Genomic DNA, 72,089 nt, shown 5'->3' on the forward strand with positions numbered 1-72,089 from the left:
TATATCCGGTGGGCACGAGATAATATTCAATTATCACTGCATATGATAATATAAATGGCGGTCATATTGAGAGTCTTCATGTTTTGACAAAAAAAAAAAAAGGAGAGATCTTTGAATTTTATTATTCTTCGGAATTAAGCTTTCAATTTTATTATACCTCCTAACTAGACCTTGTATTTGAATTATCATATAAAAAGTCTCCACTCTCATTCAATTCCAGCAGCCAGCGCTAAAACTAAAAAACCTTATCATGTTATACAATATATATTATTTATCCCAGCTATGTATTTCCAGAATATCTTGACTAATTAATAATAGATTATTATGGATTTTTTTTCTTTTAATTAAATTTTCGAGTAGGCCAATTTTTTATTTATTCCAAATTGCCAAGACGCATAAAAGGTACCCAAAATTGAGTCATGCAAAATTGAAATTTCTCCTCTATACTTTCAGATTGTAGATAAGTCATATATGTACAAATGTGTATTTTCATGTAAAATAATTTCTTTCTTGGATAAAAATTATAGGATAGATTGCTCCTATATATCCAATATGAATTAGATATAATTTTTTTTTTCTGCTTCTCTATTCCCCATTTGGAATTTTTTTATTTATTATTTATATTCACTGAAATTAAATTTATATTAAAATATAATATAAAAATAATTATAATATTTTAGTAAAATACAAATGATTTGTATAAACTTTTAATTAGTAATATAATAAAAAAATTTAAATATAAAAATTAATATATATATATATATATATATATATATATATATATAAGGAAAACTTTAGAGGGATTAAGATCAGGATTGCTAGAGAGAAAGTTAGAGGGGGCTTTAACCCTCACTCCGCCAAGGGGCCGCCATGGCTGGAACCCCTGCAGCCATGGCGGCAGAAGTCTTCTTCTTCTTTTCTCCAAAAGTGGTGGAAAGGGTGAAATTGCCCTTTCCACCTCTTTATTTTTTTTAAAACCCTTAATTCCAAAACGATAAGACATAATCTTCTTATTCTTCGTTGCTGTAAAAGTAGTTGAAATGGCAAAATTGCCCTTTCCACCTCTTTATCTTTTTTAAAACCCTTAATTCCAAAACGACATCGTTTTGAAATTAAGGGTTTAAAAATATAAAGAGGTGGAAAGGGCGAAATTGCCCTTCCTTTCCACCTCTTTATTATTTTGGGACCCAACATTACTTTCTTTCTTTTCTCATAAACATTCTTTTCCCATTTTTAGGCACCAAGAAAATGAGTGATTTACGCACAAAGAAAAGGAGTGAAGAGAAATAGGTAAATTACACCCATGACCATTGAACTTTGCCCATTTTCACATTGTGGCAACTGAATTTTAATTTTTAACGATATGACTACTGAACTTTATATTTTTTTTTACTTTGGTGGCCACTCAACTTTAACTAACTCCTCAAAATGACCGTTAATAACCTTAAAATGAAAATTTTCAAGAGTTAAAGTTTCAAATATCATTAACTCTTCGAATTTTTTATTTTGAGCCCATCAAACGGTCGTTTTGAGGCGTTGAGTAGCCACCGGTGTTAAAATGTGTAAAGTTCAATGGTCATACCATTAAGGATTGAAGTTTAATGGCCATAATATTGAAATGGGTAAAGTTCAGTGACCATGAGTGTAATTTACCCGGAGATTATTTGGAGAAAATTTCCTAAATTGCTCCATAATTTGGGAAAAATTTCTTAAATTGCTCCATTGAATTTTTTTTGTCCACGGTCTAACCCCTCCGACATATATGTTCTGGCTCCGCTACTGCTCTCCTCCGATTTCGGAGTAAAAATTTCTCAAACTATGGCGAAGAAATTAGATAAGTGAAAATTATTATTTATTATTTATATTAATTGAAAATTAAATTTATATAGAAGAAAATACAAAGTTATTAAAAATAATTAATATTTTAGTATAATATAGATAATATGTATCAATTATTAATTAATATTATAATAAAAATTATTAATAGAGAAAAATATACAAATAAACTCTGTGTTGATGCCGATTTGCAAGACAGTCCTCGTGGTTTCAAAGTTTGCGAGTTGGAGTTTTGTGCTTTGTGTAGTTTACAAACTCAGTCATTCCGTAAAAAAAATTATCGTAGCAATTTGGAACAATTAAAAAAGCTGATTTTGTAAATTATTCAAAATACAAGGTCTAACTTTACAACTCAATATTAAACTATAATTAAGTATTGTTTAACTGATAATTTGACTCACAATTCTTTTTTTTTTTTAATTAAAAGGGAGGCTAATACAGCCTAAATCACACTACATATGACATATTCTTGGAAAAGAAACTCCAGCCAGATCATCCACAATTATATCTCTAACAGACTGAGGACAAGTAGACATAATCTGACAACAAAAAAAGTTCTGATCAGCTAAGTTTGCTAGACAATCAGCAGCTCTATTGCCTTCCCTGTAGGAATGGCATATTTGCACTACCCACTCCTTTTGAAGCAACGATAATAACGGTCGTGTGAGATGCCAATGTTCATTGATATTCGTCTCTCTGTTGAGGAGGATCCTTACCACATTTGCATTATCCATTTCAAGTATCACCCGTCGGCAGCCTAACTCCCAAGCAAGACAGAGACCGTAAATGCACCCCATAGCTCTGCAGTCATCGAGGAGCAGGATCCCAAAAATATAGTAAAACCACTACACCAGACCCCATTTTCATCTCTGATTAAGCCACCTGCATTTGCCCAGCTTCCATTAGCCTTAGAGGCTCCATCTTTGTTGAGCTTGACCCAATTTTGAGGGGGGCGTTTCCATCCGATAAGCCTTTCATCTTTGTCCAACTTAACAAAATCTTTTCGGAAGTTCTCAATGGCAAATATGATTTCTTTAGCTTTAGCTTTGATTTGAGGGATAATGGAAGAAAATGTGATTGAAGCATTCCCAAAAATGGAACCATTGCGCCATGACCAAATCATCCAACAAAAGACACCGAATATATTCCAAGGAACACCATTCAGTAGGTTGTTATTGGCAAGATTGATATTAAACCAGTCGTCAAACTAACCCTCAAAGAACATGACTTTATCTGGAGTAGGCACAAGCTTGTGCCAAACGAAAGCTGCGTGCAAACAACCTCGAAAAACATGATCAATTGATTCCACCGGCTCATCACAGATCACACAGCTGCTATCACTAGAAATGTGTCGCCTACACCTTTCTTCATTTGTTAAGATAGCCTTATGTAACACAAGCCAAAGAAAGGTTTTTATGCGTTCTGGTCCCTCCCAATCCCAAGCCAGTCTCCATTTACTATCCTTACCATTCCAACGATGCCCAGTTAAAACCTCAAACGCTGATGAAACAGAGAACTTGCCAGATGATGAAAGACCCCAATAAATGCAGTCAGGACCAGCTTTTGTACTAGAGGCCTTGATAGTGGCAATAGAAGCTAATATCGAGTCAGGCAGCCAGTGTCTAAGGAGATCCCAGTCCCATGTGCCATCGGAAGTGACCACATCCCTTACTTTCCAAGATATAAACTCCTATCAGGAATAGTCTACTTAGACCAGTGAGCTAGGGGTGCATTTAGACCAGTCCAGATAACATTCCAGAATGACACGGAGTCACTATCACTTAAGACCCAACGCATACCACGTAGCGTATATTTCCAAACTCTTTTGAACCCACGGTAAAGGCTTGACCCAGGCCTACTCATCAAGTTGACAGGGAGGGTAGATGAATTGAGCTTGTACTTTGCTCGAAGCACATCAGTCGAGAGTGAGTTGGTGCCAGTTAGGAGTCCCCACACCAATTTTATTAGCAACGCATCATTCATATCCCTCATTCTCCTCAACCCCATTCATCCTCTATTCTTAGGCTGACATAAAGAATTCCAACCAATTAAGCTCATCTTGTTTGTAGATCCCGATGTACCCCAAACAAAACACCGGCAAATACCATCAATCTAGTCAATTGTTGCTCTCGGAAAGGTAGCTGACTGCATCGTGTAAAGAGGGAGAGCAGCCAAAATTGATTTACAGATGGTGAACCGACCTGCTAGAGAGAAAAGATGCGGGTTCCAAGCCTTAGTCTTTCCTACAGTTTTCTCCACAATGCTATTGTATGTTGACTTTGAGACCCTGTTATGGATCAAAGGGACGCCAAGATATTTCCCCAAATCATCTGTGTGCTTAAACGCCAAAAACTCATATAAGGCTACCTTAATGTTCGTATGAACATTTGGGGAGCAGTGAAACTAGTTTTCTCATAGCTAATTTTATGCCCCGATCTGTCACAAAAATCTCTCAAGATCTGAGAGATGAACCTAGCTTGATCTAAGTCACCTTCAGCAAACATGACGAGATCATCAGCAAAAAATAGATGTGAGATGCCAACTGATTTCTGACCAAAGTAGATAGGCCTCCATATCTTGTCCCTAACATCCTTCACAATAGCTTGAGAGAGACGTTCCATACAGAGAACAAAAATGTTAGGGGAAACAAGGTCACCTTGACGTACCCCTCTAGTTGGATGAAAAGGCTTCGCCAATGAACGGTTCCACAACACCTGCATAGTACTCATTTGTAGACTGCTCATAATAACTCTAGAGATAAAATTTGGAAACTGTGTCAAAATTAGGGTCTCATGAATGAAGGACCATTTCAAGCGATCATAAGCCTTCTCCAAGTCAATTTTAATTGCCATCCATCCAGTGTTTCCCTTCTTCTGACGCATGGAGTGTAAAATTTCATGGGCAACAATAATGTTGTCATGAATGTTTCTCCCTACCATAAAGCTGGTTTGGGACGGGTGGATCAAAAGCGGCATAATTGGTTTTAACCTGTTGGCAATTACTTTTGTAATAATCTTGTAGCTCACATTACAAAGGCTAATGGGTCTGAGCTGAAAGAAGCGAGACGGTTTTGGAATTTTGGGAATTAGAGAAATAATAGACCTGTTAATCGACGGGTCAACCACGCCATCTCGAAATGTAGACTGGACCAGTTCACATACAGACGGACCAACCACACTCCAGTTATGCTGGTAAAATAAAGCTGTAAACCCATCCAAGCCTGGAGCCTTAGCTGGGGCCATGTCAAAAAGAGCTCTACGGATCTCTTCTGAGGTGACTTCACTTCCCAACTTATCCATAAGCTCCCCTTGAGCACTATTCATAACAAACGAAGTGGGTATTTTTGGGCTGGTTGACGAATCCCCCGTATGAACATTTTGAAAGAAGTTTGAAGCTTCATCCATTAGAATCTTCGTATTAAAGCACAACTGGCCAGAATCTAACTTGATGCAATCAACTGAATTCCTTTTCTTGTTGAATTTAGCTTTCGCATGGAAGAAGGCGATGTTGCGGTCACTGTGAATATTGAAATTAACTAACGCCCATTGTTTCCAGAGTAAATCTTCTTGGGTGAGTATCCGCTCTAATTCTTCTTGTAGTTCAATTTCCAGGTTACGGAGTCGTCTAGTCGAGTTTATCTCCATGGCTTTTTGGACACCATCAATTCGAGCTAAGACCCTTTTCTTCCTCTGAAACACATTCCCAAAGACCTCCATATTCCACACTTTTAGACATGAGGTAAAATTCAGCAGACATTCAGTCCAAGAGCCTTCATAATTCCAGTTGTAGGAGACAAATTCTTTCCATTTCTGGTGCGTAGTCCAGGCATTGATAAATATGAAGCGAGGCTGCTACACGGCCTGCCCCGAATTTATTCGAATATGTACAAGTAGAGGATAGTGATCAGACATTACTCTCGGAAGGTGCATGACCATAGAAGATGAAAATCGTTCAAACGAGTCCCAATTACCCACTACACGATCAATTCTCTCTTGACATAAACCTCTGACCCATGTGAATTTTGAACTTGAGAAACCCAGTTCAATCATGTTGCAATTCGTCATCCATTCTCGAAAAAACTTACACCCCTGATTCTTGTGATTGGTGGTTCCAATCTTTTCATCAGCATGGAGAAAAGAGTTGAAATCACCTACTACCATCCAAGGCCCATTTATAGACAGTGCCAAACTCGAGAGGTTAGACCATAGCTTCCGGTGAATAGATGGATTTGGACTACCATAAATAGCAGTGAAATAGAACCAAACCCCATTATTCATACTAATCTTGGAGTGAATAAATTGATTGTTATTAATAAGAATAGAGATCTCCACTCCTGGAGTCCATAGCAACCAAATGCCCCCAGAAAAACCCACTGCTTCTACTCTATGAGATTTCCAAAAATGAAGTTTCACAATAGTTTTCTCAGCTTTTGTCCCACTGATTCTAGTTTCAACCAATACCAATATCTTAACATGATGAATTTTATTAAGAGTGAGTAATGCCTGAACAAACTTCTTGCTAGTAGCACCTTGATAGTTCCAAATTAACATGGGGAAATTCATAATGAGAGACATGATAGGAAGAAATCAAGACAGTAGCCTAGCAGCCATGTTGCTCTTCAGCCATGAGACTCCCATTCGGTAAATCTTCAATGTGATCGTCAAATTCTATAAAATCTCCCTCTTCTACAAGGCGTCGAATGCCCTTGCCCCTTGTTGAGATTTTTTCCAGTGGTGTTTTAACTTTGAATTTTGCACGCATTTTAACTGCTTTCGTCTGATCTGGAGATTTTCCGCCTCCATTAAAATGTCACCGAGAGGAGGAACTGCTTAAAGGAGCAAGTTGAAGATCCTCCATTATTCCATGAAATTGGTTGTCATATACCACCGCCACCGAATGAAAGGCAGGGTCAAGGAGGGTATTATTTTTAAGTGTGTTGCTGGTCGAATTAATTGGCATAATGGGAGTGATGTGGGACTTAATGGAAGAAGCCTCCATTAAACAATTGGGATTTAAATTCTCAATGGGGTTATCTAGGTGTGAAAGGCTCATTGGGGAAGGAGGTGTGGTAAGGGTTTTGTTTTTAATGGAGTTAATGGTCTCTTTGTCTTTAGTTTGAAGAATAAGTTTCTCCAGGCCCATTTCCTTTGCATGCGCCTTTTTTAAATTTGTCTCACTTGAGCTTGGGTCCACATGCTTATTGGGGTTGGAAATTAAATGATTTCCAGAGTCATCATCTAGACAAGATAAGGCTTGAAATCTTGAAGTCACCCCTTTATTAATACGTTTATCTTCTTTAGCAGTTTTCAACAGGGTGGGTCCTCTTGGTTTGATGTTTCTGCGTTTCTTGGTTGCGTGAATCCAGGGACCTAATTTGAGGTCTGACGATGGTAAGTCTGCTTGCTCGGTGATGTCGCTCGAGTTTGCTGGAGCTCCGTCGTTTGATCTCTATATCACAGGTTGCCCAGGAATATCCATATCTTCACCCTTCGACTCCTTACACGTCTCATTGATATGCCCGTACCGGCCGCACTTATAGCAGATGAACAATAAGTCTTCAAATTCAATCCGCTGAAGTCTTCCATCAATGGAGATTTTGGACACAAGGGGTTTAGTTAGATCCAGCTCTACTGTCATCCTTGCAAATTTTCCACGCTCTGATGAGGTTGTGTTATAGTCCGCCTTGATGAACTTACCGAATGTTTTGGCAATCTTCCGTAACACTCCTTTTTGATAGTATTGAATTGGTAAACCCGGGAACCTCAGCCAGGCAGCTACTGTAGAGATATTTCCATCCTTTGTATTAAATGAGGGACTCCATGGTTGCACAGTCAAGTAATGTTCTATTATTGTCGAAGGTCCTTTCAAAAGTGCCACTGAGTAATCCTCAAAAGATGTAAGCTTTACCATGTAGTATCCATTATCAAGGTCCACCACCTTAATGTCACTAGCTGCTTTCCATAACGACATTAGTCTGTTGTACAACACTTTGTACCCGATCCCTTTGCCCAGGAGCCGGACAACTACACTCAGTTGCATCGCCTTCGCCATCAAAGTGTGTATTCTATCTGAAAAAACAATTGAGGGAAGATCGCTGTTAGTATCAACAGCCACATCCTCTTCATTCACTTCAATGTCCTCTTCTTTAGCACGACTTTCATTCTCCTTGGAGGCAGAATGAGAGAGCAAGATATCCTTGAAGGAAGATGAAGTTTTCTGCTCTCCAACAATATCAACTCTATTTTTAACACGCTTTGTGGATCGTTGTTCCTCATCCGGAATCAATGGTGGGTTGCTTTTCTCTAGAGGGTCAGAGAGAGACATTGTGCTGCTAATTTTATATTTCAACTTGCTTAAAATGACTCACAAATCTTTTGATTGCAAATTTCACAAAAAAACACAATTTCATATTGGGTAAAGCTAAAAAAAAAAACCTCTGTGCTTTCATGTATTGTCAAACTGGTCCTTGAAATCTTTTTGTCAAAAATGTGATCGAGCTTTTTCATTTTGCTAAAACGGTGATATTTTAGTTTGATAATATAAAAATGACAGTTAACGACCACAAAATGGAAAATCTAAAAATTAAAGTGGTTTAGTACCACATTTACTATGGAACCAAATATTTTATGTTTCAAAATCATCATTTTAAATTCTCTCCAAATAATACCTAAATCCTTGATATTGAATGAATAAAATGGAGATTATATCGTATTTAAATTATCATATAAAATTTTCCACACTTGTCCAAATCCTTGATTTATTTACAAGAATAAGAATAAAATTGAAAAATTTACAATTGAGCAATACACTCAATCAATCCTACAAGATACATATTTCTACATGTGAAATATTTGATCTTAAAAAATAAGTATATACAATTGGTTGGTAGGATGTATTATTCTGAAAATATATAGTTTTTTTAAAAAAAAAAAATTACGCACAATGCCCTTACATTAAAGAGAAAAGAAAAATCTCCACCACCTGGATGTGATTTGAACCCATAACTTCCCAAGCATAGATAAGCTCTCAATAAAATTTATAGTTGAATTTCTCAATAAAATTTATTCCTTAAAAGTAAAATCATCCAAGATATATATTATTTTATATATGAAAACAAAATACGTAATTTTGTAAAAGTATGACTTATCTAAAAACAACTTAAAGTGGAGAAAAAATTTCAAAGGCAGATTTAAAATTTTGGAACCTTTTGTCTTGTCTAGGGTGAGACAAAGAAGACCCCTACAATTTTAGTCATGAACCTGTTACCTTTCACTACTAATCCAATGTCCAGCCAGGAAGACTATTCTGGGCATTAAAAAATAGAACACCATTTAATTTCATATAACTGTTACACTATTCAAACGTTGCCTTCTTTGACCCTTATAATTTATTACTATTTGCACATTCATCCTATTCTATAAATACTTGGCTTCCATCTTTGCAATTTCATCATCTACAAAACTTGCATAAATCCCTTTATCAATTCTTTCATCTTAATCAACTTTTTCTTCTTCCTAATATTTATCATCAAGTTCAAAAATGGGTGTCTTGACTATTCAGAGGGAAATTACCACTTCAATCCCACCAACTACTATGTTTAAGATTTTCGTCCTTGAAAACCATATTTATCTTCCAAAGATTGTTCCCCACTTCAGTGTTGAAGTGCTTGAAGGAAATGGAGGTCCTGGCACCATCAAGAAGACTACCTTTGGTGCTGAAGGTAAAATACTTAATTACTACACTATTATTAAATAAATTACATTGAATGGTCATGATTTAATATGGAACATCAAAACTAAGTAATATCATATATATTGCAGGTAGTGAATTCAATTATATTAAGACAAAAATAGAAGCAACAGACAAAGAAAACTTCAGCCACAGCTACAGTGTTATTGAGGCAGATCCAAAGACTGAAAAGCTTGCAAAAATAACAATGGAGATTAAAATGGAAGCTTCTCCTAATGGAGGATCCATTATCAAGACCTGCAGTAAGTACTACCCAAAGGAAAACTGTGAGGTAGATGAAGACATAATAAAGGCTAAAGCAGAGAAGGCAATGGGTTTGTACAAGGTTGTTGAAGCCTACATCTTGGCCAATCCTGATGTTTGCAACTAAATTATTTGGATTCAGAATGTATATGTGTGTTTGATGGGTTTTTGTTTTTTTGTTTTTTTTGGGTGTCAGGCCAATGATTTTTGGCCCTATAGAATAAAAGTTTAATTAATAAAGTTCTGTGCTGAATTAAATTTAATTTGATTCAGGGCTTGTATTTACACTAAGTTTTTTGAGTGAAAGCTGGGAAGAGGGAGAAGGACTGCTTGTATTTATGATCAAATTATAATAAACAGAATTTTGGTTTGAAATTGTGTATGTATTTCTTGATTAGTATTGCATATTCTCCAAAAACAATCCAGTCTCAAATCAATCAATTGGTTCCACTTGAAATAAATAAATAAATAAAGATTAATTAAATATATAAAAAATCTATATGTGCATTTTTTTGGGTTAATTACAAATAACTACCTTGTGGTTTGGCCGTTTTGCGATGTGGTACCTGTGGTATTTTTTTTTGCAAACACAACCTTATGGTTGCAAAATTTCACATGTTTTTTTTACTTTGCCAAATTTGGCCGATAACGACTTCGAAATAAAAAATTTCAAGAGCTAAATGATATTTTAAGCAACTTTAATTCTTCAACTTTTTAGTTTTAAGGTCATTTAGGTGTTGTTTTTTTATGAGAAAGAAAGATCATGTTTAGAGAGAGAAAACTCAAAAAATGATGATTTTGAAAAATTAAGAATATGGTTCCATAGTAAATATGATACCAAACAAGTTTAATTCTTGAAAATTTTCATTTCGAAGTCGTTATCAGCCAAATTTGGCAAAGTAAAAAAAACATGTAAAATTTTGCAACCATAGGGTTGTGTTTGCAAAAAAAGAAGTACCACAGGTACCACATCACAAATCGGCCAAACCACAGGGTAGTTATTTGTAATTAACCTTTTTTTTTAAATAAGAGCAGGGGAGATGCATTTTTTTAAATAAAGCTTGAGTAAAACCCACTGCCTTGATTGTCTGATTTAACTTAAGGTTGGATTGTTGACCAGCCTGTCTTAACACGTGTAATGATCTCCTTAGCGTGCATATTTGATTAAGAAATGAAGATTCGACATTTGAGGTAAGAGTTATGTACATGAAGGTAGGCGTTATTGATGTAAGTGGAGTAGGATTTGGAGGAATGTTGATGCAAGAGAAGAGGCCTATTGCATATTCTAGTGAGAAATTGTGTGAGTCGAGGCAAAAATGGGCCACTTATGATAAGGAGTTCTATGCGGTTGTCCGGACCTTGAAGACGTGGGAGAACTACCTTGTTGGCAAGGAGATCATGTTATAAACCGACCACCAAGCCCTCAAGTATTTAGAGAGTAAAAAACAGCTCTAAAGTTCTATGCATGCTAAATGGTCAGTTTTTTATGGACAAGTTCCCCTATAAGCTTCTCCACATGGCGGGTCAACAAAACAAAGTGGCGGATTCTCTAAGTAGGAGAGTTGCCCTCCTCAAAACAGTACCACTTGAACTAAAAGATTTTGAGCACATCAAAGGGCATTATCGAGAGGATCCAGATTTTTGGAGTATTTGGGAAAAGTGTAGAGATCAAACCGGGAATGGTGAGTATCAATTATTTTATTGTTATCTCATGAGGTGTACTCAATTGTGCTTTCAGGGTACGTCGATCCAAAAAAGAGTGATCTTGATATCTTTATGGAGGAACTTTGGGCGAACTCTTTAGTAGGGACAAGACTTTCGAGGCCATGATCTCCAATTACTATTGGCCAAGATTAAGGAGGGATGTGACTTATATTGTGGAGCTTGCCAAACTTGTAAGGGGGACGATCTATTACTTATGCCTTTGCTAGTGCCGGAATCTATATGCAAGGACCTTCCATGGACTTTGTGTTGGGGCTACCTAGAACTCAACGAGGTATGGATTCTATCATTGTGGTTGCAGACCGGTTTTCGAAAATGGCTCACTTCATCCCATGTCATTAGACAAATGATGCTATGACAATTGCTAAGTTGTTCTTCCGGGAGGTAGTGAGGTTGCATGAAGTTCTAAATGTCATATTGTCAGATAGAGACACTAAGTTTGTTAGCCATTTTTGGCGTACCTATGGGCTATTCTTGCCACGACCTCGAAGTTTAGCACTGCCACTCACCCACAAACGGAGGTGGTCAATCGGACCTTGGACATCCTATTGAGGAGTAAGTGTCAGGACAAGCCTAAGATATGGGATTATATGATTGCACCAAAGTTTGCATACAATTCCATCGTAAGTTCCATTATAGTGAAGACACCTTTTGAGGTTGTGTACACGAAGACTCCCAACCACCCGCTTGATCTAGGAGGCACCCTGAAAGGGGAAAAGAATAGTATAACTGCCCAACACCTAGCCAACGAATACCACCAAATGCATAAAGAGGTGAAGCGGAGCATTGAAGAGAGGAATATCAAAGTAAAAGATAAGGTAGATGAGCACTGAAGGGACATTCAATTTGAAGTAGGGGAAAAGGTAATGGTATATCTAAGTAGATTTAGGATTGCAAGTGCCCCAAGTAGCAAGCTCAAACCGAGGAGCTACGATCCGTACAAGGTTACCAAGAAGATGAGTGCCAACACATATCATATCGCTCTCCCCAATGGCTTTGGATGATGTCAAACACATTCAATGTGGGAGGTAAGCCCATGGAAACCGGATGGACATCTTGAGACTACAATGAATGAGTTGGGGTCCAACTCCTTTGAAGAATGGGTGAATGATGCAGACATCTCCAACACGGACCTAATGGGAGGAGCCGGAGTGATAAAAAAGGCAGACCTGTAGTGACATGTCGTGTCACTTTCCACTCGGCGTGCCACTTCAACTTAGCATGCGGAACTCATGCAATGAGGGGACAAAATGGTCGCAGAGAAGCAAACTGAATCCACATGTCGTGTGGGTATGTGACTCGGTGTGTGGGGTACCTTCTTCACCAAGCTGGATTATAAGGGACAATGGCTGGCATATCCTGAATTACTGTTCTGCCACTACACTATTTACTGTTTTGTCATGAGGCTTATTTTCCTTATTACTGTTTGCATTACTTACCCTATTCTACCCCTATTCTCTTTGATTCGGTTTGTAACCCTAGTGGGGGCAATTTAGTATCTTTATTTAACCTAAGAGGAGGTATATAAGCCTCTTTATTTTTAATAAAATACAACTTTTTATGAATTAATCAAATTTAGCCTCCGTTGTTGAGACTTGTCTTCAAGACTTGAAATTCACTCCTTTAACTTAGGTTTGAAAAGAATCATTATTTGTGTATTTAAGATTAACACTTGACTACCCATCCATATCATGAAATATTTGATCTTAAAAAATAAATGTATATACAATGTTATCAATTGATTGGTAGGATGTATTAATCTAAAACTATAAATTGATTTTTTTATACGAAAACAAAATACATACTTTGTACAAATATCACTTATCAAAAACAACCAGGAGTGGGGAGAAATTTTCAAAGGCAGAATCAAAATTTTGGAACCTTTTGTCTTGTAATTTGGAATAAATAATTTCCGGCTCGAGAAATTATTAGAAACAAAATAGAATTCATAATTTATTACTAATTTGTCAATATAGTCTGCATATTTAGAGTTGCCTTTGTTATATATATATATATATTGTGTACTAATATGATTAGATAAGATTTTTTTTTTTTTTGAAAGGATTGGATTAGATGTTTTAGTTCAATACAAATAATATGAATACATTTTTTAGTTATCGTTATAACTAAATTTGATAAGTGTAAAAATTAATATCAACATTTAAAAAAATATATAATTTAATTAAAAAAATTCATGAGATTTATAGTAAGCCAAATTAACTAGGGTGAGACAAAGAAAGACCCTTACAATTTTAGTGATGAACCTATCACTACTAATCCAATGTCCAGTCATGAAGACTATAATGGTTATTAAAAAATAGAACACCATTTAATTTTAAATAACTATATATATACTATTCAATGTTGCCTTCTTTGACCTTATAAGTTATTACTATCTGCACACAGATCCTATTCTATAAATACTGCCATTCCATCTTTGCAATTTCCTCATCTCCAGAACTTGCTTAAATCCCTTCATCAATTCTTTCATCTTAATCAACTTTTTCTCTTTCCTAATTCCAAAAATGGGTGTCTTGACTATTGAGAGGGAAATTACCACTTCAGTCCCACCAAGTACTATGTTTAAGATTTTCGTCCTTGAAAACCATATTTATCTTCCTAAGATTGTTCCCCATTTCAGTGTTGAGGTCCTTGAAGGAAATGGAGGTCCAGGCACCATCAAGAAGACTACCTTCGGTGCTGAAGGTATATTACTTAATTACTACATTATTATTAAATTAAGGGTAATTAATTTATTAGTCCCTATATTTTGGCAAAACACACTGTATAGTCCTTCTTTTTTAAAAAATACGCGGTAAAGTCCCTAACGTTTTTCTCGGTGAACTATTTAGTCCCTGGGGTTAGACTCTCATGAAGATTCTGTTAGTCAATTTGGATTTGCGTTCTTCTTTTCCTTTATTTTCATTTCCTTTAAACTCTAATGCATCTGAAATCAACTTTGAGTGTTCTTGTTCTTGATTTTCTTCTTAATCGTTTAAATTCGTAAGCATTGGGTCTGTTCTTTTTCTTGTTCTCCATTCAAATAGCTTATTCTTCTAAATTTGAAGGTAAATAGTAAAGGGTAATTTAATCATTTCCGAAGTCTAAACGGTAAAAAATCTAACAAATAGACGGAAGGACTAAACAATTCACTTAGAAAAAGGTTAGGGACCTTACCATGTGTTTTTGAAAATACAGAGACTAAACAGTGTGTTTTGTCAAAATATAGAGACTAATAAATTAATTACCCTTAAATTAATTGCATTGAATGGTCATGATTTAATATGGAACATCAAAACTAAGTGATATATATGATGCAGGTAGTGAATTCAATTATATTAAGACAAAAATAGAAGCAACAGACAAAGAAAACTTCAGCCATAGCTATAGTGTTATTGAAGCAGAGCCAAAGACAGAAAAGCTTGCAAAAATAACAATGGAGATTAAAATGGAAGCTTCTCCTAATAGAGGATCCATTATCAAGACCTGCAGCAAATATTACCCAAAGGAGAACTGTGAGGTAGATGAAGACATAATCAAGGCTAAAGCAGAGAAGGCATTGGGTTTGTACAAGGTTGTTGAAGCCTACATCTTGGCCAATCCTGATGTTTGCAACTAAATTATTTGGATTCAGAAAATATGTGTGTTTGATGGGTTTTTTTTTGGGTGCCAGGCCAATTATTTTTGGCCCTATAGAATAAAAGTTTAATAAAGTTGTGTGCTGAATTAAATTTAATTTGATTCAGGGCTTGTATTTACACTAAGTTTTTTTAGTGAAGGCTGGGAAGAGGGAGAAGGACTGCTTGTATTTATGATCAAATTATAATAAACAGAATTTTGGTTTGAAATTGTGTATATATTTCTTGATTGCATATTCTCCAAAAACAAAAAATTAATAATAAGCTAAATATGTAGAAGAGTCACCTAAAATATGCATAACCAGTCTCAAATCAATCAATTGGATGCGCTTAAAATATATAAACAAAATATTCATTAAGTATATAAAAAATCTATATGTGCATTTGCAAATAGAATAATGCATTATTTTTCATTGCAAAATAAACTATATAAGGGATTTCATCAACATATTGTTTGACATTATTGATTTAACTATTGACATATTATCAATCAAGAAGGTTGATAGCTTTGGTAGATTTAAGCCAATGCACGGAGGATTGATCAACCTAACTCCGATGAGAAAATAACGAAAATTTGTATACCAACAAAAGTCACTAAACATAAATTCCGTAGTAATTATTACAAGAAAAACGCAAGTTAGAGACTAAATTAGAGACAAGTTCGAATTTGGACACTAACTAGCAACCATCTCTAAAGCTCTTTCCCAAGTGGCAAATTGTGAGCTAATTTTTGGCCGGGTAAATTACACCAATAGTACCTGAACTTTATCTATTTTACACTTTGGTACCTAGATTACATTTTATCCCAAAAATATACCTGAATTAACGATGACCGGACAATTTAGAAAATTTTACCGGTAAATGATCGGTCAATGTAAGTTTGTATGAGTAAATTACATCAATAGTACCTGAACTTTTCCTAATTCACACTTTGGTACCTGTATTTTTTTTCCTAAAAATATAATTCAAGTGAAGATGATCGGATAATTTAGTACATCTGATCGATTAGTGACCAATCAACGAGAGTTTGACCATTTTGAATTAAAAATTAGGACCTACAATACACTCAATTAACATAAAATTATAATACTACCCTTTAATATATATGTAGAGTTAAAGGGTAGTATTGTATATGTTAATTGAGTGTATTACGGGTCTAAATTTCTAATTTAAAATGGTTAAACTCACGTTGACTAGTCAAATATACTAAATTATCGATTCATCTTTACTTGAAGTGTATTTTTTGGACAAAATGAAATTTAGGTACCAAAGTGTGAATTAGGATAAAGTTTAGGTACCATTAATGTAATTTACTCATCAAACCCGCATTGACCGGTTATTGACCGGTAAAATGTACTAAATTGTCCGGTCATCGTTAGTTCAGGTATATTTTCGGGACAAAATGTAATCTAGATACCAAAATGTGAATTAGGGTAAAATTCAAGTACTATTAATGTACTTTACTCGCTTTTGGCCATTTAGGTTAGAGACCAAATACAGCTTCAAAATAATTGTCTGGTAGCAAAAGAAATAATAATAAAGAAAAATAGAGCAAACCTAGATGAAATGACTATCTTTCTCTCATATGTTATCTCTCCTTTTTTTTCCACTCCTCTCTTTCCTCTATTCTCGTTTTATTCTTTTCCTATTTTTCTCTCACTTGAGTTGCATAAACTTAAGGTAATTAAATCGACTTATCCTTGTAAGGTTTTTAGTCCGCAATTCCTTTATTACAGGTCGTAACTAGCTCTAGGGTTGAGGAATTTGGATCTGTTTACTGTGATGTTGTCAATATCTACATTCTCCGGTATAGACAACTGAATTTAGACTCGCAATATGAACCAAGTAATTGTTTGGACTTTTGAATGATTTAATACAATTAAACAGAAGGATAAACAGACAGATCAAAAACAAATTTGGAAATCAATATTGCACTTATATTAAAGATGAAAAACAATTGTCACACATACAACCAATTCAGAATTCCTAGAAGAATCTAAAAAGCAAACAAAGATTAAAAGAGTAAAAATCTCTTTTGGAACATATCGACTCAAGCAATCGTCTTAATGAGATTGGAGGAGACTTGAGAATCCTTGAAACGGAAATGGAGGAAGCATTGTGGTGATTTCACTACACCATAGATGGTCTGTTGCAACACCAAGCAAGTGTTGACTAAAGTCGTTATCGTGTTGCTAAAGAAGTTTTGGCAACAGTTTTTGTCAGAAAAGAGAGTTGCTTTTTCGCACGTTGCTAAAGATGTCTTAAGCAACATTTTTTCACATTTTTAGCAACATCGATACAAATGTTGCTACACGTATCTGTGGCAACACTTTCCTATCCTATAGCAACTTAAATGAAAGCGTTGCCTATCATAGAACAGGTAACACTATTATCAAATAAAATTTTAAGGAACACTTTTGAACTTTCTTGCAACAAGTTTTTACGCAACATTGTTTTTTAGTTGCAACTCTTTTTATATAGAATTGCAACACTTTTTGGCATGGTAGTTTTAGTTGTTTTTTCTGTCGATGCAAATTGATTAAGCTTCCATGGAAAGAATGAAAGGTTGGAGCCCTTTACTAATGCAATGGAATGTAATTGCGCACTGCCTGTGAAGGAAGGGCTAAACCTTTCAGCTTACTCTCTTTCTTTACCTATTAGTTACCTAATAACTGGAAGGTTAGAAACTAATTAGGGGATGAAAATTAGCCCTCAGATGATCAAACATGGGTCCAATTAATTGCTACTTAAAAAAACAGAAAGCTAATCAAGAATAATAAAGCACCAGCAAACCCTAATTAAGTATAAATCCCATTATCATTGGGGCTGCAATAAAATTTCAATCTGAAGCATGCAGAACATTGTCTAAAGTTCAATAAGATTAGAGATTTTACCTTTAGGTTATCTAATCAATTTCAATCAGTCCAAGAGCAATGAGAAAGAGAGAACACAAGCATTTGAAACAATGAACATCAGTAAATATAAGAAACAATGAACACCTCCAAAACTGTCATTCCAATACACTTCCAGTATGTGAACAACCAAGATATAAAATCGATGTGAAGGACTGGAGTTATAAAATGGATGTGAAGGACTGGAGTTCAAAAAATTGTTATAGGTCGAAGAGAATATCTTACCGTAAAGATCGCGCAATCACAAAAGAGGAGTAGCTGTAATTAGAGAGGAGTCGAGATCTCAGAGAAGATGGCGGAGACCAGTAGCAATTTAGGTCGATATGAATTTCATCTGAGGTAAGATTTTACCTGAGCTTTTGCCAAAGCCATCGTCTAAGCTTTCAATTTGGGGAAAGTAGGGTTTTGTCTATGCTTTTGATTTTGGGGAAAAAAAATTGGAGGGATTATTTGGAGAGAGATGGCGGTAACTCAATATTTGGGGGGAGGGAAACGTATTTTTTTTGGGTAAATTTTTTTTGGAGGCAATAGTAGAATCAAATGTCTTATTAATACTATCTTTAAATAAAATAATAAGAATAATGAAAAATAAAATATAATAAATTGGTAAAAAATTAATATTAATGAGAATAAAATAAAATAAAATTTCATAAAATATCCGTGACGTTTTGGTTATAAGCAATTTTACTTCTAACGTCTAAAATATGCAATTTTACCCCTAACTTTTGTAGCCAAGAGCAATTTTACCCCTAACGTTGATAATTTCGATCAATTTCAGACACTATTATAAAACACAAGTATTTTTGTAGTGCATGTGTTTTATAATAATATCTAAAATTGACCAAATTTGTGAATGTTAGAGATAAAATTGCTCTTGGCTACCAATGTTATGGGTAAAATTGCACCATTTTAGACGTTAGGGGTAAAATTGCTCTTGGCTACAAAAGTTAGAGATATTTTTGCACCTTATCCCTTTTTTTCCTCATATGTAAAACATACTACATAATAAAGTGTTTCAATTTTTTGTATATCTCTTGCAACACTTCATAAATAGTGTTCGAAAATACCATAGTAAAGTTAGTTTAACATATCATTGGCAACACTTTCTAAATAATGTTGCAATAGATCGAATTTAATCCTATAAATTGCAACACTTTGGGGCAACACATGTGTTTTAGGTTGCAAAAGACCATCTATGGTGTAGTTTTAATGGCAAGATGGTGGTATGAGAAGATGAATTCTCAAGGGTATAGGGTTTACACGTGACTAAGGATGAATTATAAATCAAATTACAAGCCTTTTTATAGGCCAAATAGACCTAAAATGCCTAAGTTAATGTTACAGGAATTCAAAAGAGATACAACTGACTGAATCTAATAAAAAAGCACTTAAATCAGTCAATTATAACTTATTCGCATGTCCAACTCAGCTGGATTTGTGGGGCTCGCGAAAGCCGACCCTGAACTCGGCGAGTTGGATCCCAAGAGGGCTTGGCTAGCCTTTTTGATGGGCCAACTCACCGAGATGGTCAGCATGAGGCCCCAAACGCAAAGATGTCAACTTCTTCCAATATACGAGATTTAAGCCCATGGAAACCGGATGGTCCTCTAGCAACCACCAAGGGCGAGTCGGAGTCCAACTTTTGAAAAAGGGGAGAATGATGCGGACATCTCCAATACAAGAGCCGAAATGGGAGTGGAGAAGAGTAGTGGAGTGAAAAACCTCACTCTACGTGCCCACACTGTGTGAGGTTGGAACTGTAAATGGGAAAGACTGATCTTAATTCCCACACGTCGTGTTAAGGGGCCACACATCGAGTGAGGCTTGAAGGAAATTCAAGACTGGGAGCAGAATGAAGGCCACACGCCATGTGGCACCCCCACACATCGATGTAATTTACAGTTTTACCACTCATATATTTATTGTCTTACTATTTAAGGATAATAACCTAAATTCCATTTCCCTCTTTCCCCCCTCTTTATCCATATCCTTTGTCTATTGAGTTGCAACCCTAGTTGGGGTATTTAGGTCTTTGGTTCTTGAATTAAGAGAGGTATATAGGTCTCCTTATTTGTATTGAAAAACCAACTAGTTCGACACTAATTCATATCAAAAAATTTCTTGGATAATTTTTGTTCGCTTATGGAATGTTTATATTGACAAATTTTAAAATTTCTTTGAAACAATCTATTTTACCAATCAATTAATATGATATGTATATATTTATTTTTTAACGCGAATTTTTTCACATGGAATAATATGTATTTTTTTTCATTGATAGAGTGTATTGCTCAATTGGAATAATATGTATCTCTTTAAAAAAAATCACGAGCTCTATAGTAAACCAAATAAACTAGGGTGAGACAAAAACAGAAAAAAAAAAAAAAAAAAACAAAAACCCTACAATTTTAGTCATGAACCTGGCATTACTCATCCAATGTCGAGTCATGAAGACTATTCTGGTCCTTAATTTAATATAACAATATATATATACTATTCAATGTTGCCTTCTTTGACCCTGATAATTTATTACTATTTGCGCATACATCCTATTCTATAAATACTTCCCTTCCATCTTTGCAATTTCAACATCTACAAAACTTACATCAAATATCATTCATCAATTCTTTCTCTTTACTCAACTTTTTAGTTTGTTCCTAAAAATTTGTCATCAAATATGGGTGTCTTGACTATTGAGAGAGAAATTACCACTTCAGTCCCCCCAAGTACTATGTTTAAGATTTTCGTCCTTGAAAACCATAATTATCTTCCTAAGATTGTTCCCCATTTCAGTGTTGAGGTCCTTGAAGGAAATGGAGGTCCTGGCACCATTAAGAAGACTACCTTCGGTGCTGAAGGTAAATTACTTAATTACTACATTATTATTAAATTAATGGCATTGAAATGTCAGTAATTAATATGGAACAACAAAACTAAGTAATATATATAATATGCAGGTAGTGAATTCAATTATATTAAGACAAAAATAGAAGCAACAGACAAAGAAAGTTTCAGCCACAGCTACAGTGTTATTGAAGCAGAGCCAAAGACAGAAAAGCTTGCAAAAATAACAATGGAGATCAAAATGGAGGCTTCTCCTAACGGAGGATCCATTATCAAAACCTGCAGCAAGTATTACCCAAAGGAGAACTGTGAGGTAGATGAAGACATAATCAAGGCTAAAGCAGAGAAGGCAATGGGCTTATACAAGGTTGTTGAAGCTTACATTTTGGCCAATCCTGATGTCTGCAATTAAATTTGAGATTAAAAATATACGTGTGGATTTCTTTTTTGTTTGTTTTTTTTATTTTCATGTCAGGCCAATGATTTTTGGCTTGAGAATAAAAGTTTTATATTGTTGTGCTGAATTAATCTTAAATTTAATATATGGTTTGTATTTACACTTTCAATGGATGACGGTAATATAATCAGATTGTAATAAATAGAATTTTTGTTTGAAATTGTGTATCTATTTATTCATTATTAATGCATATTTACCAAAATTTCGAGCCGAACCACGTGGACTATTTGTTTTGACGTTCATTGCACATGTTGGCCCAATTATCTGCTTTCGGATACCAGCTCAAAAGTGAGTTTGAGAGCATGTCATATAAGATCTATAATTGTGTTCAAACTATTAGTTTGAACTTTAGTTGAATTGGTTTTATAATATGGTATTTGAGCCTTTTAGACTATAGACTGTAAGTCTAAAGGGCATGTGTTTGTCCGTATTTTATAAGTCAGTCTCTATGATTTAAGACGCACATTATAATTTCTCTCAGTTTTGACAAAACTAACTGATTTGTTCGGTAATCAATAAAATTCTATAGAATTACAAGTTTACCTTTTTATCACTATTTAATTTCATATATGTTTAATTATATTTTATTTAATTTTTTCTTATGTAATTAATAAGCATGAAAAGGTAATATTAGTAATAAAATTATATTATTATTTAATGTATTCTTAATTAAATAGATAGTCAAATATATGACAATAATATTTTAATTTATGGGATTATTGGATTCGAGACTGGTCAAATACGCTTTAGGTGGATTATCTTCTAATTAAAAACTTTTATATACATTAGGACTTGAACTTGAGAACTCTAATTTAAGAGACTTAAAACCTTTCACTATTAAGCCAACTTTAATTGATTAAGTAAAAAATAGTTAAATGTTATGTTATTAGCTTCTCAATATAATATGTAACAATTAGTTTTTTTAATATATTAATTTACCGAACATTATGAAATAGTAAAGTAATTTATAGTAGATATGTAAACTTGTTATTGTGTATAATTATATATTAAGATAATATTTTTTAATATAGTTGATTATTTATTAAATAAACACCATGCCCAGGTCTAATTATAAACACCATATAAAATAGTGTACAAAAGGTATATTCATTATTATTTAAATTAAAATTTTATATTATTATAAATTTGATTGTTTTTTCTACCCTTGGATGAGTTTACTTTGTCAAAGTTCATCGTCATCCAATGGTGGAAAAAACAAAATAAGCATAGCCTAACCCTAAATTTATAATAGAAGGATAAATTTATAATTCATATAAAATTTATAAATGGATGGATTAAGTAGTTAGTTTTTTCAAAAGAAATAGATTATATAATATGTTTTTAAAAACACGAAAATTGATTAATATAATATATTTTTTTATTAAAATAATTTGAAATGTAACCATAAAAAATGTCTAAGGAATATAATTGAAGCTGACAGGGTTTTTCATGAAAAATGGATTTTTTTTTTCAAAGAAAAAATGGATTTGATTTAAAGCAATTAAGTATTTAAAACATCAATAAAAAATATAATTTTTTAATGGAAACACTTAACAAATAAGATTCAACTAAAACGACTACAATAAGCAAAAATAACCATAAAAAATATTAAAAACACAAGAACAAGAAAATATATACTTCTCATAAATCCAAAATCCGAAGAAAAGCATTTGCAATCCAATCATTATCATTTAAGCTCATTTGAACATTCGGATTTGAATCCTTTTTTTTCCAACAACGTAGATCCATTGATTTACGAACAAGATAAACCGTTTCCGTTCATGCTAAATTCGAAAAAGATATAAACGAAATAATAATAGAGAACATATACAATTCAGACGAATAAAAGAGATCAAATATATAATTGAGAAATAGCGTTTGAAATAACAAGAATAAAAGAAAGGGTTAATTATAAAAAAAAAAAGTACCTTGTGGTTTAGCCGATTTGCGATGTGGTTGCAAAATTTTACACATTTTCTTTACTTTGCCAAATTTGGCCGATAACGACCTTAAAATGAAAATTTTCAAGAATTAAACTTGTTTGGTATCATATTTACCATGGAACCATATTCTTAATTTTTCAAAATCATCATTTTTGGAATTTTCTCTTTTTAAACATTATCTTTCTTTCTCATTAAAAAACAACACCTAAATGATCTCAAACCTAAAAAGTTGAAGAATTAATGTTGTTTAAAATATCATTTAACTCTTGAAAATTTTCATTTCGAAGTCGTTATTAATCAAATTCTGACGAAGTTAACTCAAATGCAAAATTTTACAAACCACATGGTTGCGTTTGCAAAGAAAAAAAAAACACAAATATCACATCGCAAATCGGCCAAATCAGAGGGTACTTTTTTATAATTAACCTTAAAAAGAAAATAATTAAAAGCGGATAACATACAATACCCATTGTTTCTGAATATTAAAAGACATCTACTATCCCATTCATGTTTTGACAAAAAAAACGAAAGAAGAAAACTTAGAATTTTAGTATTCAAAGTCTCCACTGTCATTCACTTCTAGCAGCGGTCATTGTAGGACAAAAAATGTTTATCAATTGTACAAATTAAAAAAAAAAAGGGTCCATATCTAGAAGGATTATAAATAATAAATAATACTAATAAACAACTCTATTATATACTATTCAAGGCTGCCTTCTCTGACCATTATTGTCATTAATCTTGATTTCACAATTAAGAAAATTTTGAAGCTGATCCAATCCTATAAATACCTCCCTTCCTTCTGCATTTTCCAACACCGAAAAACTTCATAAATCTCTTCTTCCTCAAAAAAAATTCAATCTTAATCAATTCTTCCTCAACTTTTATCATAAAAAATGGGTGTTTTGACTATTGAGAGGGAAATTACTACTTCAGTCCCACCAAGTACTATGTTTAAGATTTTTGTCCTTGAAAACCATATTTATCTCCCTAAGATTGTTCCCCATTTCAGTGTTGAGATCCTTGAAGGAAATGGAGGTCCAGGCACAATCAAGAAGACTACCTTCGGAGCTGAAGGTAAATTACTTAATTACTACATTATTATTAAATTGATTGCATTGGAAGATCATTAACTAATATGCAACATCAAAATAACTTTATTTGTCAATAATATATATGATATGCAGGTAGCGAATTCAAGTACATTAAGACAAAAATCGAAGCAACAGACAAAGAAAACTTTAGCCACAGCTACAGCGTTATTGAAGCAGATCCAAAGACAGAAAAGCTTGCAAAAATAACAATGGAGATCAAAATGGAGGCTTCTCCTAATGGAGGATCCATTATCAAGACCTGCAGTAAGTACTACCCAAAGGAAAACTGTGAGGTGGATGAAGACATAATCAAGGCTAAAGCAGAGAAAGCAATGGGATTATATAAGGTTGTTGACGCCTATATCTTGGCCAATCCTGATGTTTGCAACTAATTACTTGGATTCAGAATACATATGTGTGTCTGATGGGGGGTTTTTTTTTTTCTTTGGGTGTCAGGCCAATGATTTTTGGCCCTATAGAATAAAAGTTTAATTAAGTTTGAACGTGGCTTTGTATTTACACTATGTTTTTTTGAGTGAAGGCTGGGAAGAGGGAGAAGGATTGCTTGTATTATGATCAAATTATAATAAATAGAATTTTGGTTTGAAATTGTGGATATTGTATATTCTCCAAAAACAAAAAAAAATTAAGCTAAATATGTAGGACAGTCACCTAAAATGAGCATAATCTCAAATCAATCAATTGGAATCACTTGAAATAAATAAATAAATAAAATATTCATTAAGCATATAAAAAAATCTATATTTCCAAATAGACTAATACATTATTTTTCATTGCAAAATAAACTATATAAGGATTTGATCAACATTGTTTGACTTCGTTGATTTAACTATTGACATATTATCAATCAAGAGGGTCGATGGCTTATTCTGGTAGATTTAAGCAAAGGCACGGAGGATTCATCAACCCAACTCTGATGAGCAAATAACGAAAATTTATTCACTGACATAAGTCACTAAATATAAATTCCCTAGTGAAGAAAAACGCAAGTTAGAGACTGAAGTAGAGACAGATTTGATTTTGGTCACTAAGTGGCAAATTTGTGAGCTAGCTTTGATGCTCAAATTAGAGACTAAACTACTTGGATTTGTCTGGTAGCAAAATTTGCGGCCGAATAGTGAGTAGTGATTCATGTGTCGCTAAGTAAAAATAATAATAATAATAATAATTGGTTCAAAAAAAAATTAATAATAATACTAATAATAATAAAAAGAAAAATAGAGCTGTTGGATATAAAAAAAATAAAGTTTCATGACTCTTTGAGCAACAAAACATGACTTTGAGATGAAACAATATAACTCTTGATAAATAAGTTTATTTTTTTCAACACACTCCTTTAAACTTGTAATTTTCTTTTATCCCTTAGTAACACCAAGAACAATCATTAATCTGCTGGAATCTTCAAATTTTACATTGTTTGATGGTGTTTGATAAAATTTAAAATTAAGTGAATATTATAAATGCTTAAAGAGTTAAATGTTATAAATTTTTATAAATACTAAAAATAAGTACTCAATTTAAAAATATTAGTTTAAAGAAGCTTAAAACTAATAAACACTTAATGTATTAATTTAAGTGTGAAAATTATTATCAAACATGGTCTTAGTCAATATATCAGCAACATGATCTTTGGATGGTACATGCTGTCACACCCGACCCTAAATGACCTCAATCGGCATCCGGCGTGAAATAGAAAGATCATAATCAATACTTAGAAGTCTCCAATTTATCCAAATATCATTATATCATATTTATTTATTTATTTTGGCCTTGCTCTTCAATATATATTCTAAAATAATTCATATTCCTACTACATTAGTCATTCGAGGACCTCCACATATATTTACTAACTCTATTATATTACACTTGAAATACCAAAGTTCTAACCATAATTCTAATAATAAGCAGCCTACTTCCAAACCTCGCCTAATCGGTCGGTAACCTTCTCTATATCATGTACTTTATCACCTAAAAACATTAAAACATTTAAAAACGTGAGACAAAAATCTCAGTAAGAAACTATCAGCCATAAAAACCAATTTTACTTAATATAGCTACATATATACATTTATAAAGGGATTTAATCAAAACTTTATAAAATATACTCAAAACTTAAGCTTATAAGATAGTCATCAAAATCTTATAAAATATACTCAAAACTTAAGTTTATAAGATAAAATTTGTGTATGTGTATCCATCATCGAATTCCACCTGTGTAGATCATAACATCAATCATAACAATATCGAGATATCTCATTTATATCTCGTTCCTTGCCTAACAGTTAGGACTACCAGCCGTGCACTCTGGCCATACCGTCATTAGATATGGTCTTACAAATACAACTCCTACCTCGGGCAATCCTAGATGGACAAAACCATTTTACCTTTCAAAATATCACAACTCATAAAAATCACATAGAAGCATAGTCAATAGCTTCATTTGAACCATAATTTCACAATAAAAGCAAGATCATGAAAACCCTCAATTTTACAAAATTTCTGCCTAACCTTATATATATATATATATATATATATATATATATATATATATATATACATAAAACTCAAAATATAGTTGATAGTTACTTACATTGGCTACTAATTGAGGAAAATACACCAGATCGATTCTCCTTTAAATTCTGTCTAAGACGTTTTCCCTCCAAACACTCCCGAAACTCAAAAACTCTTCGGCTAGGACTTAGAACTATGCATAAGGATATTGTGTTTTAAATTTCGAATGATTCGGACGGTCGAATCTCCGTAAATCAAAGAAACAGTGGAGAAACGGTTGAGAGAAAACTGATAATAAATATGAAAGAAAAAGAAAAAGAAAAGAAAATAATATATATGATCATCACCGCCTACACCGCCTACGGATTTGAGATATATATCTCAAACTTGGCGAATATCACGTTTGATCCTCCATCTTTATATATATTTTAAAATTATCCTAAACTTTTAATTTACATATAAAACCATCAAATTAACTCCAAACTTTTCCTATAACACCAAATTACTATCACATACCCAATAATTATAATATGTACTAATATCAAGATATAAATTTTAGAAATTTAGACACGGACGTGACACATGCTTGAGCTGAATTTCTTTCCTTCCAATGCATTCTCTAATGAAGTGATATTTGGTGTCAATGTGTTTGCTTCTATCATGAAAGATTGAATTTTTAGCCAACGCAATAGCTGACTTATTATCAACAAAAACATCACTTACTCCATTTTGAACAAACTTCAAACTTTTTAATAGTCTTCTCAACCATATTGCATGATAAACACAAGAAGTCGTTGCAACATACTCTACTTCACATTCTACTTCACATGTTGAAAGTGTAACAATTGCTTGTTTCTTAGAACTCCAAGCAAAAACAGCAGTTCGCATAAAAAAAACCAATTGTGCTTTTTTATCATTAAAATCTCCTCTCCAATCACTATCACTCAATCCGAACAATTTGAAACGATTTTGAGAAGAGTAAAATAAACCATACTCCGATGTATCTTTGATATATCGAAGTATCCGCTTTGCTGCCCCATATGAGCTAAAGTTGGAAACTCTATGTAACGACTATTGAGTCCCACTCCATATAAGATATCTGATCTTTTACATGTCAAAAATATCAACCTTCCAACCAACCTTCTAAATAAAGTTGGATTCACCTTTTCTTCACCGTCATGCTTTTACAACTTATTTCGACAATCCACTGGCGTAGAAGCTGAATTGCATTTATCCATTTTGAATTCTTTCAAAACATCTTTTGTATAAGACTTTCTAGACAAAAATACACCTTCATCATTTTGCTTCAGTTCAACTCCCAAATAATATGACATTAGCCCCAAATCAGTCATCTCAAAATTGTTTGTCATCAACTTCTTAAATTCTTCCATCACCTTTTAATAAGATCATCTGAAAATCAAATCATCAACCACAAATATATTATTTTCTCATCATCATTCTCCTTAACATAAAAAACATGCTCATAAGGACATCTTGTGAAGTCATTCTTCTAAAAATAGTAATCGATGTAAGAATATCATGCCCTTGGAGCTAGCTTACATACAAAGCCTTTTTTAACTTCAGCACCTTGTTTCTTTACCTTTAATAATGTAACCTAATGGTTGATTCACATATACTACTTCTTCAAAACTTCTATGTAAGAATGTCGATTTCACATCCATTTGATGAATTTTCGATCCTTGTTGAGCTACCAATGAAATAACTAATCGAATTGTCTCCATGCGAGCCATTGAAGCAAAAACTTTATCATAATCAATTCCAGCCTTTTGAGTAAAACCTTTTACAACAAGGTGAGCTTTATACTTCTCCACTTCTCCTTTGGCATTATTTCTCAGTGTGAAAATCCACTTTACTGCTACTGCTTATTTTCCCTTTGGAAGTATTGTCAACTCCCAAGTGTCATGGATCATCTCTTCATCCATGGCTTATCTCGATTTTTTTTCCTGAACAACATCTTCTAATTGTACATGTAGCAAACAAACAAAACAAAGTAGTATCATCTGCTTCTTCAGATTGTCCACAAATCTCGTTGAAGCTTACCTTTCTGATGAGCTTTTCGGGGATGAGTCTGCTACATTTGTTTGAGATGTGGAAGGTGAATTCAGTGGTGTGATAACTATATCTTCATGCTGACCTGCAAAATTATCATTATATAGAGGAAGAAAATCATAATTTGCATCTTGTAGAATCTTCCAATTCCAGGAGCTTTCTTCTTCAAACTCCGTATATCTACTTATCACAACTTTTCCATTCCTAGGATTATAAAATTTATAACCTTTGGAATTTTTGCATAGCCAATAAACACCGTCTTCTCACTTTTATCATCCAATTTGCTTCTCAAACCATCAGATACATGAACATAACCATGACAACAAAATATTTTTAGATGAGAAATATTTCGTTTCTTTCCACACCATGCTTCATTAGGGGTCTTTCACACTAGCTTCTTTAAAGGACTTCTATTATTTAAATAAACTGCACATGGATAAAAAAGTTGAGCATTAAAACAAATTTTTACCATGAAAAAAACGTTTTCCAGACCTTGTAAACTTGGGATAAATTACATACGTAGTATATAATATTTGCCCACACTTTAATCTATATCTTGGTACACACCTTAGTCCTGAGACATTGTTTGGATTTTTTTATCAATTAATAAAAGAAAAAAAGTCTATTATATTTATTTACTTATGCAAATCAACTTAATAGAGTATCCAAACATATGTGGCTGCTCATGTTTTTCAGATGCGTGATTTGGACATTAAAACCTTGAGGCTATGAAAACACTATTCTAAATATCCTAATCTGTTATCGTCGTGGGAACAACAGTCAACTAAATACTAGTATGTGCCTTGGAAAATAATAGTGTTTTACTGATCATGGACATATAATGTCAATTAAGGGCATATGTACTCATAAAGGTAATGCACAACGTTGTAAAAAACACTAGACACTAGTCAGACGTACATGGCCATCAGGGTTTAGTCGGGATTAATCAGAGTTGTATTTTTTTATTTTTGTATTTTTTATTGGTTAATTAACAAATTGCTATATAAATTCAATTAAAATATGTATTATATTATTTAAAAATAATAATATAAAATGATTTAATATAGATAAAAACATATATTTGTAACATATATTTTTAAAATTATGCAAACATCACCTTTCACCAAGAGTATATTTGAAAGAATTTAAACAAATAAAATATAATTTTTCCAAGTAATATAATTCATCAAAAGCTATGAAACAATTTCCTTAAAGTATTAAACCATATCATGAAAACTAGTGAACACAATTAAACCATCCGAAAGTAATGTACACAATTTACGGATAATCATGTGACAACGTTAAAAAATAATAATAATACAAAATGCTTTTGTTCATTGTCGTTTAGGCGGCCACAATTTGGCCTAGGGCGGAGTCGAGGTAGCTAAAAACCGCATAAGGACCAAAAAAACGTCTAGATGGGCTAATCAGGGAAAAGGATTCTCAATTTCAAACGTCTAGGCTAGGACTAAACTGTCCAGACGACCTTGTTTTTTTTAATACTGTTTTATTATTATTTAAAAAAATAGAAATGTCATCATAAAAGAGAAAAAGAAAATTTCTAAGGAATATAATTGTAGCTGACAGGGTTTTTCATGAAAAATGGTTTTGATTAAATCAAATAAATATTAAAACATCAATAAAAAAAAATATAATTATTGAGAAATAGAGTTTGAAACAACAGGAAGAAAGAAGATAATTAAAAAACACTAGCGGATAAAATACATATCCACAATTTCTGACTTATAAATTACAGCCACTATCCCATTCTTCATGTTTTGAAGAAAACGAAAGAAAAAACTTTGAATTTTATTATTCCTTAAATAAGCTTTGAACTTTATTATTCCTCCTAACTAGACTAGACTTGTATTCAAATTATGGAAGTCTGTATGGGCCATAAGGGTGCCTCAAAGAATTCGTAGCTTCGCTTGGCTGTGCACTCATGACAGACTGATGACGAATATGGAAAGAAAGAGACGACACTTGACCCAGGCTGAAGGTTGCAATAGATGTAACACAAGTGTTGAATCGCTAACACATGTCTCAAGAGACTGCGGGATCAGCCAAGGCACTTGGAAGCGGCTCATCCCACCATATATGCAGCAGAGGTTCTTTAACGTAAACATGGAAGATTGGTTTAGATGGTGTATCATGGATGAATATATGAAGAAAATGGATAATTGGGTGATTATCTTCCTAACGGCATGCTGGTATATGTGGCGATGGAGGAACTGGGTAGTTCTGCAGACCGGCGACAAAGTCCCTCTTGATACAGCCAAAATTATCTCCAATTCAGTTCTTAACTATATGAATAATTGGGAGAGTTGGAGTGTCGGACCGTGTGGAAAACTAAGATCTGAGACTCTTCTTGGATGGAATAGACCGAAGGAAGGCTGGATTAAGCTTAATACAGATGGCTCAAGACACAATGATGGGATGATCACAGCAGGTGGTGTATTTCGGGATGCTGCTGGAGCATGGGTTGCTGGGTTTGTGCAAAAAATAGGAATTGGCTCCTCATTTGATGCAGAACTATGGGGAATATTTACGGGGATTCATTATGCTAAGGTATTAAACATCCCTTTACTGGAAGTGGAGTCAGATAATGCAGAGGTTATTTCAGCAATTAAGAGAACTGAGGACGTAAGCCTGAGGAACAACATTCTGTTGAGGAAAGTAAAGAGCTGCTGTTAGACGAGGTGCCGCGGCCTAATCTCCCGGGCGGACCGGGGGGTGGACAACCTCATGGCGACGTAAGCGATGATTGGCGCCGAAAGCAACCAATCGTGGAATCAAGCTGCTCGGCAGGACCGGAGCTCGGAGATATGGAAGAGTCGCCACCCACGAATGGGAAAATGAACACCTATCCCTTGCGGGAGACCGGTGTGGGTTCGGGAAACTTAGGTACGAGCCGAGAAGGCTAGCTCCTTTCCGGAGAAAGGCTACTAGGCACCCCGACATCGCCCGGTTATGAACCACCGGCCTCCTACTTAGCATGTTAGGCGATAACGGACTAATCGTATACTTCTTTAAGTTTAAAATTCATTTGAAACCCTTTTCTTTCTCTTTTTAGAAACCGTTTTGAGCATATGATATTGAAAAGCCACATCAGTAAAGAATCACCCATTTATGTTTATACATACACAGAGAGGGGGAAGAAAGAAGTGATTTATTTACAACCGTATTAAATATTATATCGTGTGTTTATTCTACACTAACTCATTTCCCAAAAACGGATTTATTTACATGGTTCGCACCTTAATCGCCGTTGGAACGATTCAGGTGCGTTTTAAAACCCCGTTTGATGAAGTTTACCCGAATCGCCGTTGGAACGACTCGAGTATTTGAAAACGTTCGAGATAAAAAAACCTTTTAATGAGAAAACATGGTTAAACATACAAGTCAATTTTATTTTGTACAAATTCTTTAAGAAAATGGTTCAAAACTCTATTATTCGCAAAGAAAACGATTTTAATTACAATGATCCTTTAATCCGCCTTTGGAACGGATTAGGGTTTTAAAACTTGGTATTTTGAAGACGATTTGAAATATTAACAAGAATGACTCCATTTATTTACATTACAAATCTAAAAAAAACATTAGTTTAAATAATTCAATTGAAAACTCTCTTTTTGGTGATTTATTTTCCCCACTTACTTTAATGGACTCTTTAACTATTATAATTACAATAAACTAACATTTACACTCAAATGAAGCCCTTTTGAAACATGGACCCATGAATGGGCCAAAAGAATAAAGAAAATGGTTTTGGACCATATATATATATGTATATATTTAAATCAAAAAGGAAGATAAGAAAATAAGATTTAACCAAAAATCAATATATCTTATACTTTGAAATGTGAAAATAATAAGTAAATCCTATAACTAAAAAAGTAATACTTATCTAAAAATAATTTAACTCAATAATCACTAAAATAACCCAAATATTCTAAAAAAAAACTATACATATATATACATAATTAATATAGTTTAAATATCAAAAATACCATATGCTAATGTCTATTCATTATTTCTCAAAATATCAAGTAACTAATATTTAAATATAACCTAAGTTAATAAAAAAGGGAAATACATATATATATATATATATTTATACTTATATTACAAAATAGAATAAAAAGAGATATACAAATATTCTAAAATAGATATATATACTAAAGTTCTAAAATAAGTTGAAAAACATGTATTACATAATCATATATATATATACTAAGGATTAAAAGTCTAAAAGTTAAGAAAAAGGGACTGAAATGGCATTTTTTACATTTTGGCAGATTTACCGACGGAAAATCCGTCGGTAAACAGCCTTTAGTGACAGAATTGGCAAATTACAGCAGCACTCCAATATTTTCCAGATTTGTTCAAAAGCCTTAAATTAAATCTAATTTAATCGTTTTGGACTTCCGAACTACCAAAAATGGATCATAGTCGAAAACGGAAGTTCCTAAAACGATGTTTTTATTTTAAAACATTATTTGGAAATTTCTTTTAAATTAAAAAACCTATAATTACAACGTTTTCGACACCCGAACTACCTTTTTATCGGATCACGGTTCGTATTGGGATGTCAAAACGAGGTTTTTATTTTAAAACAAAACCGAATTTTATTTAACACGAAACGAAAATTAAATAAATATGCTAACTAAATAAAACGTGACAAAATAAATAAATGACTAAAGGAATAAAAAACTATAACATAAAAAAAAAATAGAAGGAGAGAAATAAATTAAATAAAGAATCTAGTCCTCGGATAATACCTTTAATTCGGTATCTGACAGTCGAAGCCGATTGATTCCACGAACCGCGAGCTTCCGTTTTTTAATGAAAATTTAGTAAAAATTGAACTTAGGAAATTTGGAATTTTTGAGAAAAAAATATTTTTCTCAAAAAAATCCACTCTCTCTCTCTAAAAATGTTTAGAGTGAGAAAGTTTTCCTCTTCAAAAAATCCCCCCCCTTCACCTTGGGATCCGTGCCCTTATATAGGGAAACGGATCCCGGAACAATGGGCGACGCCCAAAAAAAATTGGGCGTCGCCCATTGTGGTTGGGCGGCCGCCCAACCTAGTGTTGGGCTACCGCCCAACCTTGTTGGGCGGCCGCCCAACGCCAGGTTGGGCGCCCGCGCCCAACCCTCGTCGGGCGTCGGCCCGACGCGTTGGGCGTTCGCCCGACGTGGTTGGGTGCCCGCCCGGCGACCCTCGGGGCGTGCCCCGCGCCGTCGGACGCGTGCACTCCGTGGCCGCCAAGCGCGCGTCCCGCGCAGCTAGACGCTCGCACGTCGCGGCCGCCGAACGCGCGCCTCGCGCTGCCAGACACGTGTGCTCAACGGCCCATGAGGGCGCGCACCGCCAGCGGTCCCAGGCATTGCTCGGGCGTCGAGAGCGTGCCACTCGCGGTGCGTCCGACGGACGCCGCGCGCACGTCTCGAGCCGTCAAGCGGGCGTTCGACCATCGTCGTCCGCGTGCGGGATGCCGTTGTGTGCCCGCGTCGTGCCGTTAATTTTCCTCAGCTTATTATTCTTTATATATTTTTCAAAACTTCCGGAATCAATCGCTTCGACCGTCTTGTTTCAGGTTTTCGTCACAGGTCCTCCGACTCGGTGTCTACAGTTGCCCCTACTTTTCTATTTTGACAATGATGTGTGTGGTTCGAAAACGTTTTTGCTAACGTAACACATGCAATGTAAAACATATAAAAGTAAAAGACACGTAACGAGTAGGAGGAAACATACCTGACCTTTGCACTGCGCGCTCCGGCGTTGCTCTCTGACTGCATCAGACTCTGCTTCGGGCTGCACCCTAGTTCACGACTGTGGGGATAATGGCTAAATAGCTACCCTAGTTTATGACCGCGGGGATAATGGCTAAACAGCTACCCTATTTCAAGATTGCGGGGATAATGGCTAAATAGCTACCCTGATTTACGACTGCGGGGATAATGGCTAAATAGCTACCCCATTTTAAGATTGCGGGGATGATGGCTAAATAGCTACCCTGGTTTACGACTGCGGGGATGATGGCTAAATAGCTACCCTGGTTTACGACTACGGGGATAATGGCTAAACAGCTACCCCATTTCAAGATTGCGGGGATAATGGCTAAACAGCTACCCTATTTCAAGATTGCGGGGATAATGGCTAAACAGCTACCCTATTTCAAGATTGCGGGGATAATGGCTAAATAGCTACCCTGATTTACGACTGCGGGGATAATGGCTAAATAGCTACCCCATTTTAAGATTGCGGGGATGATGGCTAAACAGCTACCCTGGTTTACGACTGCGGGGATGATGGCTAAACAGCTACCCTGGTTTACGACTGCGGGGATAATGGCTAAACAGCTACCCCATTTCAAGATGGCGGGGATAATGGCTAAACGGCTACCCTATTTCAAGATCGCGGGGATAATGGCTAAACAGCTACCCTATTTCAAGATCGCGGGGATAATGGCTAAACAGCTACCCTATTTCAAGATCACGGGGATAATGGCTAAACAGCTACCCTATTTCAAGATCACGGGGATAATGGCTAAATAGCTACCCTGATTTGCGACTGTGGTGAAGATGGCTAAAAAGCAACTCCGGTCAGCGACCACGAGCCAGATGGCTAAAAAGCAACTCCGGTCTGCGACCAAGAGTCAAATGGCTAAAAAGCAACTCCGGTCTGCGATCGAGAGTCAAATGGCTAAAAAGCAACTCCGGTCTGCGACCGTGAGTCAAATGGCTAAAAAGCAACTTCGGTCTGCGACCGAGAGTCAAATGGCTCAAAAGCAACTCCGGTCTGCGACCGTGAGTCAAATGGCTAAAAAGCAACTTCGGTCTGCGACCGTGAGTCAAATGGCTCAAAAGCAACTCCGGTCTGCGACCGTGAGTCAAATGGCTAAAAAGCGGGTTCTGTTTCTGGATTTTCTTACCACACTGTTGTCTGTATTTTCTCACTGGAGCTATCATCTCGATGATTTGATGGGCACACGTCTGAGTCCGAAATGAAATAGACTACTGATTGTTTTTCTGTTGACTGTCGTCTGTATTTTGACTGGTGTCACTGTTCTGTAAAAATTAGCTGTTGTCTGGAATTGATGTTTTGACAATGTTAGTCACTGTCTGGGAGAAATGCAGGCTGAAACCGACTGCAAATCGGAGGTCTGTGCACCTGGTAATTAATTATTTACTTTTTACCGTTATGTCAAATCGTACTTTTTTTCCCTATTTATGGGAATGCCATTCCCTTTTCCTATATAAGGTGGTGGGGTTTCATTTCAACCGCACACCTTCTCTCTCCTCTTTCTCTCACTAGACTTCAATTTGGATTATTCTCGGGATGGATTTAGACGAATGGGATGGCACTAGAGGCATGGACGAGGTTTACGTAAACCTGGATAGAGTGGATACCTTCCACGACCCTACGACACACTTGAGCAGGACACGCTGCAACGAGGTAAGTGGTTTCTCACTTTTATTTGATTTGGACTCTAGGCTTTAGCACTCCTATACGAACATGATTTGCATGCTAACTCTTAGACTGCCTTAGAGGACTTTAGCTAGAAAACGTGAATTCCTTTATTTACACGTAACACATGTTTGTTTTTGTAAGAATGCGCGCTATATGTATGTGAATAGTACACTACGAATTTATGCATGTTAACAGTAAAAACGATGTGAATAGTAAAAACGCGAATAGTGCACGTGAATAGTAAAAACTTAGCTAATGCCCGTGAATAGTAAAAACGTGAATAGCACACGTGAATAGTAAAAACTTAGCTAATGCACGTGAATAGTGACAACGTGAATAGTAAAAACTTAGCCAATGCAACGTGAATAGTAAAAACTTAGCTAATGCACGTGAATAGTAAAAACATGAATAGTGCACGTGAATAGTAAAAACTTAGCTAATTCACGTGAATAGTAGAACGTGAATAGTAAAAACGTGAATAGTGCGCGTGAATAGTAAAAATGTGAATAGTAAAAACTTAGCTAATGCACGTGGATAGTGAAAACGACGTGAATAGTAAAAACTTACCTAATACCCGTTAACGTACGTGAATAGTAAAACCTAATCTACGCTTCTCGTCACCGCAGACGACAGTGGATCAAAGAATTGACTCAACCTTACGTGAAGGACCCTACATGAGAGATTTTTACAGAAAATTGGTCCTAACTGACCGGATGTCTCTAGGTTAGAAAATAAAAGAATACCTAGTCTTAACGCGTTCTTATCACTTGCTTGCCTTAGGAGTTGTATTAAATTTTTTTTTATCTTGTTCCTCTTTAGCTCATCGAGATTTCCGGGACCACTGCCGAGGTTCTTTCATGGTATGATAGGCTGAGCGCCGCGGCGAGAGCCCGCGTGCAGGAGTTGGGCTTCGGATCCTTCATTGCAGCGCTGCCCCGCACCAACGGGGTGTGCGATCCCTTTGGCCTACGGGCCCTGTGTGAGCGGTGGGTTGACTCGACCCACACCTTCCACCTTTCCTTCGGGGAGATGACCATCTCGCCCCGAGATTTCTCATTATTGACTGGATTACGAGAGAGCAACACCCCCGTCCCTTTCCATTATGGCATGATGCGACCGCGGGTCGACCCTACTAGGCTTGCCGCCTTGATAGGACCAGGAGTTCCCCTATGCGCCAAATCTACCCCGGCGAAGTTTATTTCGACTGCTAGCCTCTTGAGTAGACGGGACTTCTGTGAGACTGATGCTACTGATCTGGCGGTTCGTAGCTTCCTTGTATATGCTCTGAGTGAGACAATTTTCCGCACGAAGGGCGGAAAGGTACATGCGGGTCTCATCCAGGCCCTTAGTGATTTAGATGCCGCAACTTCCTACGATTGGGCGGGGGCAGGCTTAGCTTTTCTCTACAAGTTTCTAGACCTGACTTGCCGGAAGCGCAAGGATTTCGGTGGTTACACCTTTGCTCTGCTGGTACGTGACGCCTTCTTGATTCGCCGGTCTTTGCTTTTTTCTTTCTCACACTCCTAGTCCTTGTTTATACCGCAGGTGTGGGCGTACAAGAGACGCATCCTTCCCAGTCGATCTCGACCTCGATTGAGAGCACAGAGGCCGCCTTTTATGGTTCGATGGAGAGATTTTGATCTGAGCGCTGAGAGGAGGCGGACAGTGCCATGGCTCCTAGATCGGATTGACTCATTGGTCCTCACACAGGTAGATTTCGCTTAGTCTCGCTAGACTTTGGCTTGAGTCTTTTTGACCCTTTTCTTTGTGCATATTTTTTAGATTAAGTTCAGGTGGGACGACCTTGACTTCGGTCCCGAGTATGCATACACATCGATGATCCAGGAGCAGCAGTGCGTGCTCACCGGCCCTTGTGTGCGGGCGTGGTATTTGGGAGATCGAGGCATCACCGGAGTGAGTGATGTTCACTGGATGCCGAGGAGGATTCCCGTTTCCATGTTTGCTGTGCGGACTCTGCCCTTATCGACCATTCGTCGAGATCTGACCCGTCATTTTGTCGATAGAGTAGTCTGGGTTCACGCCGGGGGCCGCGAGCCTTATTTTTCCACTTTACTGAGCGCGAGGGATGCCCCGGTGGCAGCGATGGAGGTAGATCCGATGGCGGACGTGTTTTCGAGAGAGGCGGTCGAGGCCGTCTTTGGTCAGGCGGAGGTTCCGGTAAGTGATTCCGCCCTCTTTTCATTTTATTCATGATATGCTCGGAGGTTTCATTGTGTGATTTTTTTTTGCCTTTTTTGCAGGAGGGATCCTGGCGGAGTGCCCACCTATCAGATTTTTTCGATGGCACTCGGGCTCAAACACCGGTGTGCGAGCAACCCTATTTTGTCGGCGAGTCATCCAGTGCAGCTCGACCGGAGGGGTCGTCCATAGGCGTGCTTATACCAGACTATGGGAGAGATTATGCTACGATCTGCTATGACGAGTCCGGGGCACCTTACGCGGGATTTGAGGCGGCCCCTCCTATCTTCTCCTCGAGGGTCCCGTTTGATCCCTCGGACGCTTCTCTGACCACGAGAGAGACTTGTACGGATTACGTGGGGCTGTCTGGTTATCTTCGAGACCGCCTCAGCTTGCGCTGCATCAATCACCTGGTATGTATCATTACTGTACTTTAGTGTAGTGAAATGTATGCATGTATGTATGATTTATGCTTTTGCCTATGCTGCCTTTTATCTGTTTTCTTTTTCTTTTTCTGTAGAGTGATCTGCATGCCCACGAGCGGAGACAGAGCGAGCTAGTGCGGGAAGCTGATGCCCGTGTTGGTCATGTGTATCAAGAGAGGAACGACCATTGGTCGGGGATGATACGACGGGAGACTGAGGGTCGCCTTACCGTCGAGGAGAGGGCGCGTGATGAGTCGATCAGACGCCTTGCTGCAGAGGAGAGAGCATGAGCTGCTAATGAGAGAGCATGGGTTTCTGATGAGAGAGCGCGAGTTTCTGATGAGAGAGCGCGTGCTGCCGAGGAGACACTATCTGCGGAGCGGGCATCTCACCTGAGAGATTTTTAGAACTATTGGGACTTCCCTCCGTATTAGGCTCGTAGCTTTCATTGTTGCTTTGTAGCTTTCATTGTTGCTTTGTAGCTTTTATTAGGGTTTCTCCGATGTATAGCCGATGTATAGGGAGTGGGGTGAATAGTAGGTAGGCTTTTTGTGAAAAGTAGGATAGGAAATGTATAACTCGTGATTCATATTACCATGCATTCAGTAGATTATGATGATTCCAATCATTCTCGTCAAATATATTCATGCCTTTATTTATTTACAAACAACAGAAATACTTAGTCTCTTATACATTGTTTTTGTAATTGCTCAAGTTATAACTATTGTTACCAGGACCCGCCTTTCGGTTTTCGGATCCCGGCGATTTTTCTCCTCTCCTTTTACTATCCCGGAATTTTTAAATGAGTGCCCTTTCGGGTTTTCACCCATTGGGATTTCCCTTATTGTTGCATAGGTCGCCCTTTGCGGTTTTTCAACCTATCGGGAATTTTTCTTTATTTTTCTTTTTTTTTTTTTTTTTTTTTTTTACGAAAAGTATTTCTTAAGCCTATCCAGATTGGTAGGTTTGGAGAATTCCATGCCGTCCATTGTGGTTAACTTCACCGCTCCTTTGCTTAGTATCTTCTTTACGACGAATGGTCCTTCCCAGTTAGGCCTGAACTTCCCCCTCGGGTCGGTGTGCGTCACACGGATCTGTTTCAGCACCAAATCTCATTCTTTGATAGGGCTGGTCTTGACTTTTTTATTGAAAGCCCGAGCCATCCTTCTTTGATACAATTGTACATGGTAAAGGGCTTCCATCCTTTTCTCATCAACTAAAGCCAACTGCTCGCATCGCCTCTTTACCCATTCCGCCTCGGGAATTTCTGCTTCCACTGCGATTCTCAACGATCGCTTTTCAATCTCAATCGGCAAAACTGCTTCTGTGCCATACACCAAAGAGAATGGTGTTGCCCCAGTCGAGGTTCTGATTGTCGTGCGATAAGCCCACAACGCGAGTGGGAGGTGCTCATGCCAGTTCCGATGTGATTCCGCCGTCTTTACGAGGATCCTTTTAAGGTTCTTGTTAGCTGCTTCTACTGCCCCATTAGCATGTGGACGGTATGGAGAAGACTTGTGATGTTCAATGCCATATTCTCGGAAAAGATTCCTTACTTCCCCCTGAAACTGGACTCCGTTATCCGTGATCATGTGATGAGGCACTCCGAACCTGGTGATCAAGTGTTTTTCAATGAACTTTCTCATCTGCTTGGATCCCAGTTTGCTAAACGACTCAGCTTCTACCCATTTGGTGAAATAATCGATGGCGACTGCAACAAACTTATGTCCATTCGAAGCGTTAGGCCTTACTTCGCCGATGATGTCAATGCCCCAGGCAGCGAATGGCCAAATAGGTGCTAGCACATGTAGTTCCATGGGCGGAAGATGACTGCAATCGCCGTGGATTTGACAATCGTAACATTTCTTCGCATACTCGTTACAATCTCTTTCCATGGTGAGCCAATAAAAGCCTTGTCTAATAATTTTCTTAGCTAGTACTGCTCCTCCCATATGGGCTCCACAAATTCCCGAATGTACTGATTCCATCGCCTCGCGGGCTTCCCCCGCATCCAAGCATCTTAGTTGTAATCCGTCAATGTGCCTTTTGTAAAGCAAGTCGTTATGGATGACGAACTGGCGAGCTAGCCTTCTAATCACAGCTTGATCCCTAGGTTCTGACTCTGCCGGATATGTTCCATCTTTCATGAAGTTCACGATATCGAAATACCACGGTTTTTCATCTGCCCCTAACAGCATTACGTCTTCGTAGCACGGTTTGTGAGATCTTCTCAATACCAATGGTTTCGAAGCAAGGTTCCGGGGGTTGTCCCAAACTGACACCAAAGTGGCCAAGGCATCCGCGGCCTGATTCTGAGCTCGAGGAATGTGATAGAAGCGACATTCTTGGAATCTCAATGCCAACCCTTCTAGCTGATCTAGATACGGACGTAGCCTTTCTTCTCTCACTTCCCAGTTTCCTTGTGCCTGTTCGATGATCAACTTGGAGTCACCCCAAATTTCGACATATGACGCTCCCAGTGCTGCTAATGACTCCAAACCATAAATGCATGCTTCGTATTCGGCCATATTGTTGGTAAGGGGGAAGGATAACTTCTTCGCCATCGGGATTCTTTCTCCTTCCTGGGAGATAAGTAGTACTCCTACTCCGGCTCCATTCGAATTAACTGCTCCGTCGAAGAACATTTTCCACGGTATAACTTCGATTGCATTCAAATTTTCATCGGGGAAATCATAGCTTATCTCTTCTTCTTCTATATTCAGGGGTTGATTAGCCAAAAATTCTGCCACGGCTCTTCCTTTGATAACCTTCTTTGTCACATATTCAATGTCAAACTCGGACAAAAGCAACAACCATCTGGCTAACTTCCCCGTTAAGGATGGAGTTCGGTATAGATACTTCACGGGGTCCATCCAAGAAATAATGATCACTTTATACGATTGGAAATAGTGCCGCAGTTTCTTCGTCAACCACACGACTGCCACACATGTCTTTTCGATCATGTTGTATTTGAGCTCATACTCTAGGAAATTCTTACTCAAATAATACACCGCGTGTTCCACACCGGTGTCTCCCTCTTGAGCTAACATTGCTCCAATAGATCGCTCCTCAATTGCTACATAGAGGAGAAGTGGCTTTCCCAGTTTAGGCGGTCTCAACACTGGCGGATTAGACAAGTAACTTCGGACACTCTCCAACGCCTGTTGACACTTATCATTCCAAACGACGGGTTGGTCTTTCCTTAACAACTTAAAGATTGGCTCGCAGATTGTGGTGAGTCTTGCTATGAACCGACTGATATACTGAACTTGCCCCAGAAACCCCCTCACTTCCTTCTCATTTCTCGGCACTGGCATTTCCTTTATAGCCTTCACTTTATCGGGATCCACCTCAATTCCCTTATTTCCGATTACATAGCCTAAGATTTTCCCCGACGAAACGCCGAAAAAGCACTTCTTCGGGTTTAACCTTAGCTTGAATTCTGCAATTCGGGCCAAAAACTTCTCGAGTGCGGCAAAATGCCCTTCTCTTGTCTCTGATTTGACCATCATGTCATCCACGTAGACTTCTACCTCCTTGTGTATCATGTCATGGAACAGGGCTGTGGCCATTCGCTGGTAGGTTGCCCCGGCATTTTTCAAACCAAATGGCATCACTCTGTAACAGTATGTTCCCCACTCTGTTGTGAACGAGGTTTTCGCTTTGTGCTTTTCGGCCATCTGAACTTGCATGTAGCCCATGAAACCATCCATATTTGTGTGTAAGACGCTTGATGCTGCACTGTCGATCAATACATCGATATGAGGCAAGGCGAACTCATCCTTGGGGCATGCCTTGTTAAGATCTCTGTAATCCACGCACATCCTCACTTTGCCATCCTTTTTCGCAATGGGCACTACATTTGCGACCCAAGGGGGATAGTCGATCACTTCGATGAATCCTGCTTCTAACTGCTTCTTCACCTCCTCTCTGATCTTATCTGCCCATTCGGGTCTCATACGTCGGAGCTTCTGCTTTACGGGCCTCGCCTCGGGATATGTTGGAATACGGTGAGTTACGATTGATTGATCGATTCCAGGCATGTCTTCGTATATCCACGCGAATATAATTTCGTATTTTTTAATTATTCTCTCAAATTCTTTTCTCTCTTCAATAGTTAATTCTTGAGCAATTTGTATAAGTTTAGGATTTTCATCTGTACCAAGATTGAAAGTTGACATTTCTATTGTATTGATTTCAAATGTAGGCATGTTATATGAATGAGAATGCATGGAATGATCATGATCAACATCAAGCAAGTAAGCAAAATCAGAATTCATTTCATTGATAGCGTGGGTGATTACATCATCGGACTCAAACAAAGCAGTAATACAATTTTCATCCTCAATATCTTCGGACTTCTCATATACTCTCGAGGTACTAGGCTCAATTTCAGCTCCTGTAGCCGCTTCAATGGTAATGACCTGCTCCTCGGCATTTGAATCCAGCATCATGATCTCCTCGACAAAGCAGCTTGCCTTTCCTTTGCCCCAGTCGGCGACATCATTGAAGATTTCAAACCCTGGCAGAATCTTTCCTTCCGTGCTAGTCCACGACTCGGAGGTTCCCGAATATGGCTTTCCATGCCCTTCGCTTACAAAATGCTTCCTCAAGCCTATTTTTCCTTCTGCACTCATGTTGGATGGACTCCCCTGCTCATATCCCAAACCCCTCCGGGTTTTCTGACTTTTAAAATCCGGAAACTCCGACAACTCTTGATGGTGTGCTCCTAATCCCATTCCTGGGAAGAAACCTCCTTTCATCATCTTCACCACATCGGTGGTCATGCTCGACTCGTAAATCCCAGAGACTTGGAATCCGGAGAAGAGTTGAGGCTCAATTCCCAATGCTGCCACCGAGCTCAGTTTCTCAGCTCTAATTGTTACTATCTCCTCCCCGAAAGGGAACTTGATCATTTAGTGGAGCGTGGAGGGTACACCTCCCAGCTTGTGGAACCAAGGGCGTCCCAATAACACAGCAAAAGTTACCGGGATGTCCAATACTGTGAACTCAGTCTCTTCCTCATGCGGCCCTACTTTCAATTTGGCATTGAAGACTCCTTCAATATGCCTACGGCTGTCATCGTATGCTCTGATCACTGTTTCAGAAGCTGTCAAGTCTCCTCTCTCCACTCCCAACTTCGACAAGAGTTTCAACGGACAAACACTAATGGCCGATCCATCATCGACCATCACACAGCTAGTCTTCTTCCCGTTAATTTCCGCTCGGATATACAATGGCTTGTTGTGAGCCTTCCCCTCTTCTGGGAGATCCTCGTCGGTAAACGTGATCTCAGTCTTCTTTCGGGCCATTATTGCCCCTACTAGCGCTGCCGGCTCAGTATCGGTGGAGATCACCAAATTCTGCAACTCCTTCATCAGGTTCTCACGATGGTACTTAGAGTGGTATAAAACTTCCCAGACCGTAGACTTAGCTTGCGTCTTCTTCAACTGTTCAAGAACTTGGTCGTCGGGCTTAGGAGCCGAACCTTCTCCAATCTCAGTCTCTACCATTGGTGCCTTTCCCTCAGCCACCCGACCTGATCTCGTCATCACCGCAACTTCCGGCTCGTCCTCCGACTCGTCCCAAATGTTAATAGGAACCCTTCGATTGGCATCCTCCTCGTCCGAGGAACTCGCCCAAATATCTACGACCATTAAATCCATGACGTGAGGAACACTCGGATTCAGGAAAAAAGGATCCGCCGATCCATACAAGGCCCAACCTATCAACTCATCATAGTCACGGAGGGACACTCTACTCATCCTTCTTGCGGCTAACGAAATAGCGCCTCGTTGTATGCACATAAGCTGCACCTTATCGCTCATTGTCTCATTACACCGCTCATAACGGTGCCTCCACCTCCTAGCATAATCCACAAAATGTTCCTCGGGGAATTGCCTAATCCTGTCCAAATCATCCAGGGATCCCGTCCACGGAATGTACATTTCGTATCTCGCCACAAAGGCATTTCTGAGTGGTACCCAATGACACATCTCTTCCTCCGACAGACCCTGATGCCACAATAAGGCTTCACCCATCAAGGTTTCCGGAAAATGTTCATGCAACTCACACTGTGGAAATCCAGCGTTATACATATGATCACAGAATATCCTTGCATGCTCCACAGGATCCTGGTATCCACCATACCTAGGCATCGCTAACACCGCATCAGGTGTTTGGTAAGACGGGGAATCAGGGGTTTGCTCTGCTAACATCTATACCATATATTCCTTGATAAATCTCTTCGTCATAGCTGCCCAATCGGTCTTAACATACATCGGCAGCGACATGTACCACATCAGCGGTTCACCCATCAATGAATTACAAAACAAGCTAGTGATCTCTTCCTCTTTGAAACTCAAGGCTGTCATAGCCGACAAATAGAAGTGAAGGTGCTCCATAGGGTCCTTATTGCCGTTATACTTGCTCACCCTTGGCAATGGACACTTGATGGGTCCAATCTGCATTGCAAAGTGCTCCGCGGTTCTATCCTCAGCTCTCTGATACTTTTCAAGAAACAAATCTGACAACCGATCCCAATCGTGCTTGCAAGAGTCGGGTAATGAATGGAACCATTGCAAAGGCTCACCTACCAGCGAATGGTGGAACCACTGAGCAATTTCATCTACCCCGAAGGATTCAATAAACATGTCGTGCATATACTCACGCAAGTGCACTTCGGGATCCCTTCCTCCACTGAACAAACCCAAATTTGGCACGATAGTCCGAGACGCCCCTTCACCGGTCTCTTCGGCACTATCCTCATCATATGGTGCTCCACCATCTGATCCCTCCTCCATTGGTTCTTCCTCTTGTTCCTCACCCAAGAAGGACACATACAAACCATTTCCCACATTGCTTCTTTCGACGGAGTCCAACAACTCCTCTACATCTTCCTCAAAAGATTCCATCACTACAGTTTCCGTCAAACCAACTCCGATCACGCTCACCCTATGATTAGGCAATGGATTGCGCCTAACGGAAGGGTTTGCTGACGAAGGATCAGCTATCTTCTTCTCCTCAATCAAATCTTGGATTTCGTGTTTCAGCCTCTCGCAATTCTCAATCGTATGTCCATAACTGCTGTGGAATTCACAATACCCTCTAGCCTGAATCTGCGGAGTAGGTTGAGCTTTGTTATACGGGGTAAGGGCTTTCAACAACCCCTTCTTCTGCAGACGTTCAAAAACTTTCGCATAGGTCTGATCGAACTTGGCGAACCGCCTCTTTTCGATAGCATTAAGATCAACCACTTTCACTGTCGCAGATTCCGTACTCGCGCTAGGCCCTCCGGCACTATATCCAGACTTCGTCCACTTGGTATAAACTTTCTTCGGCTCCCCATCGCCTTCGACAGTCAAGGCACAACTATACATCTGATTGAAATCTGTGAACGGCATATATCTCAACTCATTCTTAATATACGGCAACGTATTGCCAATCACCATTCGGATCTGATCTTGCTCAAGCGGCTTCTGTTTCATTACCGTGGCCTTAGCCCTCCATCTCTTCACGAAGTCTGAAAGGGATTCCCCAGTCTGCTGCTTAGTGCTCTCTAACTCTTTCAAAGTGACTTCCAACATGGTGTTAAAACTATACTGAGCGATGAATGACTTCGCTAACTCTTTCTAATCCTTCTTTGTCACCATTGGCAGCGCATGGAACCATGTGAGGGCAGCCCCCTCCAGGTAAGTGTTAAACAGCCCCAAGACTTGATCCTCGGCCAGGATCGTGTGCTTCATTACCGCAACGTACTGATTCATGTGAGCGGTGGGACCTCCAGTTCCATCGAACTTTTTCATGTCAGGGAGTCGGAATTTCAGAGGCAAAGCTATTGCTGTCAAGCAATTCTTCAAGTTATAGAAATCCTGACTTCCGGAGCTTCCTCCGCGCAAGTCCTGCACTTCCTGTGTGATGTGTTGCCTCCACTCCTCTTCCTTAGCTTTCTCCTTCTCTAACTGTTTTCGGACATAATCCTGATAATCCTCCTCATTCCTAAAGCGAGGGCCATCGTTCACCTCATTCTCAGCATGCTTACTACCACTCTTGTTGTCCTTCAGTGCTAACTCAGCTAGCTGGGCCAAGATTGTGGCCAGCTGGTCGTTGATATTGTTCACAGAATTCTCCAATTCAGCCACCTTCGCGTCGGTTGCAGACATACTGACGGAAGACTGAGTATACTCGGATGAAGATGATTCAGAAGCCACAACTACTGATTCGGGACTGTCTACTCGCGACTGATCAAAATGTCTGACAAGCCGATTACTCTCGCGAAACCACAACCGCTTAATGATGACGTCTGCGCGAACGGTATCCATTAGTATGTATGTATGATTTCATATGCATGATTCGTGGTGTGTGCGTTTATTTATTTGCGATTATAAGATAAGAAGACCAAACGTTAGTTCTAATTACACGTATCACAACATCTCTCTTCCACCCTTATTCCTCCACACACTCGTTGGTCCAGGTCTCTTTCCTAGGATTTTGGTTTTTTTCGCTCACATTGCGGTCCAGGGGACGCGTGATGCCGTCGATTATTGCGGGAAAGTAAATCAACCATCAGACAATACAGTTCGTTTTGACGTATCCATATTCAGTGACTAAGAAATCGACCAAGTTGGATTATCCTTTCGGAATAACTCGTCTTTTGTCCTTTCGCGAGATGTGTTAATTCGGGTTTTGACTCCCTTTGAGCGCATCTCGGTTTTTAGACATGGTTCGAGTTATTCTTCTAGTCCAATCGTTCGTTATTGTCAATTACTCGTTCCCTTTTATTCGCGTGGGTTCATGTCTCGATTTTTAGGTTACAATGGGGATTTTATCGAGAACATAACCATGCGTTTGTTTAGTGATGGAATCACTTTTGGATTTATTTTAGGGAACGGATTCATTGCGTAACGTGTTTGTTTTTAGCGTTGAGATTCCGTTTGCTCATTTTGCTACATGAAAAGACGGCGAGTCTTATTTGAGCGCACGATAATTTTTCGGCTAATTACAACTCTTTGTTCCTCCCAATCCACGGGATATATCATCTCAGTGTGGTTATAGAAAATCAACGTTTCGTTGAATCGCATGTTTATTCGAAGCGAGGATATCACCATTTTCCTTCCTTTAGGCGTGAATTTAAGCAAACACGTATATCGGGCCATATTTCTTGCAGTTTTGGTAACGGTCGAAATGATCGAGTCGTTAGTCAAAACCCACAGTCTCGTCCATATGGCGCAATTATATGGTTTGGCTTAATTCGGCTTCGAGATTTTAAACGGGGTATACTCTCGTCCGAGGCACGTATTCAACGATATTGGTTTATTTTCTTTAACTACTCGTGGGATTAACATATATCGTAGATTCAGAATGATTTTGGTCGATTAGTTCCTTTTTGTCTTTTTATTTTCTTAGTCACCTTTTGCGGACACGTCCATTTCTCTTAAGAATGACACAAGGCATAACGTAAAAGCTCGTCTTTTATTCGGAAGGGACGGGCTACTTGTGCGAAACTTTTCACGTTACAACAAGGTCGTTCGAAACAGAAATGTTCTTCGTTTTCGTTTCCTCGTGATCTCGTTTTATCCCAATTTATTTAAAGAATGTGAATAACGGCTACCGTTAATATAGTCTTTTGTATCGAAATGTAACTATCCTTAACACCGAACCGATTAATACTAATACGTGCTTACGTCATAACGTATTTCCTGAACACGTGCCTTCATCGGGACACCGAAAGGGACAAGGCGGGTCGCACATGTTCATTCATATGAGATGACTAAGTCGTCTTTAGTTCAAATCGTTTCGATGTTTTAGGGTAATTAGTATGTCGATTCATGAGTATATATTAACGCATCGTCTCATTTTCTTTACATAATTTAGGATTAGACACGTATCATGGCGGTTTGAAAACACGAACTGATTCATTTATCACATCAAAAATAGTAACGGGTAATCCTATGGAAACTTCTAAGGCTACTATATGCTGACACGGCTGACCGCGGGACCTCACAGGACCGCACAGATTCGCCCCTAACGAATGGATGGGGACCCTCTGGCGCCTTACTGTAAGGGGGAACTTACGCTAGCCTCTTTCGAGCGACGAATGGACTCTCGCTAGAGGTTTCGTGGAAATTACCCAAAGGGTTTGCAATAATGCTCGTGAATGCATACGAAAAGAAGTAAAACGATCCGTCCCCGTTAAGGGCTTAGTGCATGCCTTCCGGAATCAAATTTCTCGCTTCCCCAGCAGAGTCGCCACTTGTTAGACGAGGTGCCGCGGCCTAAACTCCCGGGCGAACTGGGGGGTGGACAACCTCATGGCGACGTAAGCGGTGATTGGCGCCGAAAGCAACCAATCGTGGAATCAAGCTGCTCGGCAGGACCGGAGCTCGGAGATATGGAAGAGTCGCCACCCACGAATGGGAAAATGAACACCGATCCCTTGCGGGAGACCGGTGTGGGTTCGGGAAACTTAGGTACGAGCCGAGAAGGCTAGCTCCTTTCCGGAGAAAGGCTACTAGGCACCCCGACATCGCCCGATTATGAACCACCGGCCTCCTACTCAGCATGTTAGGCAATAACGGACTAATCGTATACTTCTTTAAGTTTAAAATTCATTTGAAACCCTTTTCTTTCTCTTTTTAGAAACCGTTTTGAGCATATGATATTGAAAAGCCACATCAGTAAAGAATCACCCATTTATGTTTATACATACACAGAGAGGGGGAAGAAAGAAGTGATTTATTTACAACCGTATTAAATATTATATCGTGTGTTTATTCTACACTAACTCATTTCCCAAAAACGGATTTATTTACATGGTTCGCACCTTAATCGCCGTTGGAACGATTCAGGTGCGTTTTAAAACCCCGTTTGATGAAGTTTACCCGAATCGCCGTTGGAACGACTCGAGTATTTGAAAACGTTTGAGATAAAAAACCTTTTAATGAGAAAACATGATTAAACATACAAGTCAATTTTATTTTGTACAAATTCTTTAAGAAAATGGTTCAAAACTCTATTATTCGCAAAGAAAACGATTTTAATTACAATGATCCTTTAATCCGCCTTTGGAACGGATTAGGGTTTTAAAACTTGGTATTTTGAAGACGATTTGAAATATTAACAAGAATGACTCCATTTATTTACATTACAAATCTAAAAAAAAACATTAGTTTAAATAATTCAATTGAAAACTCTCTTTTTGGTGATTTATTTTCCCCACTTACTTTAATGGACTCTTTAACTATTATAATTACAATAAACTAACATTTACACTCAAATGAAGCCCTTTTGAAACATGGACCCATGAATGGGCCAAAAGAATAAAGAAAATGGTTTTGGACCATATATATATATGTATACATTTAAATCAAAAAAGAATATAAGAAAATAAGATTTAACCAAAAATCACTATATGTATATGAAGATAATAAACACAATATATCTTATACTTTGAAATGTGAAAATAATAAGTAAATCCTATAACTAAGAAAGTAATACTTATCTAAAAATAATTTAACTCAATCATCACTAAAATAACCCAAATATTCTAAAAAAAAACTACACATATATATACATAATTAATATAGTTTAAATATCAAAAATACCATATGCTAATGTCTATTCATTATTTCTCAAAATATCAAGTAACTAATATTTAAATATGACCTAAGTTAATAAAAAAGGGAAATACATATATATATATATTTATACTTATATTACAAAATAGAATAAAAAGAGATATACAAATATTCTAAAATAGATATATATACTAAAGTTCTAAAATAAGTTGAAAAACATGTATTACATAATCATATATATATATACTAAGGATTAAATGTCTAAAAGTTAAGAAAAAGGGACTGAAATGACATTTTTTACATTTTCGCAGATTTACCGACGGAAAATCCGTCGGTAAACAGCCTTTAGAGACAGAATTGGCAAATTACAGCAGCACTCCAATATTTTCCAGATTTGTTCAAAAGCCTTAAATTAAATCTAATTCAATCGTTTTGGACTTCCGAACTACCGAAAATGGATCATAGTCGAAAACGGAAGTTCCTAAAACGATGTTTTTATTTTAAAACATTATTTGGAAATTTCTTTTAAATTAAAAAACCTATAATTACAACGTTTTCGACACCCGAACTACCTTTTTATCGGATCACGGTTCGTATTGGGATGTCAAAACGAGGTTTTTATTTTAAAACAAAACCGAATTTTATTTAACACGAAACGAAAATTAAATAAATATGCTAACTAAATAAAACGTGATAAAATAAATAAATGACTAAAGGAATAAAAAACTATAACATAAAAAAAATAAATAGAAGGAGAGAAATAAATTAAATAAAGAGTCTAGTCCTCGGATAATACTTTTAATTCGGTATCTGACAGTCGAAGCCGATTGATTCCACGAACCGCGAGCTTCCGTTTTTTAATGAAAATTTAGTAAAAATTGAACTTAGGAAATTTGGAATTTTTGAGAAAAAAATATTTTTCTCAAAAAAATCCACTCTCTCTCTCTAAAAATATTTAGAGTGAGAAAGTTTTTCTCTTCAAAAAATCCCCCCCCTTCACCTTGGGATCCGTGCCCTTATATAGGGAAACGGATCCCGGAACAATGGGCGACGCCCAAAAAAAATTGGGCGTCGCCCATTGTGGTTGGGCGGCCGCCCAACCTAGTGTTGGGCTACCGCCCAAGCTTGTTGGGCGGCCGCCCAACAATGTTGGGCGAGCGCCCAACGCCAGGTTGGGCGCCCGCGCCCAACCCTCGTCGGGCGTCGGCCCGACGCGTTGGGCGTTCTCCCGACGTGGTTGGGTGCCCGCCCGGCGACCCTCGGGGCGTGCCCCGCGCCGTCGGACGCGTGCACTCCGTGGCCGCCGAGCGCGCGTCCCGCGCAGCTAGACGCTCGTACGTCGCGCCCGCCGAACGCGCGTCTCGCGCTGCCAGGCACGTGTGCTCAACGGCCCATGAGGGCGCGCACCGCCAGCGGTCCCAGGCATTGCTCGGGCGTCGAGAGCGTGCCACTCGCGGTACGTCCGACGGACGCCGCGCGCACGTCTCGAGCCGTCAAGCGGGCGTTCGACCATCGTCGTCCGCGTGCGGGATGCCGTTGTGTGCCCGCGCCGTGCCGTTAATTTTCCTCAGCTTATTATTCTTTATATATTTTTCAAAACTTCCGGAATCAATCGCTTCGACCGTCTTGTTTCAGGTTTTCGTCACAGGTCCTCCGACTCGGTGTCTACAGCTGCAGAAATGATTTCCAGCAAATCACCTTCGCGCACATTTACCGGGAATAAAATAGAGTTGCAGATGGACTCGCTAATCTCGGCCATACCTTTCCGATCGGAGTGACTAAATTTGTAACGCCTCCTGATCATATTTCCCCAATAATGTTAGATGATTTGTTAGGAGTGTCCTTCCTAGGTCTATTCCTGGATAATCCGGTTCTTTCTGGTTTTTTTGTATTTCTGTTCTGCGGTTCTTTTGTTTGGCTGTGTAAGTTGGTATTCAATCAAAAAAAAAAATTATCATATATAAGGCCCCGTTTGTTTGGGGGAAAATATTCTGCAGGAAAATATTTTCCCAATTTTCCAGTGTTTGTTTGGGCAGGAAAATAAGTCAAAGGAAAATAAGTGGCAAGTCAATGAAAAAGCAAGGAAGAAATAAGGGAAAATGTTTTACCCTTTTCAAAAGGGTAAAACATTTTCCCCAAAACATACGCGTTCAGAGAAAAATTGGAAAAACGTTAAAAAATGTAAAAATATGAAACAAGAAAAATATAAATAATATGAAAACGCTACAAAACACGAGAATATGACAAAAAAACCCGCAAAAACATGAAAAGGTGAACAAATGCGAAAAATACAAAAACGCAAAAAAAAGCAAACACTTGAAAAAGCCCAAAACATGAACACGAAAAAGAGACAAAACACAAAATATACAAAAACATGAAAAATACAAAAAACACAAAAACGTGAAAAAATATGAAAAACACGAAAACGCGAAAAATGCTAAAACACAAAAACGTGATAATACGTGAAAACACGATAATACGTGAAAAGACGAAAAATGCAAACAAAACATGAAAATGTAAACAATACAAAAACGTGAAAATACGAAAAACATGAAAAAACGTGAATAACATGAAAAAGTAACAAAATGCGAAAAATAAGAAACGCGAAAAAAAGAAAACGTGAAAAAGGGAAAAACCGAAAAACCGAAAAACTGAAAAGCTAAACGTGAAAACACAAAAAAGAAGAAAAAATGCAAAAAAAAACATAATAGCGTTAATAACACGAGAAAACGTACAAAAAATGCCGAAAATGTGAAAAAATGTTTTCGTGTTTTTATATTTATTTTTTTCACATTTTTGTGTTTTTCAAATTGTTTTTCATGTTTTCATGTTTTTAATATTTTTTTACTTTTCGTAATTTTCGCATTTTTTCATTTTTTGTGTTTTTAATAAATTTTTACGTTTTTTTGTGTTTTTCACGTTTTTTCCGTTTTCCATATTTTTCTGGTTTTCATGTTTTTAACGTTTTCGTGTTTTCCACATCTTTTCACGTTTTTTGTGTTTTGTGTTTTTTTTACATTTTCTTGTTTTCATGGGTTTTTTTACATTTTTTTTCTATTTTTTACGTTTTCACAGTTTTCCACGTCTCTACATATTTTTTGTGTTTTATATATACAATTGAAAATAAAAAAATACAGAAAATCTATATTTAGTAGTTGGAAAATATTTTTCAGTGTTGTAGCCAAACACCGGAAAATATTTTCCAGTGTTGGTGCCAAATACAGGAGAATATTTTATTTTCCTGCACAATATTTTCCCTGCATAAAATTTTTCAGAACACAATATTTTCCCCCAAAGAAACGGGCCTAAGTTTCAGCTCTCATTCACTTCTGGCAGCGTCATGTTAACATAAAATATATATTTTTAAAATCCCAGTAATATTAAAATATATGCAGTATATAAAAATTGACTATTTTTTTTTTATATATAACTTATCATATATTTGTACAAGTCTGTATTTTCATATAAAACGATATTTTTATATGAATTGAGTATAGAAATCTTTATGAGTTTCTTACCATGCACATCGGTTTTATTTTTATTTTTAAATATTAATTAAAAATTAAATATATAAATTTAACTAATAAAAAATCATAAAAAATTATAACATTTTAATTCAATATAAATAATACTATGACTTTAATTAAATATAATAAGTTTAAAAATTATTAATAATATTTAAACTTATATACACTTTTAATAATTTCTTGAATCCCTACAAGGACATGTATTGATATCCCGAGAGTATTTTCCAATCCCAATGTCCATATCTCAACTTCCGGTGATAGAAATAAAAAATCAATCTACTTTTGTTTTCGGAGATTTATTTCTCATCTCCTTTAGAACCGCATCTCCATAGGGTACGGAGAATATATGCCTCGTTTACAACTCTACCATACTAACTTCTTGGGTAAATTACATATGTGGTGTACAACTTTTACCTGTTTTCACACTTTGGTGTACAACCTTTAATTTTGCACACTAAAATGTACAAACTTCATGTGACCTCCCACTAAAGTGTACAGCCGGTAATTATGACCGGTCAACCAAAAGTCAACGTGCCACATCATCATTTTCATCCTACCCATTATAAAAAGTGGGATCCACTCTTTATGAAATTATAAAAATACCCTTTACCCTTATATAATTACTAAAATGCCACTGTCTCCTTCCTTCCTCCAATTTTTCTCCATCTTTCTCTTTTCCTTTCTCTCTCTAACTTCTCTCTCTAAGTCTCTCTCCTCTCCCTCTCTCTACTCGCACCATTTTCTGCAAAGAATCAAACACCCAAATCAGTAAAATAATGATAATAACATTACCCAATAATTGCAATTAACAAGTAACAGCCAAAGAAATTGATTGATCCTCTTACCTGATGCAGCTGTGGGAAAAATGGAAGTGGAAGGAAAAAGAGCGACCAGAGAAAGGGAGAAAACGGAATTGGAGTTGTTTTCTCCTTCTCTGCCGATCTCGGTAATAGAAAACTTTAACGAATTTGAATTTAAATGGACAATTTGAGAAATGAGAAACGGAAAAAGGGAATTATTTAAAAGGTTAGTTGGTTGCTTTCATGGCTGCTCTGTATGGGTATTTAATGGGCTTTGATTCAAAACTACCGCGTCATCTCCTTAATTTGATATTCCAACTTATTATTACCTAATTTTGCTTACTATTGAAGCTTAATTAAAATTACTTTGATTAATTCTATATTATATATGTTATGTTAGTTCAAATTTATTATCACATCATATAGTTTGGTTGTTATTTGTTAATCACAATTATTGGGTAATGTTATAATCATTATTGTACTGATTTGGGTGTTTGATTCTTTGCAGAAAATGGTGAGAGGAGAGAGACTTAGAGAGAGGAGTTAGAAAGAGAAGATTTAGAGAGAGAAAGAGAAAGATGGAGACAAATTGGAGAAAGGAAGAAGACAATGGCATTTTAGTAATTATATAAGAGTAAAGGGTATTTTTATAATTTCATAAGGAGTGGGTCCCACTTTTTATAATGGGTAGGATAAAAATGATGATGTGGCACGTTGACTTTGGGTTGACCGGTCATAATTACCGGCTGTACACTTTAGTGGGAGGTCACATGAAGTTTGTACACGTTAGTGTGCAAAATTAAAGGTTGTACATCAAAGTGTGAAAACAGGTAAAGGTTGTACACCACGTATGTAATTTACCCCTAACTTCTTCCACGTTTTAATTTTCGGCTAATTAGTAAAATTGTAGAATGAATTGAGTCGGCTTGCGAGTTGAACAAATTAAAGGAAAATAATAGATAGATTGCTTATTTAACAAATTTTTTTTTATCAATTGTACAATGTTTAAAAAGAAAAAAAGTCCATATCTAGAAGGATTAAAAATAATAAATAATCAACCACGGGGTTGTGGTAGAGTGGTAAAGGCTTCTCCTCCCTTAACCAAAGGTCCAGGTTCGATCCTCGCCTTTGGAAATGGAAAGAATTTCCGTGGCCAGCAGTCCTGTCGGCGGTGGATACACTTACGAACCAAAAAAAAAAAATAATAATAAATAATAGTAAACAACTTTATTTATATATACTATTCAAGCTTGTCTGCTCGGACACTTATTATTATATTATCATTACTGTTGGCTTAATAATTAAGAAATTTTTGAAGCTGATCCAATCCTATAAATACCTCCATTCATTCTCCATATTGCAACACCCAAAAACTTCATAAATCTCTTCTTCATCAAAAACCTTCAATCTTTATTTATTTCCTTAACATTTATCATAAAAGATGGGTGTTTTGACTATTGAGAGAGAAATTACCACTGCAGTTCCCCCAAGTACTATGTTTAAGATTTTCGTCCTTGAAAACCATATTTATCTTCCAAAAGTTGTTCCCCATTTCAGTGTTGAGGTACTTGAAGGAAATGGAGTTCCTGGCACCATCAAGAAGACTACCTTTGGTGCTGAAGGTAAATTACTTAATTACTACATTATTATTAAATTGATTGCATTGAAGGTCATTAATGAATATGTAACATCAAAACTAAGTTTAATTGTAAATAATATATATGATATGCAGGTAGCGAATTCAAGTATATTAAGACAAAGATCGAAGCAACAGACAAAGAAAACTTCAGCCATAGCTACAGTGTTATTGAAGCAGATCCAAAGACAGAAAAGCTTGCAAAAATAACAATGGAGATTAAAATGGAAGCTTCTCCTAATGGAGGATCCATTATCAAGACCTGCAGCAAATATTACCCAAAGGAAAACTGTGAGGTAGATGAAGACATAATCAAGGCTAAAGCAGAAAAGGCAATGGGATTATACAAGGTTGTTGAAGCTTACATCTTGGCCAATCCTGATGTCTGCAACTAAATTTGGGGTTCATTAATGTGTGTTTGATGCTTTTTTTTTTTTTCCTTTTGATGTTAGGTCTAAGGATTTGTTGGCCTGAGAATAAAAGTTTTATGTTTTTCTAAATTAATTTTCATTTAATATTGTATTTACACCATGTTCTGATCTAATTGTTATAAATAGAATTTTGGTTTGAAATTGTGCATATATTTCTTCATTATTATTGCATCAATACAAGACAACACGGAGATTGGGACTGAACAGTCGGTCCCAAGTCAGTAGCTAAAATACATTTGGGACTGAAATTGAGTGGTTGCAACTTAAATCATTCTGTTGCAATACACAGGTTGCAAACTTTGGGCCTGATTTCTTCTAGCAAAGAAAAGTTTGCGACTGAAATTTAGGTCCCACCTATCAGTTGCTACCAGATTTTTGTACGTGTTCGTTCATTGCTAAGTAAAATATAATTTCATTTACTTACAGATGGAGTTACCCATAATAACAAAGTTTTGATGAATTTATGGCAGATTTAAGGACAAATTTATCTTTATTAAGAAACAATTATCAATCGTAAAACTGTTTATTTTTATTTTTAATATTTCTGTTTAATTGTAATGATATTATTATTAATTAAATTTAATAATAATATTATTATTAATATTATCGGTTTATATTAAATTTATGAAATTACAAGTAGAATTAATTATACAACTAGTAAAAAAACATAAGTAGTAACCAACAATATCCAAAAGATAATAACTATATTTAATAACCCATCAGAAATTAAACAAAGTGGAGAGTTGACGATGGAGTTAAAAAAAAATATATATATAAGAGCAAGAGACTTTTAGTACAACTTCTAAAAATAATATAATTAATTGACTTTTAGTGATTTAAAAGTAACTAAGATATGTCATCTCCAACAATAGTTTTTATATACACTCTTTATTTATTATTTTATAATTACTTCTTAATAATAAATTATTAATAAATAATGAATTTAAGAGGTACTAAAAGGTGGAGAGAATCTCTCTATTAGTAATTTGAGGAGTCACTAAAAAACTGTTGGAGCTTATTTTTAACTCTCCTTCCTCAAATTTTAACTTAAGAGGCAAACTAAATGGCTCTTGGAGATACTCTAAGGCCTAGAACTTAAATAAATGATATCATAATAATCAAGCCATCAGAATTCATAATGGAGTTTCAAAATAAGTAAGGCTTAATGCATATTTCACCCCTTAAACTTGATAAGTTTTGCCAATTGGTACCCTGAACTTTTTAAATAACCCATCACATACATATAGTTAGTATTAAAAACATATCGCACATCTATAGTTGGTTTTAAAAACCTATCACACGCCTAAAGTTGGCTCATTCGAACCTCTTGAACACAAAATCGTTGATCTCTCATCTTTGACAGACGAGGTCGTTGTGCATGCTAAGAAAAAAAGAAAAGCGTATTAGTTGGTTCTGTATGTCACCTCACATATCATAGATGACATATCAACAATTTTGTGTACAAGAGGTCTGAATGAGCCAACTTTAGGTGTGTGATAGATTTTTAATGTCAACTATAAATGTGTGATAGGTTATTTAAAAAGTTCAGGGTGCTAACACGTGAAACGTGTCAAGTTTAAGGGTGTAAATATACATTAAGCCTAAGTTTTAATGCATATTTACACACTTAAATTTGGCAAGTTTTGTCTATTTGCACCTATCACACACTTTTGGCTATAAAAACCTATCATACATTGTTAGCTTTCAAAACCTATCACACACCTATAGTCGGTTCATTCGGACCTCCTGCACACAAAATCGTTGATCTGTCATCTTTGACAATTGAGGTGGCATGTCTGCTATAGTAAAAAACAAAAACGCATGAGTTCGTTCTGTATGCCACCTTATTTGTCAAAGATCACGAATCAACGATTTTGTGAGAAAGTTTGAATGAACCAACTATACGTGTGCGGTAGGTTTTTAAAACCAACTATAGGTGTACGGTGTAGGATAGGTTATTTTAAAATTTCAGAGTGCTAATAGGCAAAACTTGCCAAATTTAAGAGTGTAAATATGCATTAAGCCTAAACCTTAAGTAATAGATATTATAGTAATATAAGGCCTAGAACTTTAATCTCATACACATTCATCCTAAAGTTGATTCATAATGTGTTCTACCTAGGGGCGGAGCCAGGACTGAAACCTCGGGGGGGTCCATTGTACTTAGAATTTTTTTTTTCTCGTACGACGATTCAAGATGTGTGATTCCTATTGCAAATGTATTTATATACAAAAGTTGTTTTGAATTTTTTTTTTCCGATATATTCATTGTTCACTAGTAATGGATTGAACTAAAATCTAAAAAATACCTAAACATCAACAATCCAATTCAATCAAAATCCCTAAATATCACTAATTCAACTCAATCCGCCAATTTAATTTAATCAAAATCTCTAAACTAAAATCCATAAATATCACCAATTCAATTTAATCAGGATCCTTAAAACCTTATCACTTCATCAATTCAATTTAATGAAAACACCTAAAATTTAACATATTATCAATTCAATTTAATCAAAACACCTAAATATCATAATTTAAATTAAAGTAAATAGAAATATCTAAATTATACCCTAAATTATAAATAATTCAACCCTAAATTAGAAATCCCTAAATTAGATTCTCTAAATTAAACCATAAGTTAGAAATTCCTAAATTAATTGCAATTACTAAGTAAACAACATATTAATAATCCATAATTTAGCAACTCTACTTTAGAAATCATATACTTAAACCTAGAAATAAAATAAAGAATGAAAAATAAAAAACTTACTTGGAGAAAGTTGAAAGTTAAATTGAGTGAGAATAGAAAATAATTAAGTAATTGAAATTTTAAACAAAGTTTGGAGTGATTTGGGAAATTTTCCCCAAATCAAATCATAACCTATTCTTTTGCTTTCTTTTTATATAGAAAAAAAAAAGAACAACTTCTCTTATTTAAGTTCAGGGATGGAAAGGGAATTCCAAAAAAAGGGATGGAAAGGGCTTTAATGAAAATGGACAAAAACACGACGTTGTTTTGTCCATTTTCATTAAAAAAAAAATAAGGGATGGAAAGGACGAAATTGCCCTTCCATCTCCTAGGTTACAGCACGCCCAGAAGAATAAGAGTTCTTCCCATCTTCTTCAACCTCTGCTCCGGCCATGGCAGAAAACCACCTATCCAGGGGTAGAAAACACCCTTGGTGGTGTTTTCCGACGGGCCGGAGGGTCGGGAGACCCTCCCCTACCTCCTGGCTCCGCCCTTGGTTCTACCTGCTTCAACATTATAATTGTGTTTCTAAATCGGTGAGTCACTTTATTATCTCTCTTTTTTAAAATAGTTATTTGACCATAATTTTATGGTCTATGTGGATGAAAAAAGATAATTAATGAAGTTATTAAACTCGTTTAGGCTATCATTTCATTAAATTTTAAACAAAGTTTAATGACTTTTATATCCCAAAATAAAGTTTAAAGCCCACAAATATATTTTAACCGAATGCTTTGGAATCTATTTTTTTTGTTTTATTATTATTTGAAAAAAATTGGAAAGGTTATCATAAAAAAAAATTACAAGATGAAATGGGAGACCTATTTACATATATATTTAGACGAATACCCCAAACCTTTCATATTCTCCCTTTCCTTCTATCATGTTTCATCTCTCATTTGCTTTCTATCTTTTCATCTTGTCCTTCCTTTATATTATGTGAATCACCTCCATTTTCTTTATCATCTTGTCTCTTCTTCCTCTTTGTCTCTTTGTTTTTGTGAAAGCATGGTTCGTTATCTTCCTGTTTTATGTTCGTCTCTTGGTTTCTTTCTTCTTGTGCGAATAGAAGGCATCGTTATTCAATATTTTTTTGCGTTTATCTTATGTTTATTATCGATTTCAATGGCGAAAGATGAAAATAAGGTAAGTATCTACCATAATCTTCATTTTTTCCAGAAATTACTTTACAAAATGAGTTTTTGTCAAATTTTATGAAGTCTGCGAACAGAAAATCGCCTGGAAAATGATAATTTTGCTTCGCAGAAAGTGAATCTGTGAAGTCTGCGAAGCAAAAGCATCCTTTTTCCAGGTGAAGTTTGCTTCGCAGACTTCGCAAAATGTGACGCAAACTCATTTTGTGAAGTAAAAATTATTATTTTTTACTGTCTTTTGCTTCGCAGACTTCACAGAATCTCTTTCTGAGAAGCGTTTCTTTCATTATTTCCATAAAATTAGTTATTTTTGTGAAGGTTGGATACAAAAGCATCAACCACAGTGATCCGTTTATCTTGAATACAAACGCATCAATCACATTGAGGGGTGATTGGGATGTGATGAAAATGGTGAACCTGCCAATTTTTCTTGCTTCCGAAAAGAAAAGAAAAGTCACCATTATCATCCCAAATGCCATTGATTATGTATGACGCTGTTGATTTTTCTTGCTTCTGTAAAGTCGGGAAACAATCCAATGTTCTAGTTCCGCCTGCTTCTGAACTTCTTACCAAATGCTCTGGAATAACTCTCTCTCTCAAATGTCCTCGAAGCACACTAGGGAGAAACCGTGCTTCTAGAATATTTTGCTAATCATTCTATTATGAAAGCAAATTCCTAGGATTCAGGGTTTAGGGTTTGATTATTGTTGCAATCTTGTTGTAAATTTTGATAATGTTATAATTTTAATGTTAGAATTATTGTTGCACTCTTGTTGTTATGATTTTAATGTTTTATACCACTTCGCATTTTTCGCAAATTGTGAAGCCTGCAAAGATAATACTACTTAAAAACACGACTTTTACTTCGCATTTTGTGAAAACTGCGAAGAAAAAGTGATGAGGGCATCCGTCCTCCGAAGGCGGACCCGGAACCTAAAGACGAGACCCGGAGAGAATTGACCAAGGGAGACTAGATCAAGCGCGGGAAACCGAATACGCGGGGCGCACGTAAGGGGCCACAGGGCGTGAAGAACCCAATATCGGGGAAACAGCCTAGCGGGTCATGTACGCGGGGCGTGCCCTCCGAGGCGCGGAGCGTAAAACAGGATTTCGATGAGAGTTCCGACCAGGAGGTAAAGAACGCGGGGCGTACTGCTGGGGATGCCACGCGTATGAATGCCCAACGAGAGCCACAAAACCTAGAGACACAACCACGCAGGGCATGAGTAAGGTTACGCGGGGCGTACCTGGGCTAAGGAATACTTCCTCCCCAAGTTCTTCTTGTTAGGAACAATATCTGCCACCTTCTATTTATTGTTTTGCCACTCAACTATTTACCACTTTGCCATTTAACTTAATTACCCTATTATCTATCTTTATGTAATTCCTACCTTACCCCTATGGTTCCTTAGTTGTTGGTGACCCTAGGGGGGGCCTTTTAGTATTTCGTCTTTTATTTGGAAGGAGTATATATTCTCATCATTTTGTAATGTTTGATAACTTTTGATGAATATTGAATTTGAAGCCTCCATTGGAGCAAGGATATCATCCTTTTGGGTTTATTCAACCTTCTAGTTTAGCTAGAGAAGTTTGTATTCTTTTTGAGTTTACGATTAAAACTCTCAGTCGATTTCAATCTACATCAGTTGGTATCAGAGCCGATCGAGTCGTTTTCCTTCCCGGAGACTTCTTCTCGGAAATGGTTCAACCACGTATCACAAACAAAGCCACCGGATCCATAGAGCAACGAGTGGATGCGCTAGATGGCAAGGTGGAGCATCTAGCGGAATCTCTAAGGGCGTTGGAGGAGAAATATGCCACGAGTACCCGAGATATCCTTCTCACCATTGAAGGGCTAAAGCTTGAGGGACGGAACACTCAAGCTCTCCTCACCGGAGAACCTCACCGGCGACACGAGGAGCAAATCCGCCCCCAACTAGAACGACCACCGACACCACCCCCTAGAAGGAACCATGCACCACAACCAATAGGCCCTCGGGTTCAAGAGGTAAGACGAACTAATCCCGTGAACATTCAGAATGTTGATAGTGATAGCGATGGGGATCTATTTGATGATTTTGAGATTCCTAGGATTGCTAGAAATATGGAGATTAGAATGGATGATGATGAATTGAATGATAGGGATAGGAATGAGATGCATGTGAATGATGTTGTTGGACCCGTGCATGTGCGTGCCGGGAATATGGATGTTGTGCATAATGATGTTGTAGGTGGTTATGAGAGGGAACACTTCGGTTTGAATGATCCGTATGGGGGTCGGGGTAATGAAAGAGGTGGGTATAGAGGCGAGCCGAATGTAGGAATGACGAATGGAGGGAATTTTGAGAGGGACGATGCCTTCAAATTGAAAGTGGACTTACCCTCGTTTGGAGGGGAACTCGACATTGAGGGGTTCTTTGATTGGTTGTTTAAGGTGGAGAGGTTCTTCGACTATGCGGGCATACCGGAAGATAGGAGAGTTCGGTTAGGAGCTTATAGGATGAAAAGGGGAGCCTCGGTATGGTGGGACAATGTGAAGGAAGAGAGAAGAAGGGGAGGAAGGGAACTGAGTAGGTCTTGGCGGAGGATGAAATCGATGATGAGAGAACGGTTTTTGCCACCCGACTACGAGTAGTATATCTACAGCTCATACCGGAATTGCTCACAAGGGGCTAGGAGCGTGCACGAGTATACTTCGGAGTTCTTAAGGCTTTCGGCAAGGGCTAACTTGTCGGAAACCGAAAGCCAAAAGAATTCAAGGTATCTAGAGGGGCTACGGTATAACATTCAAGACAGAATTGGGACACAAATGGTAATCTGGATTCAAGACACAAGGAATCTAGCTTTGAAGGCCGAGTCTCAATTGAATGTTAGAGCACGTGATGGGTACCGGAGGCCGAGGATTGAGGAAGCATGTGAGGAGGGTGAAGAGTCCAAATGGGTGGACAAGGAAAAAGGTGGCGCTAGTTCAAGTGGCACTAAAGTCTTGAGTGGGGGAAAATCACCTAGCGGGGATGTGAGGCCCTTTAGGATAGCCGCTCCTCCTAAGGGCAACAATCTGTACACCAAACCAGCTCCGTTTAAGTGCTTCCGATGCAACGAACCGGGCCACCGCTCGAATGAATGTCCAAAGAGGAGGAGCGCTAATATGGTTGAGAGGTACGAGGATGATGAGTATGGAGGAAATGATGGGACGTATTGTGAGCCCATGGATAGGGGATCATCCGGAGATGACCGGGGAGTCCATGTAGTGAAGAGAGTTCTTATGACGGTAGAACAAGAACACGACCCGAGGCACCAATTGTTTAGGACTAGAGGTCTAATCCACGGATTGAAATGTGAGTTGATTGTTGATGGCGGAAGTTAAGAGAACATCCTTAGCAAAGCCGCTTTGAGCAATTTCGGCTTAGTGCCCGAGCCACATCCGAATCCGTATCGAGTGGGTTGGATTAAAGAGGGGGATAAGCTTAATGTCACTCACCGGTGCAAGGTTCCTATCTCTATTGGGGCCTACCACGATAAGGTTATGTGTGATGTGGTTGAGATGGATGTGTATCACTTGCTCCTTGGGAGACCTTGGCAATTCGACCATGATGCCTCATATGCGGGGAGGGACAACACGTACACCATATTCAAAGATGGGGCCAAGTACATTCTCACGCCGTTGATAGGTCCTACTAAGGGAGAAAAGAAGGCCGCCTTGATTGTGTGCCCTAGCTAAGAACCAACGCCGCTAGAAGATGCAAGCATGGGTCAGCCCGTCGGATTGCTAGTAACAGGTAACCAGAACCAAGAGAAGAGTATTGCTAATGGGGTGAGCGGAATATCAACCTTGGGAGTCAGTCACCCTTGTTCTATCATTAAGTTGGGGTCCAACTCTTTTAAAGAAGGAGAGTATGATGAGGGCATCCGTCCTCTGAAGGCGGACCCGGAACCTAAAGACGAGACCCGGAGAGAATTGACCGAGGGAGACCAGATCAAGCGCGGGAAACTGAATACGCGTGGCGCACGTAAGGGGGCGCGGGGCGTGAAGAACCCAATATCGGGAAAACAGCCCAGCGGGTCATGTACGCGGGGCGTGCCCTCCGAGGCGCGGAGCGTAAAACAGGATTTCGAGGAGAGTTCCGACCAGGAGGTAAAGAACGCGGGGCGTACTGCCAGGGACGCCACGCGTATGAATGCCCAACGAGAGCCACAAAACCCAGAGACACAACCATGCGGGGCGTGAGTAAGGTTACGCGGGGCGTACCTGGGCTGAGGAATACTTCCTCCCCAAGTTCTTCTTATTAGGAACAATATCTGCCACCTTCTATTTACTGTTTTGCCACTCAACTATTTACCACATTGCCATTTAACTTAATTACCCTATTATCTATCTTTATGTAATTCCTACCTTACCCCTATGGTTCCTTAGTTGTTGGTGACCCTAGGGGGGGCCTTTTAGTCTTTCGTCTTTTATTTGGAAGGAGTATATATTCTCATCATTTTGTAATGTTTGATAACTTTTGATGAATATTGAATTTGAAGCCTCCATTAGAGCAAGGATATCATCCTTTTGGATTTATTCAACCTTCTAGTTTAGCTAGAGAAGTTTGTATTCTTTGTGAGTTTACGATTAAAACTCTCAGTCAATTTCAATCTACATCAAAAAGTCATTCTGTGAAGTAGTATTACCTTCGCAAGTTTCGAATATTGCGAAAAATGCGAAGTAAATTTCATCTTAAGTAGTATATTTACCTTTGCAGGTTTCGCAGATTGCGAAAAATGCGAAGTAAATTTTATGTTCTTAAGTAGTATTATCTTTCGCAAGCTGCGCATTTTACGAAAAATGCGAAGTAAAATGGAAGAGAGAAAGAAGAAATGGTAAGAAATTTAAAAGTGTTATATATATATGAAGAGTAGTTTGGAAAAGTAACAAAAAAAAAAGTTTAGATAGGTCATGGGTTGGAGTTCTTATATTAAGCACTAGGTCTTTCATGTCACTCAGAGGATTCCAATTCACATTTGGACACGTGTATTGTTACCCCACGTATTAATTAAAATAATTTGCCTCTTGTAATATATGTGGGTCTATGTTATACGTGTCAAAATATGTATAGAAGCTCCTCCATTTGGCATGAAGAATCCGGTACTTCTAATAATTTGCACATTGATTGAGTATATTGGTCTAAATATATAAACGAGTCTTCCATTTAATCCAATTTTGTAATTTTTCCTAAAAGAAAATAGAAATGTCTAACGAATATAATTGCAGCTCACAGGATTCTTAATGACAAATGAATTTGATTAAAGCAAATAAATAATTGAAAACATCAATAAAGAAATGATAATTATTCAGAAATAGCATTTTCAAATAACAGGAACAAAGAAGATAATCAAAATAACCGGCGGATAAAATACAATATCCATAATTTCTGAATTATAAAATACATCCACTATCCCATTCTTCATGTTTCGACAAAAACGAAAAAACTTTGAATTTTATTATTCCTCCTAACTAGACTTCTATTTAAATTATCATATAAAAGCCTCCACCCTCATTCAGTTCTAGGAGCGGTCAAGTTAGGACAAAATATATATATTTAAAATCTTAGAAATATATATAGGGGCGAATCCAGGGATTTCTCCTCTATGAGGGCAAACAATACGACTAAAATAAATTTTATCCAAAAAATAATAATTATAGAAAACCAGAGATCAAAGCTCAAGTTCAAGTAAAGTAGTAGCAGAAATTGTAGAAACAAAAGAGAAAACAGAACAACTTATCGAAACAGAATTGTTGTGTCATGGACAGAACCACTGAGTTGAAAACGATTACGGCAGACTCTGGTGCAATCTGGAAGTCCGATTATCAACCAAGGTTTACACAGCAAGCAGTGACCTAGTGCACTCTAGGGCGAAGCTTTAGAACAACAATTGAGATAAAAAACGAGAATTGGAAAAACTGTGTATTCAGAATTGTGATGAAAGCCCTTTTTATTTTTGTTTGGAAAACGAACCTTGTAGTGGACAACGTTTGTGAGAGAAAAACGTGGCTTGTTGAATAAAATTAGGGATAGTGTAGATAAGACTTTAACTGCTTGAGAATTAGTCAAAAGATTTAAAATTATTTAATAGCCAAATAAAAATCGGGTCCAGTCGGGCGGGCGTCGCCCGAACAAGCACGCGTGCCTGTGGTATATTTTGTAAAACCCACTAAAACAATTTAATATCTCATAAGACCAAACCCAACATAAACCCTCCAACTAACTCTCAAGTTTCCAATGTGGGATTGGAAAAGTTACAAAAGCAAAGGCAATGGCTAAAAAGCCATTTCACATAAAATCTCCAACAGAAATAACAAATCAAAATTCAAGTAGAAGCAAACAAATTACCAAAGCAGAGAGACAAAGATTCGAGATGGAGTGCCGGACCAATGATCTAACTCGGAGGAATTGGTTGTCGATTTTGATTTAATCTTAGTTAGGATTAAGGATTTTAATTTAAGCTTAAGAAGAAAGAGGAATTGAGGCAGAAGAATTAAAGAGATTAAAGTGAGTAAGAGAGACCGATGGTTTGTTTTAGGATCTATTTAGTTTTACATTTAAATATTTACTTTTTATTTTTTTGTTTTTGTTGTAAACAAAAGGACGTAGTTCTAATTAAATAAAACGACGTCGTTTTGCTTTAAAATAGAATTAAAAAAATATATTAAATTTAAAACCATTCTTCATCCTTAATTATAGAATCGGTATACCATAAACCTCCATTGATGAAGAAGGGGGCGAAACTCTAAAACTTCAAAATTAATATCTAGGTTTTAAAAAAAATACAAATATCAATTGTGGGTGCAACTGTCCCGAGTGCCCCCATACTGAATTCGACCTTGTATATATATAAAACTTATAATAATTTAATTGGAGGTTCGTGAGATATTGAGAAAGCATGTTATGACTTCAAGGATTGAAGGGATGTGGAACTGCAAGTGTAAAAATTAACAATGAAGAAAAAAAAAAAAAGACTAGGTGAAGAAGAAAGAGGGAGGTTGTGGTGAGAAAGAATAACCCTAGGGATTAAAGGATCGGGTAGAGGTGTCAAAATGGATCATAACCCATTTATTGACCTATTTACCCAATCATTTAATAGATTAGGGTTGACCCTTTTATAGATTGGGTTATAAATGGGTTGAGCTATTTAACCCATATAATAAAAGGGTTGGATAGGTTTTTTAGAGGGTCAACCCATTAACCCATTAATTTCATACTTAATCTTAAAACACGAACTCCGCTCCTAACTAAAACCATGGCCGATTCCACGTTCTCCCAAAAGCCGATTCCTCAGATTCATTCCGCCGCTTGATTCCGTCGTCGACCTCCTTCTGATTTTTCTTCTCATCCGCTTGATTTATTTTTTTACTGGAATTCATGTTGGCTGTGCTTATTTGTTTATTAATTTTACTTTTAGGTGTTGTTTGGTTCGAAGAATGGAATAGAATAGTTATTCCAAAGGAATGGAATAACAAAGAATGGAACGGATATTCCTTAGAAATGGTTATTCCTATATTTTGGATAGTGGAATGAGATAGAATGGAATAAATAATTTTTTTATCCAAAAGATAACATTCCCCTCAAATATAATTTTTTATTTCTTTTAAAATTTTAATTATTACTATAAATTATTCAAATATTTAACATATATTATTTTTAAAAATATATAAATTATTCAAATATTTAATATATATTATTTCTTTCGTGTTTTTTTTTCTCACTTTTTTTTTGCGTTTTTCACGTTTGTTGTGTTGTCGTGTTTTTCACGTTTTTTCGTGTTATTCATGTTTTTGCGTTTTTCATATTTTTGCGTTTTTCATATTTTTGCGTTTTTCATATTTTTGCGTTTGTTGGATTTTCGTGTTTTTCGCGTTTACTCACGTATTCTTGTTATTCAAGTTTTTTCACGTTTTTCACGTTTTCGTTTTTTTGTGTGTTTTCTCACCTTTTCATTTTTTTAGTTTTTTTTTCATTTTCATGTTTATCACGTTTTTGTGTTTTCATGTTTTCCCGTTTTTGTATTGTTCATGTTATTCACGTTTTTGCGTTTTCGTGTTTTTGCATTATTTTTTGTTTTTGTGTTTTTCGTGTTTGTTCATGTTTTTCGCGTTTTTTATTGTGTTTTTTATTTTTTAACATTTGTGGTATTCACATTTTTTGTCGATCCATGTAACTCGTTTCATGTTTTTTCCTATTTTATTTACGCTTTTTACATTTTTCACGTTTTTTCCATTTTTATGTTTTTACCATTTTTTTCTTATTTTTGTTCAATTTTCAAGTAGATTTAGTTAATTGGGTTAAATGAGTCAACCTATATAACCTATTTAATAAATGTGTTGGGTCATTTCAACCCATATATAAAAGGGTTATCTCAACCCATTTATTAAATGGGTTAGGTTTGGTCAACCCAATTATTAAATAGATTGGGTCAATCTTTTTAACCATTTTGACACCTCTAGGATCTGGTACAGAGATGAAGAAGAAAGATTACCTTTGGTCAAACAAAATAAATTAGATTTTGTCCCCTTGCTAAGAAAAAATTAAATATAAAAATATAATTAATTTTTCTAGTTAGATTTGTCACCTATTGTAAATTTAAAAATAATTAGAGAAATATATTAATTTTAAAAATATAATTAAGGACTAATATTATCTTTTGTCCCTAACTCTTTGCACTCAAAACTCAATTTTTTGTGCAGTGAGAGAGAGGAGAAGAGAAAGAAAGACATGACAAGAATAATTTATTTCGTTTTAAAAAAATTGAAATTATATAAATTTATTTACATTATTTTAAGGACTAATAAATGCGAGGATCAAATCGTGTGTTATGTAATAATATAAAGACTAATAAATTATTTATTCTAATTTTATTAATAGTAAGTATTTCTACAAGGATGTAAATGAGAACTCTGCTGAGAGAATTTCTTATCTTGTGTGTCCCATTCCAATTTCGGTGCTAAGAAATTCCAAAAATCTCATTCCATGTCGAATGTTTTTGGAGTTTTTTCATGGGATTTTGAACAAGGATGAAGAATTTTTGTCCCCTTCCTTGACTACTCTATGAAAAAAAATCTTCCAAGTTTTAGTTTTTGGGTAATTTACTCATATAATGACTAGATTGAAAGAAAATTAAAAGACAGATGGTGTAGTTGACAATTTTGATTTATCAGTGTAAACCAAAAGATGGATTGGAATAATTCAAGCTTGCCTCCTCTGACCCATCCTACCCTTATTTTTATTTCATAATTCAGTATATTTTCCAATTCTATAAATACTTCCATTCATTCTGCATTTATTCCTCATCCCCCAAATCTTCAATCTTAATTAACTTTTTTTCCTTGAACATTTATCATAAAAAAAATGGGTGTTTTGACTATTGAGAGGGAAATTACCACTTCAGTCCCCCCAAGTACCATGTTTAAGATTTTCGTCCTTGAAAACCATATCTATCTTCCAAAGATTGTTCCCCATTTCAGTGTTGAGGTACTTGAAGGAAATGGAGGTCCTGGCACCATCAAGAAGACTACCTTCGGTGCTGAAGGTATATTACTTAATTACTACATTATTATTAAATTAATTAATAGAAAACATCAAAACTCAGTATATCTGTAAATTTATGATAATCAGGTAGTGAATTCAAGTATATTAAGACAAAAATCGAAGCAACAGACAAAGAAAACTTCAGCCATAGCTACAGTGTTATTGAAGCAGATCCAAAGACAGAAAAGCTTGCAAAAATAACAATGGAGATTAAAATGGAAGCTTCTCCTAATGGAGGATCTATTATCAAGACATGCAGTAAGTACTACCCAAAGGAGAACTGTGAGGTAGATGAAGAGATAATCAAGGCTAAAGCAGAGAAGGCAATGGGCTTATACAAAGTTGTTGAAGCCTACATTTTGGCCAATCCTGATGTTTGCAACTAAACTTGGGATTCAATAATGTGTGTTTGATGCTTTCTTTTTTCTTTGGATGTTAGGCCTAAGGATTTTTTGGCATGCCAATAAAAGTTTTATATTGTTCTAAATTAATTTTTATTTTAACATTGTAATGTTCTCATTGAAATATAATAAATGGAATTTTGGTTTGAAATTGTGGATGTATTTCTTGATTATTTTTGCCTTTTATAATTATTGAGAAATAGCGTTTGAAAAGAAGATAATTAAAAAAGCTAGCTGATAAAATACAATATCCATGATTTCTGAATTATAAAATACGTCTGACTTATAAAATACAATATCCATGGTTTTTGAATTATAAAATACATACACTATCTTCATGTTTTTGACAAAAATAACGCAAGAAATTTGAATTTTATGATTCCTCATTAAGCTTAGAAACTGATTATTCCTACTAGTACTAACTAGACTTGGATTTAGTTAAATGACCATATAAAAGTCTCCACTCTCATTCAATTTTAGCAGCCATCATGTTAGCACAAAATATATATATTTAAAATCCCAGCAATTTCCGTTGGTCGTGGAGACGTTATTTGTCTGTTGATGTTTTACTAAAACCTTTGGGCATCACGAGTGTGATGTACCTCCTGCAGACATTCAGGATATTTTATTTGCAGATCGCAGCGGGTCATCTTTGAACGGTTCTATTCTTCTATAGTTTTTTATTTTTGTTTCTCGTTTTCTTTTGTTTCCTGGACCTAGTGCCCTCCTCATCAAAAAAAAAAAAAACAGCGGCCTCTTAGAAAACTAATTCATGTTAGGGGTTCAAGTCGCCACTAATCATCTAGTTTGGCGTGTTCGGATGCTGTTACTGTGAGAAATGGGTTTGAGTATAAGTCTTGGTCTGGGTATATTTTTAAATTGTGACTTTGCTCTTAGGAGCTTTTTTTCTTATCTCACATGGAAACCTATCAAAGTTTCAAAGGGAATATAAACATTTGGGTTTTATAAACTTTCAAATTGTGTTTAGTGGGTTTTGGTAAATATACCACACGCGCTCAATTGTTCGCGCGACGACCACCCATCCCAACTGGACTGGGCTCGAATTTTATTTTTAATTTTCTTCACAATATCCATTTTACTCCTTT

At 36.7% G+C, this 72,089-nt stretch overlaps 6 protein-coding genes across 6 annotated transcripts; all 6 read left to right on the forward strand.

The window, feature by feature from the left end:
- Nucleotides 1–9,281: 9,281 nt before the first annotated feature.
- Nucleotides 9,282–10,203, forward strand: LOC136216949 (major allergen Pru ar 1-like). Its single transcript, XM_066003495.1, has 2 exons — nucleotides 9,282–9,556; nucleotides 9,657–10,203. Exons 1-2 carry the CDS (start codon nucleotides 9,376–9,378, stop codon nucleotides 9,953–9,955), a joined length of 480 nt encoding a protein of 159 aa, XP_065859567.1. The 5' UTR covers nucleotides 9,282–9,375; the 3' UTR covers nucleotides 9,956–10,203.
- A 3,808-nt stretch (nucleotides 10,204–14,011) lies between these two features.
- LOC136216950 (major allergen Pru ar 1-like) lies at nucleotides 14,012–15,398 on the forward strand. The gene is made up of 2 exons (XM_066003496.1): nucleotides 14,012–14,256; nucleotides 14,871–15,398. The coding sequence occupies exons 1-2, from the start codon at nucleotides 14,076–14,078 to the stop codon at nucleotides 15,167–15,169; spliced, it is 480 nt and encodes a 159-aa protein (XP_065859568.1). The 5' UTR covers nucleotides 14,012–14,075; the 3' UTR covers nucleotides 15,170–15,398.
- A 5,295-nt stretch (nucleotides 15,399–20,693) lies between these two features.
- LOC136220011 (major allergen Pru ar 1-like) lies at nucleotides 20,694–21,561 on the forward strand. Its single transcript, XM_066007664.1, has 2 exons — nucleotides 20,694–20,958; nucleotides 21,058–21,561. Exons 1-2 carry the CDS (start codon nucleotides 20,778–20,780, stop codon nucleotides 21,354–21,356), a joined length of 480 nt encoding a protein of 159 aa, XP_065863736.1. The 5' UTR covers nucleotides 20,694–20,777; the 3' UTR covers nucleotides 21,357–21,561.
- Nucleotides 21,562–24,149: 2,588 nt separating this feature from the next.
- Nucleotides 24,150–25,054, forward strand: LOC136220013 (major allergen Pru ar 1-like). Its single transcript, XM_066007665.1, has 2 exons — nucleotides 24,150–24,421; nucleotides 24,532–25,054. The coding sequence occupies exons 1-2, from the start codon at nucleotides 24,241–24,243 to the stop codon at nucleotides 24,828–24,830; spliced, it is 480 nt and encodes a 159-aa protein (XP_065863737.1). The 5' UTR covers nucleotides 24,150–24,240; the 3' UTR covers nucleotides 24,831–25,054.
- A 31,391-nt stretch (nucleotides 25,055–56,445) lies between these two features.
- Nucleotides 56,446–57,161, forward strand: LOC136216952 (major allergen Pru ar 1-like). Its single transcript, XM_066003499.1, has 2 exons — nucleotides 56,446–56,665; nucleotides 56,776–57,161. Exons 1-2 carry the CDS (start codon nucleotides 56,485–56,487, stop codon nucleotides 57,072–57,074), a joined length of 480 nt encoding a protein of 159 aa, XP_065859571.1. The 5' UTR covers nucleotides 56,446–56,484; the 3' UTR covers nucleotides 57,075–57,161.
- A 13,177-nt stretch (nucleotides 57,162–70,338) lies between these two features.
- Nucleotides 70,339–71,134, forward strand: LOC136216954 (major allergen Pru ar 1-like). The gene is made up of 2 exons (XM_066003500.1): nucleotides 70,339–70,583; nucleotides 70,670–71,134. The coding sequence occupies exons 1-2, from the start codon at nucleotides 70,403–70,405 to the stop codon at nucleotides 70,966–70,968; spliced, it is 480 nt and encodes a 159-aa protein (XP_065859572.1). The 5' UTR covers nucleotides 70,339–70,402; the 3' UTR covers nucleotides 70,969–71,134.
- The last annotated feature ends 955 nt before the right edge of the window (nucleotides 71,135–72,089 follow it).

The sequence above is a fragment of the Euphorbia lathyris genome, chromosome 2, assembly GCF_963576675.1.
Source record: "Euphorbia lathyris chromosome 2, ddEupLath1.1, whole genome shotgun sequence".
NCBI classification, from domain to species: domain Eukaryota; kingdom Viridiplantae; phylum Streptophyta; class Magnoliopsida; order Malpighiales; family Euphorbiaceae; genus Euphorbia; species Euphorbia lathyris.

Excerpts from the sequence above, each read along its gene's own strand:
- LOC136216949 (XM_066003495.1), top strand. The coding sequence starts at position 9,376 with ATGGGTGTCTTGACTATTCAGAGGGAAATTACCACTTCAATCCCACCA. Across the intron at positions 9,557-9,656 it reads GACTACCTTTGGTGCTGAAG|GTAGTGAATTCAATTATATT; the intron begins GTAAAATACTTA and ends TATATATTGCAG.
- LOC136216950 (XM_066003496.1), top strand. The coding sequence starts at position 14,076 with ATGGGTGTCTTGACTATTGAGAGGGAAATTACCACTTCAGTCCCACCA. Across the intron at positions 14,257-14,870 it reads GACTACCTTCGGTGCTGAAG|GTAGTGAATTCAATTATATT; the intron begins GTATATTACTTA and ends TATATGATGCAG.
- LOC136220011 (XM_066007664.1), top strand. The coding sequence starts at position 20,778 with ATGGGTGTCTTGACTATTGAGAGAGAAATTACCACTTCAGTCCCCCCA. Across the intron at positions 20,959-21,057 it reads GACTACCTTCGGTGCTGAAG|GTAGTGAATTCAATTATATT; the intron begins GTAAATTACTTA and ends TATAATATGCAG.
- LOC136220013 (XM_066007665.1), top strand. The coding sequence starts at position 24,241 with ATGGGTGTTTTGACTATTGAGAGGGAAATTACTACTTCAGTCCCACCA. Across the intron at positions 24,422-24,531 it reads GACTACCTTCGGAGCTGAAG|GTAGCGAATTCAAGTACATT; the intron begins GTAAATTACTTA and ends TATGATATGCAG.
- LOC136216952 (XM_066003499.1), top strand. The coding sequence starts at position 56,485 with ATGGGTGTTTTGACTATTGAGAGAGAAATTACCACTGCAGTTCCCCCA. Across the intron at positions 56,666-56,775 it reads GACTACCTTTGGTGCTGAAG|GTAGCGAATTCAAGTATATT; the intron begins GTAAATTACTTA and ends TATGATATGCAG.
- LOC136216954 (XM_066003500.1), top strand. The coding sequence starts at position 70,403 with ATGGGTGTTTTGACTATTGAGAGGGAAATTACCACTTCAGTCCCCCCA. Across the intron at positions 70,584-70,669 it reads GACTACCTTCGGTGCTGAAG|GTAGTGAATTCAAGTATATT; the intron begins GTATATTACTTA and ends TATGATAATCAG.